Below are 72,089 nucleotides of genomic sequence, written 5' to 3' on the forward strand. Positions count from 1 at the left end.
AACTTTTGACCATACATGGAGATTTAGTATTCGCTAATCTGCAAGGAACATGCATCATAAATTTCACAATACTTTTATATCCTATCAGATCGGTATCTTTATCAAAGATTTCTGCAGAAATTATGGAATCTATATCTGTAGGTGTTGGATACTTATGAGTTTCATTTAACCAAAGCAATTTATGAATCTGAGGCAAACCATGTTTCTAAAATTCTACCATGTATAAAACTGTAGGAAAAGAAAATGAACATGGAAAATAAACTACCCATTGGTATTAGCTGGAAGAAATTGCAACATCGAAAGGAAGCAAACCATACCGGAAACAACTTTTCCAAAATATTCTCTTTTTTGTTATATCAAGTATTTATTCTTCTACTTTCATCTTGAAAGCTCTGCTGATAATATCAGGCCTATCCTCCAATTTTTGCCCTGGTATGAAGCTTAGTTCGAAATGAATTTTAGGCCACTAAGCATTGCAAGTGAATGTGATAAATAGATCAAGATGTCCATAACATCTACAAATAGCTAATGCATCTTGATAATTTTGAATATGTATCTAGGACTTTCAGCGAAATTTGAGGGTAATATAATTCGTTTGCCGATTGCATTGCCACTTACATCACCTCTTGTTACAACATCTTTGATACCTTGATAAATTTCTGATCTAAGATAATTATGATTTTTTCTTATATAATCAAGCCTTTCTTCTTTAATGCATGAGTAAGCATCAAGTCACCAACTATATATTGCTGAAACAAATGACCTCCTCTAATCAATGTTTTACCTTTATTTATTCTCTGCTGCAAGCTACAAGCGTAGAATTCCCACATAGTAACATACTATCTAATAGTAGATTTTTTCTGGAACATTTCATATATTTGATATTAATTCTAAAACCATCCTCACCAAAATAAAATAATATCGGATATTGCATCACCATGAAGCTAGGGTGCAAATTACTCAATCCTTCTATTTTATGCTCAACAATGATGTCATGATGTCGATCAAATTGACCTAAATCACCTACTATCAATCTAGCTATTTCAGAACACAATGGAGTATTATAATGCAAATTATCTCCTTGACGCTTGTCCAATAAATTTAATTTGATAGGTAACGATTCAGATTGTTTGAATCGATCCCTTGCCATTCTAAAAGCTCCTACAATTTGATTTTCTTCATCAAACATTTTTATCAAACCTTCAATAATTTGTGGATCTATACCCACAAATCATGATCTGAACTTAATATTTCATCCAATTACTGATTTAATTTTCAATATCGTATATGTATAGCTAAGTAAACTAAGGACTTCCTCCATTGACAGGCAACAGAGAACCCATTCTATGATGATACTGATCATTGATCCTGAATACATACGAGTCCGATTTAGAATTAATCTTGTTATCGACTTTTGCATTGATCGATGTAAATGTAAACATCGAGTTATACACCCTAATATTTTTTGCAAAATTTCGAAGATCTTGCACCGCTGCTATAATCCAACAACTCATCCAAAAAAAGAGGAGTTTGTTTAAGCAATGATAAGAAAACCTTTTCTTTCTTGTCAACATAGAGTAGAAGCTGGTATAGATGTATTTCGTACTTTTTTTAGAGATTCATTGTACCATAATCCAAAATTCAATATCTCTCTAAATTTTCCAACATAAAAATAGCTATCTTTTCTTAATCAACGCAACATAATAAAGAACAACTTTGAAATAGGGAAATTACTTACCTATTTTTTTAGAGAAAATGTCATGTTTTTTGCCGACAAAGAGAATGTGGATCAGCCACCACTTCTCCAACATTTTTTTTCAGAAAAGCCAAATATCAGATAATTTTCCTAATCATGTAAAGTAAATATATATTTTTGTGAATGTGAAAAATATATATCTTCACTTATCGCAGGTGTGAGATCTTCCTCCTGAAAAATAGCATCAATCCTAGTATCAAAAATATCCTCATCCAAAATAATCTTATCAGAATCATCATGATTACCCACTGATTGTGCAAAAATACTTTCAGAAGCAAAAAATACATGTTCAATCAAACCAACAGTCTCCTTGCATCTATCGTCATCTATGCTTCCTTTGTTATAAGCAATAGAACTTGAACTAATATCGGCAGCTTTTTTTTGTAACTACTGGACGCAAACATTTTTTTTTCTTTCTAATCTTCGAGCTCTTCATTCAATAATAATATTCATTCTTCTTATCCTATGTTGTTTAGCTATTTCTGCAGACTCCATTCTACGCCATCTAGCAAATTTTAAACAATGTCGAAAGGAAAACAAATTGCAAAAAAAGAAAGAAAAAGAAGATGTAAAAGATATTAGTAGACTATGTTTTCACACCAAGCATCTTTTTATTTCCTTTTTTCCCCTATAGATATATACAAATATATAGAAAGATATGTAAATACGTATGCGGATAAGCATGCTTATACATAAATATGCATATATATGCATAAATATATAAACATGCATACACATGCATAAACATACGTGCATTAATATTTTTCTTAGGTTGTTTATATTTTCTGCAGCATTTTTTTTATTTTTTGTATTCTTTCCATTCAATTTTCAAGCTATTTAAAAAAATAATTACGTGTATTCTTGAGTTCTTATTATACACAAAAGCTTCTACCAAAAAATAATCTGATTTTTCTCAAATATTTTTCCCCAACATTCACATGCACATAGAACATTTCGATGTATGGCTTATTTACATAAACAACATTACATGAACACTACGAGATCTTCTCACAATTTCAAACATCCAACTCTAGTTATGTATTCCTCATTTATCTATCTCTCGCTCTCTATGTGTGTGTTTTAACAAATCAATCAAAGCTCTCACTATCGTCATCGAAATTGCAATTGTATTGTACTTTTTTATGTTTAACATAGTTTAGACCATTAACATTTAGGTCTTATTTCTTTTTCAATTTAGCATTTATTCTTATTTTCTTTCCTTCAATCAATGCTATAACTGTATTTCAAGAGATTTTGTGCATGCACGCTTTTTTTTTTTTGGTGGGGGGCAGGGGTCGGGGGGCGGGGGGTGGAGTAATGCAAGAATCCCTCATTAGGTTAGGCGGAAACATCAGAAAAGGAGAGAAAACGAGAAAAAAAGAGAACATCAGAAGACATAGATAGACACGCAGAATCATTAGGTAATGTTAGATAGACATACATTAATACATTAATTAAGATAGAATTCTTTGAACATTAATTAAGCTGATTTTTTACATTTTTTTTGATTTACACACATAATAGACATACATATTTAGGGGCGGGAACATCAGAAAAGAAGAGAAAAAGAGAACATCAGGAGACATAGATAGACACATGGAATCCTTAGGTAATGTTAGACATAGATAGACATACATTAATTAAGCTGCTTTTTTACATTTTTTTTTATGTACACACATAGATAGACATACATAAATAGAAATACATAGATATACTTTGATACAAGAGAGGAAAGGAGAACATCAAAAGATACCAAAATATTTTCATCCAGAATTTTCTCTAACAGATGATTTGCACAACATTTTCTATACTCTATCAATTCTTTTTGTATTTCACCAAATTCAGCAATTAATTGTTTGTGCCTTCCAAGAAATACTTCATGATCCCACTTTGATTGTCTGAGCTCGATCTCAAATGTATGAGCATTATACATCCTTTGATATATATGTTTAAAATTTTATCAGTAAAATCAAAATCTTTAATTTCAAATTCAAATCTTTTTTTCAATCTTTTAATAGCAAGTAAGGCAGCATCTTCATCCGATCCAACCTCATCATTACCGGAGTATTTGCCCGATTTCTCCTTCGGTGACGGTCGACTTAGCTCTTCTGTGGTCGAGAGGGAGGTTGCACCAAGAAGTCGCCACTCTGCCTGTCACGCCCCAAACCCAAAGTGTAATAGGCACTGCTACCTGTATGGCGGACCATACAAGTATGCAAGGCTATAGATCATATCAAAGCAATAATAATTTTTAAAAGTTATTTAATCAAAAACTTATTTAATTAATTCTTACAATAGTTCCAAAGTGACATAAGTCAACATATGCTAACTATTTACTTAAATCAAATAAAATATTCTAACTAGTCTAAATAGTCTGACTAAAACTTTAATAAATAAAAGTATCTTCAGAAGACCTAGCACACTCCCCAAGTCCCGAGCAATCATGCATCTGGATCTGAAAAATAGAAAAAAATAAAATAACAAGCTACACTGGCCCAAATAAACAACGTAATACCCAAAGTAGGGTCTAAGCATGCCAAATAATTAGTTAAAGAATAAGATATTGACTGAAAAATAAATTAATTCTCGAACAATGCATATTTCTCTTTTTTTTAAAGTTTATCATTATTTTCATAAATTGATACTAGAAATCCAACATCAGGCAACGATCACGTAAGCCATTGGCATGAGTTAGAATGCATAGAGTGCTAAACACTACTATTCATAACCACTGATGGTACAGTATCCAAATATCACAACTCTAATAATCGGTGGTTCAGTGTCAAAATTAGTTTCTTAAATTATAAGTCGACAGGGCCAATAAATAATCTCCATTAGCGGGGCCAGATCATAGTCGTGTTGAAAATACATACACATAAAATAAATTTTTTATAATTTGCCCAGTCACATTTTTCATAGAACATAACATAAATTAAAATAATTACTATTATAACATTAATATGCCTGACTCATTTAACTAAGTACAAACTGTTGCTGGGGGTCCAAACCGAGAACGATTGGCACATCGGTGTGAACGGGGTTCCCTGGGAATTACTTCGGTTGCGCTCCACCTTCCGCCGGGAAACCTGCAAGCAAGCCTCGCACCACCACCGGGGTAGTGGGGGCCCTCCGACGATCAAGTTAGGGGAGATCGAAGGAGAAGAAGAGGTAGCAGGTAAGATAATACTCTGGAAAATCTTGCTTACCCTCCCCTTCCCCCCCAGCCGCATATATATCAGGCTGGGGGGTTTTTCTGGGGATTGGTCATCGTGTGGCACGATGGGGTTGCCACTGACATGGTCGTTACAGGGTGTCGTGGGGCAGCGCTGGGTACGGCCATGGCAGGGCATAGTGGAGCTCCGCTTTGTACGGCTGTTACAGGGGATCGTGGGGCAGCGCCGGATACGGCCGTTGCAGGGAGTAGTGGAGCAGGGGGCCGCGGCGTGCCTCAGGGGAACAGTCTGTTGTTGTCAAGAGTTTGCCGACTCTTGACAAGGTATCAAGGGGCAGCCGACTCGGGGTCGGGCTGCGGAGCCGAAGATATCCGACCCGAGGTCGGATTGCTGGATCAAGGGGCAGCCGACTCGGGGTCGGGCTGCGGAGCCGAAGATATCCGACCCGAGGTCTGATTGCTGGATCAAGGGGCAGCCGTAGTCTTCCTGGGCGCGCGTGCCGGTCACGTGGGGCATGGTGGCTAAGTTCCCCCGTAACAGTAGCCCTCCACTTTTGAGCCTGGAACCAGGAGGGGAACGGGTGAAGGGAGTGACGCTTCGAGATTGCCGCCATCCCTCGGAAAGGCGCGCGCGCTCCGAGCTCCCCACCTTCTTTATGGCGTATGGCGGTTGTTGCTGATCTGGCGGTCTGCGGATTTCGGCGGACATCCTTCCTTAATGGCGTCGATTCGCCTTTGGGGCGCGAACGATCCTTCGGCAGCCAGGCATCCTCTGGCGTCATCGAGGCGTCATCCGCCTTTCCGCCTATTCAACCGGGGGCCCTCCCCCGTCCGCCTTTCTTTTCACAGGCATCCTCGAGTTTCTCCCTTGTGCTGCTGCCGTTGCCGTCGGACTGTTCGTTCGCTCCTCCTTTGACGCTCTCGGAGCCGTTCTCCCTTTCCTTCGCGGACGTGCTCGCCGTTCCAGACCTAGGGGTTCCTCTAAGCTGACTCTCTGTACTTTTCTTTGTTCTTTTCTTTGTATGTTGGCGTTTTGCCATGTTGTATGGGTCTCGGCCCTGATGCAACGAAAGTTAATGCAAACAAAGTGTTTCTTCATTTCACTTTCGTCCTTCCTCTTTTTAACTCTTAGTAGCGTCTCGCCGACTCCTGACTCTTGAAGTTCCTCCGGCGCTAGGCCAGGCATCCGAGGGTTAGGCCTCAGGAAATTCTTCCGGCGCTAGGCCAGGCATCCGAGGGTTAGGCCTCAGGAAATTCTTCCGGCGCTAGGCCAGGCATCCGAGGGTTAGGCCTCAGAAAATTCTTCCGGCGCTAGGCCAGGCATCCGAGGGTTAGGCCTCAGGAAATTCTTCCGGCGCTAGGCCAGGCATCCGAGGGTTAGGCCTCAGGAAATTCTTCCGGCGCTAGGCCAGGCATCCGAGGGTTAGGCCTCGGGAAATTCTTCCGCTGGTCGGCCAAGGCTGGCGCAAGCCGAGGCGACCGGTCGGGGCTTCAGGCTAGTCTGCTCCCGGGATGATCATCGGGTTAGCCAGGCATCCGAGGGTTAGGCCTCGGGAAACTCTTCCGCTGGTCGGCCAAGGCTGGCGCAAGCCGAGGCGACCGGTCGGGGCTTCAGGCTAGTCTGCTCCCGGGATGATCATCGGGTTAGCCTGGCATCCGAGGGCCGAGCCTCGGGGAATTCCGCTCGTTGGTCAGCCAAGGCTGGCGCAAGCCGAGGCGACCGGTCGGGGCTTCAGGCTAGTCTGCTCCCGGGATGATCATCGGGTTAGCCTGGCATCCGAGGGCCGAGCCTCGGGAAATTCCACTCGTTGGTCGGCCAAGGCTGGCGCAAGCCGAGGCGACCGGTCGGGGCTTCAGGCTAGTCTGCTCCCGGGATGATCATCGGGTTAGCCTGGCATCCGAGGGCCGAGCCTCGGGGAATTCCGCTCGTTGGTCGGCCAAGGCTGGCGCAAGCCGAGGCGACCGGTCGGGGCTTCAGGCTAGTCTGCTCCCGGGATGATCATCGGGTTAGCCTGGCATCCGAGGGCCGAGCCTCGGAGAATTCCGCTTGTTGGTCGGCCAAGGCTGGCGCAAGCCGAGGCGACCGGTCGGGGCTTCAGGCTAGTCTGCTCCCGGGATGATCATCGGGTTAGCCTGGCATCCGAGGGCCGAGCCTCGGAGAATTCCGCTCGTTGGTCGGCCAAGGCTGGCGCAAGCCGAGGCGACCGGTCGGGGCTTCAGGCTAGTCTGCTCCCGGGATGATCATCGGGTTAGCCTGGCATCCGAGGGCCGAGCCTCGGAGAATTCCGCTCGTTGGTCGGCCAAGGCTGGCGCAAGCCGAGGCGACCGGTCGGGGCTTCAGGCTAGTCTGCTCCCGGGATGATCATCGGGTTAGCCTGGCATCCGAGGGCCGAGCCTCGGGGAATTCCGCTCGTTGGTCGGCCAAGGCTGGCGCAAGCCGAGGCGACCGGTCGGGGCTTCAGGCTAGTCTGCTCCCGGGATGATCATCGGGTTAGCCTGGCATCCGAGGGCTGAGCCTCGGGGAATTCCGCTCGTTGGTCGGCCAAGGCTGGCGCAAGCTGAGGCGACCGGTCGGGGCTTCAGGCTAGTCTGCTCCCGGGATGATCATCGGGTTAGCCTGGCATCCGAGGGCCGAGCCTCGGAGAATTCCGCTCGTTGGTCGGCCAAGGCTGGCGCAAGCCGAGGCGACCGGTCGGGGCTTCAGGCTAGTCTGCTCCCGGGATGATCATCGGGTTAGCCTGGCATCCGAGGGCCGAGCCTCGGGGAATTCCGCTCGTTGGTCGGCCAAGGCTGGCGCAAGCCGAGGTGACCGGTCGGGGCTTCAGGCTAGTCTGCTCCCGGGATGATCATCGGGTTAGCCTGGCATCCGAGGGCCGAGCCTCGGGGAATTCCGCTCGTTGGTCGGCCAAGGCTGGCGCAAGCCGAGGCGACCGGTCGGGGCTTCAGGCTAGTCTGCTCCCGGGATGATCATCGGGTTAGCCTGGCATCCGAGGGCCGAGCCTCAGGGAATTCCGCTCGTTGGTCGGCCAAGGCTAGCGCAAGCCGAGGCGACCGGTCGGGGCTTCAGGCTAGTCTGCTCCCGGGATGATCATCGGGTTAGCCTAGCATCCGAGGGCCGAGCCTCGGGGAATTCCGCTCGTTGGTCGCGCGCCTATCACTTGCCGCTCGACGGGGTTTCTCCGTGGCCAGCTGCGATCGTGCTTCTCCTCCTCTCGAAGTGTCACCTGGGGAACACCAGAAGGCCATTAAATGCTAATTGAGGCGTTACCTGGGAAATCGGATCGGCCAGTTGCTGCTTGCGAGGAGTGCCAGTTAAGCGGCCACGATACGCGCGTTCTTCGAGGCGGATGCGGCCTGGGCGCATGCGGAGATACGGGGGCCGCGGGATACACGCCGCCCGGAGTGTCCTGCACGAAGAATACAATTAAGGAGAACGACGCTTAGGAGATCGTGGGGGGATAAGCCTCGAGAGCCGGAACGGCTCCGAATTCGATGTGCCCGCATTTATTGGAGCCACCCGCATCGGAACGACCGGGGGCCACAGTTTGGCTATAAATATAAGCGTAGGTGCGGTGGAGCCTGCCAAGTCGCCGAGCTTGATCTTCGTCTTCAGGGAGGATCCCTTCGGCGAGGTAGGCGACGAGCGGGTCCATCCAAGACGGCTCCGGATCAATCGCCATCACCGCTCCAGCCTCGCCGATGCTCGGGGCATCCAGGGTCTCCAGGTAGATTGCCCTCGACAAGTTGTGCGCCTCTGCGCCCACCAAGCGGGACAACCTATCGGCCCTGGCATTTTCGCTTCTGGGGACCTGCTGGAGGTCGATGCTGCCGAGGTCGGGAATGAGTGCTTGCACCTTCCGGACATAGTTCTGCATGGTCGGAATCCGGGCCTCGAACTCCCCACGGACCTGCCCGACCACCAGCTGGGAGTCGGTGAAAACCTTCAATCGCCGGATGCCGAGCTCCCCGGTGAGTTTGAGTCCCGCGACTAGGGCCTCGTACTCCGCCTCGTTGTTGGTCACTGGAAATCCAAACCTCAAGGCATACTCGGCTATCACTCCATCAGGACTGGTAAGAACCAGCCCGGCTCCTCCACCCTCGGGGTTCGACGACCCATCGATGTGAAGCGTCCAGGTCGGGAGGTCGAGGCTGGGCGTTTCCGATGGTCTAGGCTCCGCCTCCTGCACCGTGCACTCAGCGAGGAAGTCCGCGAGCACCTGGGCCTTGATGGCGGGTCGAGGCTGGTAGCGGATGTCGAATTCATCGAGTTCTACTGCCCACTTCACCAGCCGTCCCGCATTCTCGGGGTTGCTGAGGATCTGTCGTAACGGTTGATCAGTTAAGAGGGTGACAGAATGGGCCTGGAAATAGGGGCGGAGCCTCCTGGTCGCGGTCAGCAGCGCGAAGGCGATCTTTTCAGCCTTCGTATACCGCGTCTCGGCGTCCCGTAGGACCCGGCTGATGTAGTACACAGGCTTCTGGAGCTTTGCCTCTTCCCGAACCAGCACCGCACTGACCGCGGTTGGGGAGACCGCCAGATAGAGGTAGAGCATCTCCCCTTCCTGCGGCTTGGATAGCAGGGGAGGAGACGCCAGGTATTCCTTGAGCTGGTCGAACGCTGCTTGACATTCGGCCGTCCAGAGGAAGTCTTTCGGGCGTTTTAACACCTTGAAGAATGGTTGGCAGCGTTCGGCCGATTTTGCCACAAATCGTCCGAGCGCGGCGACCCTTCCAGCGAGCTCCTGAACCTCCTTCACTTTGGTCGGAGGGGACATACCTTGGATAGCCTTGATTTTGTCCGGGTTGGCTTCGATACCCCGCTGGTTGACAATGAAACCGAGGAACCTCCCGGCCGAAGCGCCAAAGGCGCACTTCGCTGAGTTCAGCTTCATACGAAACTTCCGCAAGGTGGCGAAAGTCTCCTCCAGATCCACGATGTGCTGGTCTGCCTGGCGGCTCTTCACCAGCATATCGTCCACGTACACCTCCATGTTCCGGCCGATTTGCTCTTTGAAGATTTTGTTGACAAGGCGCTGGTAAGTGGCGCCAGCGTTCTTCAGACCGAAGGGCATTACCTTGTAGCAGTACAGCCCCCGGTCCGTTATAAAGGCAGTTTTCTCCTCGTCCTGTGGGGCCATCATTATCTGGTTGTAACCGGAGAAGGCGTCCATGAAAGACAGCAGCTGATATCCGGAAGTCGCGTCGACCAGTTGGTCTATCCGCGGAAGCGGGAAGCTATCCTTAGGGCACGCCTTGTTCAGGTCGGTATAGTCGACGCACATCCTCCACTTCCCGCTCGCCTTCCGGACAAGTACAACATTTGCCAGCCACTCGGGGTAACTCACCTCCCTTATGAATCCTGCCTCCAAGAGTTTGTCTACCTCCTGGTCGACCACCCGGATCCGATCCGGGGCACAGTGTCTCTTCTTCTGCTTCACTGGCCGGTGGGTCGGGTCGACGTTGAGGGCGTGAGAAATGACCTCCGGGTCGATCCCAGGTACATCGGCCGCCGACCAGGCAAATACATCGGCATTGGTTCGGAGGAATTCCACCAACCGGGGCCGAGCTCCCGGGTCGAGATTGGCGCCGACCTGGACCACCCGGTCCCGGCGGCCTTCCTCGAGGGGAACTTCGACCACACCCTCGGCCGGCTCCCCCTGCCGCAAGGCCACCTCGTCTCTGGCATCAAGGGACTCGACGCTTAGGGCTTTTGCGGGCTTCTTCCCTTTGAGGGTCGCTAGGAAACATTGCCGCGCGGTCGGTTAGTCGCCTCGGACCTCCCCGATCCCGACCGCCGTGGGGAACCGCATGAGCAAGTGGTACGTAGAGACCACCTCGCGAAGGGCGTTCAGTCCGGGTCGTCCGAGGATAGCGTTGTAGGCCGAGGGAACACGGACGACCAAGAACCCGAGTCGCACCGTGGCTTCTGCGGGTGCGACGCCCGCAGTCACAGACAGCTCAACGACACCTTCCGCCGGGACAGCGTCACCGGTGAATCCTATGAGGGGGGTGGATATTTTGTGCAACAATTGTCTGGACAAGCCCATCTTTTGGAAGGCCTCATAAAACAAGATATCAGCTGAGCTTCCACTATCCACAAGAACACGCCTTACATCATAGTTTGCCATCGTGAGGGAGATCACCATGGCGTCATCGTGGGGGGTCTGAACCCCCTTTACATCCTCATCACAAAAGGTGATTACATTGCCGACCCTCTGCCTCTTTGCGACGGCCGCACCTGACGCCTCCGTCGAGCCCCCTGCGTTCCTCACGGGCCGGGGGCAGCCCCCAGTGATAGTGTGGATCACGCCCGCAACGGGTCGATTCTGCTCCCGAGGCTCCGGAGGAGCCGGGTCGGCCGGACGCGGGTCTGCGGGGGGACGTCGGTCGCTCACATATCGACCGAGACGCCCCCGACGGATGAGAGCCTCGATCTCGTCCCGAAGCTGGAAGCAGTCCTCTGTGTCGTGGCCGTGGTCTCGGTGGTACTCACAGTACGCCCGGGAGGGCCTCTTTCCAGGTATCCTCCGCATCTATCTCGGGGCCGGGAGGTCCTCCCGCCCCTTGATCTCCATAAGGATCTGGGCCCGGGGAGTCAGGAGAGGGGTGTACCGGTTGAAACGTCGGGGCGGAGAACGAGGGCGTGGGGCGCCGTGGTTCTTCGCCGGCGACGGGCTTCTGCGCCGACGCTGGGGCGTCGGGCTCCTCCTCTGGCGTGCCTCTTTCTGCCTTTTCTTCCCAAGCTTTGGAGGGATCTCGACGGCCTCCTTGCTCCGGTGGGCGGCCGCCTCCTCGGCGTCCGCATACTGGTTCGCCCGGGACAACAGCTCTGGGAAGCTCCGCGGTAGGCGTTTGCCAGGGAGAAGGTGAGTCTGCCCTTCCGGAAGCCACGCTTCAGGGCTGAAAGAGCTACCTCCTGACTCAGGTTCTGGACCTCCAGCGTAGCCCTGTTGAAGCGGGTAAGATAATCCCGCAGGCTTTCTCCCTCGTTTTGCCGGACATCAAAGAGGGAGTCGGAGACCAGTCGCCGCCGGCTACTGACGGCGAAATGAGTGATGAAGAGGCGGGTGAACTGGTCGAAGGACCGGATTGAGTCAGCCTCCAGCCCGGCGAACCACGCCCTCGCCGGGCCACGGAGGGTTGCCGGGAAAGCCTTGCAGAGAAGGGGATCTGATGCTCCGTGGAGGAGCATAAGGGTCCTGAAACTCTCGACGTGATCCCGCGGGTCCGCCGCCCCGTCATAGGGCTCGATCGCCGGCATTTTGAACCCCGGTGGATTCGGGGTCCGCAGGATCCTCGAGGCAAGCGCCGGCTGGGAGGAGATCTCTAAGTCGGCGAAGGGATCTTTGGAATGGCCCTTCAGGACCTGGAGTTGTCGGTGGAGATCGTCCACCCGCCGGTCCAGGGAGCGCGACCGGTGGGTGGGAGACAAGGAGCGGCGAGAGGGGGACCGACTGGAGCGCGGGTTCCTCGAGGACTGGGGGGTCTGGGAACGCGCCCGGGCCCGCCTCTCGTACCCCGCGCAGCTCCGGTGGGAAGGTCCCGGCAGAATGGAGCGTGCTCGAGAATCCTCCTCGCGCCGGCGCTCCTCCCCATAGGAGAGGAAGGAGCGCGGGTTGAGGAGGACAGGCGAACGCTCAGGCAGCGGCGGCTCCTGAGCCCGCTGCGGCGCCCGGGACATCGCACCCTGCAGATTCTGCACCGCCTCCGCGAGGGTGCGAACCTGCTGGGTTAGCTGGTCGAACTGGGCGGCTTCGACCGTCTGAATGGGCGGTGGGGCGGTGGAGTGTTGCTGAGAGTGTGTTGGAGATGCAGCGGCCTCCCGGCCAGAGGCGCGAGAGGCCCCGCGACCGGAAGCATTAGAAGCTCCACGACCACCTCGCCGTGCCATTACGATCGCTCTGAGATCCAGTCCCTTCCTCTAGCGCCAACTGTTGCTGGGGGTCCAAACCGAGAACGATTGGCACAGCGGTGTGAACGGGGTTCCCTGGAAATTACTTCGGTTGCGCTCCACCTTCCGCCGGGAAACCTGCAAGCAAGCCTCGCACCACCACCGGGGTAGTGGGGGCCCTCCGACGATCAAGTTAGGGGAGATCGAAGGAGAAGAAGAGGTAGCAGGTAAGATAATACTCTGGAAAATCTTGCTTACCCTCCCCTTCCCCCCCAGCCGCATATATATCAGGCTGGGGGGTTTTTCTGGGGATTGGTCATCGTGTGGCACGATGGGGTTGCCACTGACATGGTCGTTACAGGGCGTCGTGGGGCAGCGCTGGGTACGGCCATGGCAGGGCGTAGTGGAGCTCCGCTTTGTACGGCTGTTACAGGGGATCGTGGGGCAGCGCCGGATACGGCCGTTGCAGGGAGTAGTGGAGCAGGGGGCCGCGGCGTGCCTCAGGGGAACAGTCTGTTGTTGTCAAGAGTTTGCCGACTCTTGACAAGGTATCAAGGGGCAGCCGACTCGGGGTCGGGCTGCGGAGCCGAAGATATCCGACCCGAGGTCGGATCGCTGGATCAAGGGGCAGCCGACTCGGGGTCGGGCTGCGGAGCCGAAGATATCCGACCCGAGGTCGGATTGCTGGATCAAGGGGCAGCCGACTCGGGGTCGGGCTGCGGAGCCGAAGATATCCGACCCGAGGTCGGATTGCTGGATCAAGGGGCAGCCGTAGTCTTCCTGGGCGCGCGTGCCGGTCACGTGGGGCATGGTGGCTAAGTTCCCCCGTAACACAAACAAATATCATAATCAAATTTAATCAACTAATTATTATTTTATCAAAAATTCAAAAAGCACACTTTGAAACATTAGGTTACTTACCTCTGTTCGCTTCAAAACACTACTTCAGGTAGGTGGGTCAGGTTCACCTATTTTAATATCATTAAAATATCATTAATTTCATCATCATCTTATAAGCCAAGCAAGGTTAAAAATTAAAATACTATTGGAAACAACCTCATGCCCCCAAATCAGGTCGATCAGGTGGCAGTGTCGAACTGCCCAAGTCGGTTCGAGCAAAAAGAATTCAACTGATCAGGTGACGATCAATAGTGGCCAAATTTCAAAAGAATCTAGCGGGGCTGAAGTAATAGGCCGATCACCGCCAAGGTACCAGGGTGATTCAGGGCCTCCACTCAGGGTTAACTTGGATCTAAGCAAAGAAAGTCAGGGCTTTGAGCTAGGATCCCTGGGTCTCCCTAGAGAGAGCAAGAGGGAGAAGAGAGAGAATCTCAGTCTAAGTCTCGGTCTAATCCTAATCATGAGCCTAGTCCGAGTGATCCGGGTCGATCATTAGGGAAAACGTCTAGTCTAGTCGGATTATGGGCTTAATCTAAAGAGATAAGATCACATCAGGAGATGTTTATATAATAATAATAATAATAATAATAATAATAATAATAATAATAATAATAATAATTGAGGGAAAATAGGGAGAAACGAGGATAATTTAGAAGAAGAAGATGATGAAACGAAGAGGAGAAGGAAGAGAGGAAAGAGAAGGCTGGGGGTGCGTGCCAGGGATTCGGTGGCCAAGCAGGGTGGAGCCAACGGTAGCTATGGCGGCAGCCTCCGTGACAACGATGATGGCCAAGGACCATGGCCACAGGCGAAGATGGTGGTGATCTGTGAACAGGTCGAATTCAGGCCCTATGATGGATTTCAAGCTAAGTAGGGCTCGACTTGAAGGAGGAAGAGGAAAGGGGGAAGGGAGCTCACCGCCAATGGCGATGGCAAATCTCTGTCGACTACGATGGTGGATTTTGTTGGATCCCATCGAGATAGGTCTCGAAATAGAGCAACAAAGCAATGGAGAAAAATAGAGAGAGGAGGAGGGAACTTCGAATGGCGGTGCCTAACCAGGGTGGCACACTGGCCATTGGAGATGAAGATGAAGAAGAAGAAAATGGGAAGGGTCTCGATAGTAATCTGTCACAAGGGATGAAGGGATTTAAAAGCTTTTGGATGAGCATGACTTAACGGTGGGTTAGGTCGGCCTTTCACCGATTGCACCAGCCCTAAACGGTCGCCGGTCATTCGTACCTACCTTGGAAAGCTTGCAACGACGACCTTATCCCCCAACAGCAGACGCTCGAGCGAAGGATCGCGATCCTCTGTTCCGATCGCCACCCTTCCCGACCCTCCTTCATTTTGTTAGGTTGAGTCAGTTGAGCTTGCCGACTTTAGTCCAATATGGACCTAATTCAGGCCGATTATCACACCGCCGGCCGAAATGGCCACCATCCATAAGGGTGCAAATGGGTCGGGTTGGATCGAGTCATAAGAAACCCGACCCAATTTATTTCTTGTTCGAATTCTAAATTTGGCCCTATACCCAACCCAATAGAAGATCGAGTCAGATCGGATCAGGTCTATGGCTATAATTTTTGACCCATCGAGTCATTCCGGTCGGGTTAGATCTATGTATAATTCGGTCCTAACCCAAAAAGTTTGGATCTGATTCGGGTCTAGTCCGGACGCCATTTAACTTTTCAAAATAAACACAAACATGAATGAATTCGGCACAGAGACGTAGTAACAAAGAATCAATACCATAACGATCTTCATGTGTTGCAAAGACTAAAAAAATCATCTTATTTTCTGGATAATTCTTTTAAAACTGCTTTTCAGCATATTTCTCCGGTATGTGATGGGGATATCAGAGCCATTCGTTCAAACGATCGAGCCATCATAGCCACTCGCTTGCATTCGCACCAGAGGTTGACATCATTATGGCTTGGAGATGATCTTGAGCTACCGGTTTGAGTCAGGCCTAGATTGTATCCATTTGAGCCTGCTTCATTTTTATTTCTGCATTTTGCTTTTATTTGATCGAGTCAATTTGGTCATTTGCTTTTAGTCAAGTCAATTTGGTCGGTTGTTTTGTTATCAGATAAGTCAATTGGGTTAGCTGTTAAGTCATGTAATTAGGTTGAGTGATTGGATCGATTTTGGTATGTAATCAATTAATTGACTTAGTCAATTGATTGAGTTGATGTAAAGGTCCAAGTTTGGTATGTAGTCAATTGATTGACCTGATGTAGGGCCCATATAAAAAGCCATCCCTTTCATGAATTAGGGCATTGAAGAATTGAATAAAATCTAGCCTCCCTTTCTTCTCCTCTTTCCTCCTCTTCTCTTGTTCTTCCTCCTCTTTTCTTCTTCCTCTTCTCCCTGTAGTGGTTCTCCATCAGTATGTTTCGAGAAATTGCAACCCCAATTGAAAAAGAAAGGGAAAACAGAAAATTCACTAAACAAAAGTAAAAGGAAAAAAAACCAAACTTTCAAAAAGAATAAAAGAATTGAAGGATCTCTAGAAAAGCTGCGGTACCTAATTGGAAGCGACTCCTCTCGGCAAGAAAAAGAAATAAAACCCCATTTAAATGGGTTGGGTCAGATCAGATCGGGTCAGAATTTAATAAACCCAAACCCAACCCAAAAAATTGAACAAGTTCAATTTTAGAACTTGATTCGACCCCATGGTTCCTTTAAATCAGATCGGATCGGGATCTAAACGGGTCAGGCCGAGTTGAATCACAGATCAATCCAACCCATCTGCAGCCTTATGGATGTCCGTCCACCATTGCATCGCGCAATGTCCTCTTGGAGCGCTGTGCAGAGAACAAATGGTGCTCGGGCGCTTTAAGAATTATGCCAAGAGCTATCCAACGGTCGACGTCGCGAAAAGACGATCAATCATTTTTTTGGCGCGAAAGATGAGACCCAAACCCCCTCGCATTTATCAATGGCATCATGTTCTTGACATTGGAGGACTCTCTGCTGAGGCTCGGATGGTTGAACCTCTTAGAGAGCCGGACAATGACTAAGAAGGTGAGCGGTAATAGGAGCTCTCTTGAAGCTGCCCATCCAAATGGAGGAGCTCGACTTCCCTTCTCCTTTTCCATGTATTTTGGTTTTCATCATCTTGGCCTAGTGGAGAGGGCATGGCTATCTTGGCCTAGTGGAGAAGAAGAGAATCCTTGTGTGAAGCTGATGTGTCCAAAAGATGCTGAATATAAAAAATCGGGAAGTTAAGAAGAAAAGAATAAAGAAGGCAGTTGGCGAGCCATAGGTAGTTCCTTAAAAGAGAGTTTTATGGGCAAAAAACCACTAAATTGATCCTTGCATGCTCCTTCCTTATCATCCTTTTTCATATGTATATGAGGAATCAATAATAGTTTCAACATCATTTTTTTGGGAAAAGGAGAAAACAAAGATTCCTGGAGTGCAGAGAATGCTTTATAGTTGGAGTGACAAGTTCCACAACAATCAGCTCAAAAAGTGATCCTTCAATTGAATCATTAACCTATGTTGATAATATTGATCATGTAGATAGCATGGTATGCTGAACCAGCTCGTACCGGACCGGTTCGGTCCCTCACTGGTCCGATTCAAGCGTGGAAAATGGTATAAGCCTGGACTCATATCATTTTCAATCGAGCGGTATAAGCCCGGTACTGATGCGAATCGGACCGGTACAATAAGCACCAGAGCATTACCAAGACACCCATATCTCATAACATTGATCATGCAGATAGTTCTGCTATTCTTAATCTCCTTAGTCCACACCACCATCACTGGCTCCGGCGACCTGCGATCCCACATCATAATTTTATAGGAACATCAGGTTTGGGATGCATTTTCCATTTGGCAACTTGGGTCAGCGTCAAAGATACCCATATTTTATATAGTCAGCACATCTCCTTTGCTCTGCCCATCTCATTATAATTCATCTGCACTCAAAACAATGTTACAGGGTCTGCAAAGTACTGCCGAGCCCTCTCTTCATACCATGAGAAGTTCTATTAATTTGATCGATGAATTACTCCTCCTCCGCTGAGCCTTTCTTTTTTTTTGTCTGCTGCTACTTCAAGAATCAAGATAAAGGGGAAGTTCTTGATAAAGTTGAGCTTCTCGGGCCATTCAGGGACAAGGATGGCAGCAACTGCAAGCATTTCTCATCTGCCATGCATCAGTTTCAGCATGCGCAAGCCATCGAAGAAGTTCCAGGTCAGACCCTGGTGCGTTCGAGATAATTATAAAAGAACAAGTAATTAAGCAGTGATCAAGTGAAAGCAGTACTAGAAATATATGAAGGAGAATGATTTGATTGCTCCCCTAGTGTAACTAGAGAGATATAAGTACTACAATTTTAACTAATTTGCAAAGTTACGGAACCTTAATGTATATAACTTTGCTGTGACTGAGACCGAACGCTTACCCAATCAAAGAGGATCGAAGCCAAAATCTCCAGGGAAACTGCAAGATTACATGAAGAAAAATCATTCACTGTTGCAAAAAATTAGAAGCTCTATCAAGTGGCAAAGTCATAAATATGTAAAATTTGAAAAGATTTTAAAAAAAATACCTTCCATCAAAGCCATTCTGGAGGGGTGCTCCCAGGGAACCATGGAGGCCAATCTTGGGAGACTGGTGTTGTCCGTTCCTGTTTACTTAAAAATACGCTAAACAGATCGTTGTTAGAACCGACAAACAAAGTTTAATTTAATTATACTCTTACCTTTTCTACTCGAAGAATAGTGGTCGTAAGAGGTCGATCCACAGGGAGGCGATTGGAGTTGCATAAAATTAGAACGTTCACTCGGATTCAAAGCCAATTTTTGAATAATAAAAGAAAAACATTACGTCGGGAATGTTGACTGATTCTCTGGTCTACTAGAGAATCTTTTCTATTTGAAAATGACGAAAAAATAGGTACTTAGAAATCGAAGAGCATTTAAATTTGATAAAAAAGAAAGCTCGGGCATAAAAAAATGGATGAAAACAGTGCTAAGAAGATTGAAGCCTGGAACATAAATTGCATGAAAGAAAATTTAATATATTGCATAAAAAAGAAAGATTACAGAATTTGAAGAATGAAAATTTAAAAAAACAACAGAAATTAGAACTTTAGCATAAATAAAACTCTCTACCCAAATAAACTCTCAGAGAAAATAAAATAAATTATGAAACTCTCCTCAAACTTTAAAACAGAGTATGCTCTATTTTCAAAAAGCTTTGAAAACAGAGCACCTCTCCCAACTTCCTCCCCTTGCCCAGCCGAGAGCACTCTCCTCTTTTGAACCAGCGGAGCACCTCCACCCCCTCCCTTCTTATAGATCGCCCATGGAATGGAAGGCAGCGATGGATCCCGGGAGAGGAGGAGGGCGCGGTCTTCGGCCATGTGCGGGATCACCTCACTCGGCTGCAGCACGGCGGAAGCAGAGGCGCAGGAGGCTGGATCGGCTCCGGAAGAGACGCGGACGACTGGAAGGAGCGGACGTGGGAGGCTTGGATCACGGGAAAGGGGCTGGCCACGGAACCGTTGCTGATTTCCACGGGATCGATGGGAGGACGCCGTGGACGCTGGGAGGAGGCGTTGATGAAGCGGAAGATGAATACGGGATGGGGTCTTGGCTGCTTCACAGGCTGGGATCATGCATTGCTTAATTGCAGCGAGGGATGCTGGGGATTTGGGGGAGAATCACGAGCGGACGTCTCGAATGGCCGGATCTGGAAGGGTGAGACGCGGGCTGAGGCGCTGGCATTCGGAAGACGGGATCGCTGGGAAGCCGCCGCGTGAAGAATGGGATCACGGGAAGGATGCGCGCGTGAAGAATGTGTAATTTATTTTATTTCTTATTTCTTTTTTTTATTAGGGTGTTCATCACACATATAATTTTAAATTATCCTGAAGATTAAAAGTATTCATATTAGTTGCAAGTATACATACCCCACTATTCATGTGCTTACGTGTAGGTTCTAAATCATCTTGTATCATGTTAGTAGAAGATAGGTGGGACGAAAACTCAAGCTAGAACTGCTATCATATTCCTTAACTCAAAGCTATTGTCAAAGCAATTCCTAGTTTGTATAGCCAAAAAGATTAGAGTTTGAATTAAAAATTTGAAATTCCCTTTTTTTAAATTTTATTTTTTTTTAATTGCATAAAAAAATCAAAAATATTCATAAAAAATCAAAAATATTCTCACCCCCATACCTAAATCTAACATTGTCCTCAATGTTAAAGAAGATTTAAAGCAGTAATAGGATAGAGGAGAAGTTACCTGATATGGGTGGGTAAAGTGACAATTGGGGCCAAAAACCTCCAAACCTGCATGTTAGTAATTTATTAATTTTTTTCTTTTTTTTTCTTCTTTTTTTAATTTACGTGTTGGGTTGCCTCCCAAGAGCGCTAAGTTTTATATCTTCAGCCAGACAAAATGTAGATCCCTTTTTTTTAACCATTATCTAAGAATGGTTTTGGAAGAGTCTGAGGAAGAACAGTCGGCTGATGACGATCTATGCTCATAAGGGGAACAGAATTAGGGGGCGCATGCTCGACCCCTTCATCGGAATGGGCAAGGTAAGCCTCTAAAGGGTTCTTGCTATAAGTTTGTAAGAAAGTCTCCTGAACGAGACTTTCAATCATGTCAACTTCATTGATTTCTTCATCGCCTGGTGGTTGTTTACTTATGTTAAAGATTTTAAGCTCGACTTTCATGTTGCCAAAAGATAACTTCAGCATGCCATTTCGATAATTGATCACAGCATTTGCTGTGGCTAAGAAAGGTCTTCCTAAAATTATAGGTGTGTGAATGTCTGGATGTATTACAGGTTCGGTCTCAACGATAACGAAGTCCACAGGATAGTAAAACTCGTTTACCTTCACTATTACATCCTCTACAATCCCCTTGGGGTACTTCACTGTCCTATCTGCTAAAAAAAGGGATTTGTGGGCTTTAATTCTCCCAAACCTAACTTTTGGTATACATAGTAGGGAAGTAGGTTCACACTGGCTCCTAAATCTAATAGGTCTCCCTGGATGATCGTCTCTCCTATTTTTATTTCAATGGTGGGGCAACCAGGGTCTTTGAATTTTGGGGCAATCTGCTGTTGAATGAGAGATGAGGCTTGTGCAGCCATAACAGCTTGCCTAGAAATGCTGGTTTTTCTTTTGATCGTGCTAAGGTCTTTTAAGAATTTTGTATAGGAGGAAATTTATCATATGGCATCAAGAAAAGGTATATTTATTTGAACAGTTTTAAAGACTTCCATGATTTCATCATACTGAGATTTTTTTTTTGAATCTTGTAGTCTACTAGGAAAGGGAGCCTTGGGTGTGTATGTCTCTATTGGTTTCTCCTCTATTCCTTGTGTTCCCTGTTCTTGTGCCTTTTTCTGAGTGGGGTTCGGTTCATACTTTTCTTCTTTTTCTTGTACAGAAAGTTGAGCCTTGTTGTCCACTTGCTTGCCAGACCGTAAGGTGGTAATTGCCTGGACTTCATAGGTTGAGTTTTCATTCGAATCAATCTGAAACTGGCCTCTTAGCCCTTGATTCTGTTGCCTACTAGGGTTAGGCACTGGCTGACTGGGTAATTCACCTCTCTTCCTATCCCCTAGAGAGTTAGCTATTTGGCTCAGACTAACCTTAAGTTTTGCAATCGCTTGTGCATGGAGTTGGTTAGTCTGGGTTTGAGCCATGTTGGTCTGTTGTTGCTGTTGGATGAAGTCTTGTTGCTGCTTCATCATGTTAGCCATCATGGCTTCCAACGATGTAGACTGCTGAGGGATAGGGGCACTATAAGGAGGGATAGGTGGAGCTAATGATTGGTTCATCTGTGGTGGACCTATCCTGAGAAAATTTTTCTGAAAACCTGGTGGATCACCTTGATGTTGAATAGGTTCATTTTGCTTGTACGAGAAATTTGGGTGGAACCTATTATCAGGATGGTAAACTGGGCTGAACGAGTTGGGAGTGGGCTTCTTGAAGACACTATATGAATTAAGAGCATTTGTTTGCTCGGCCTTTATAGTGGGCAGATTAGGGCAGCACTCCACTAGATGTTCCGGACTGTTACACAAGACACATAAACTATGTGACTTGTGATCCACTTTCATGATGGGATTTAACTCTTTATATGAACTCGAGCTAATGGAAACAGTGAAAGCATCAAACTTTTTACTTAAGTTGTTCATTCTAGTCACCAGATTGGACATGACATTTTTGAGTTCTGGGTCTGCTTTCATTTCATAATTATCTGGTTTTCTAGACCCAAACTCATCTCTATTTACTTCCTCACCATAGCTACTCCAATTTTGGGCGTTCTCGGCTAAGTCAACAAGAAATTCATAGGCTTGATTCGGGGTTTGGTTCATAAACCTACCCTTGTGCATGGACTAAATCATATTTCTATGTGCCGGAGTTAGTCCTTCATAAAAGAAGTGGAGTAGATCAGCCTTATCAAGCCCATGGTGCGGGCACTTGACCAACAGATCATGGAATCTTTCCCAAAGTTGAGAAAATTCTTCCTCAGTTTTTCCTCTAAAAGTTCTGATGGCATCATTAATTTTTTCAGTTTTTACCATGGGATAGAACTTAGCCATGAACTTCCTAGATAGTTGTTCCCATGATGTGATGAAATTTGAAGCAAGAGAATACAGCCATGCAGCAGCACGATCCTCTAAAGTCATGGGAAACAACCTTAATTTAATACCCTCTTCATCTAAGTTTTGATTTCTAAACGTTTGACAGATTGTCAAAAATTTGTTTAGATGAATGTAGGGTTGTTCACTCTCGAACCCATGAAACTTGGGTAACATGTTTATTGTTGCAGCCCGAATCTCGAATTGGGCTGCATTATTAATTGGTAATACTATGCAAGTAGGGGGACTAGCAGATGCGGGTGCGAACAGCTCATTCAATGTTCTAATGTGTTCACCCATTGTAGAGATTGATAGTTGGTTTACAGTTCGCAAGTTGTGATGAAAAGTTCTGTCAATCTCAGGATCAAATGGGGTTAACTTATCCCTTAATGACCTTTTACCATGCATACATTATTAACAACTTAATTAGACTCGACTCCTAAACGAAATCCTAAAAGATAAGAAGAAGGGCTAGACACAGATGACCACAACCAACACCACACAACAATTTGACCCTATTAGTCTTAGAATTAAGTGAGGTTTAGTAGCTTTTTAAATCTAGTTGCATAGAGATTTATCAGGTTAAAAAGTTTCTGAAATTCTCTATAGATTAGACAGCTCCTAATCTCCCTTTCAGATTAAGCTTGAGCTTACCACTTAAGCGATCCAGTAACCAGTGACTAGAAAAGTTCCGGGGTGTGTGGTGGTACCAGAAGGAATACACCGATACCATAATACCCGTAACAGTTCTCACTATTGTAAAACTTTCCTAGACATCACCAATTACTAAATCCTCGCTGGAGGAGCTTTCAGCTGCTTCTTTTCAAGAGCCTAATTGAGCTCGAAAATCCTAAGGCCAACGTTTAATTGATTTTAATTTAATTTGGCTTAGGATATGTATGCAAGGTGGTGATTTTTGGGCTAAGGACAGGTAATGACTTTCCGACCTTATCTTTTTAATGGGTTTTGCCCTTTGTTGCCCAGTAGATACAACCCAAGAGGGGGGGTGAATTGGGTCTTTTAAAACTTTTATGCTACTTCTAAAACTTTTTGATTAACTATGCTAAGTTGTATAGATGCACAGTGAAAGTTAAACTTAGCAAGGTTTTGATGTATAGACTTCAACTTGATTAAATATGCTTGCAACTAAAGGATGTGCGGATAAGAATTAAGCAAGCAATTTATCTAAGTAAGTAAGTGTGTTAGTTAGACTATAACTAGAGGCATTACAAACACAAAGGACATATAGTGGTTCGGTGCACCCCAGCACCTACATCCACTCCCCAAGACCTCTTGGGAATTTCACTATAATCCTACCGATTACAGCCGGTTGTTTTACAAGCTCACAACCCAACTTGTTGTTTTACGAGCGCACAACGAACTCGGTCGGTTTTCCCAGGCTCACCGACTAGAACCTCCCCCGATTGTTTTTCCGGGCTCACAATCAAACCCTTACACGTTGGTTTTACCCTCGGCTCACCAACAAACCTATCACCGTTGGTTTTTCTTTGGCTCACCAACAAACCTTAACCCCTTGATTCAATCCCTTGATTGAATCAAGTTACAAGATATTAAAACAAAGTATAGAACAAAACAAAGCTTCTTAAACAAGCAAATATGACAATATAAACAAATAGAGTAAAGAGAAACCCTCAAACGAGTTTTGAAGATGGAGGAGCTCGGCTTCTTCTTTACTTGATCCTCCTCTGATTTGGCATGAAGTAGAGGATCCCCGAGGCAGCACACGGATGGAGAGGAAGCTTTCGGATTCACTTGGATGCTCTTCTTCTCTCTATTTCGTTTTGGATGGCCCTTTTGTGCTTATGGGAGATTTCCTTTGTAATCTCTTTGAGATCTCTTTCCTAGATGATCTCTCCCACTTCCATGAGTTCTCTCCTAGCTCTCTTCTTGTTTTTATAGCTTTAGATGGCGTGGAAACAAGAATATAGCCGTTAGAGACAAAAATAGAGCCGTTGGACACAGTCTGCACTTCCTGACAATATTACCGTTGGGATTGGAGTCGACTCGCGCGATCAGGAGTCGACTCGCCTGTTGCAGGAGTCGGCTCGTGCTTTACTGGAGACGACTCGGCCACTGTTCCAAATTTGAATTAAAGTGCATGCCTTGACTGGGAGTCGACTCGTCTTAACCTGGAGTCGACTCGCCAACTTCTGGAGCTGACTTGGCAATTTCGGAGTCGGCTCATCCACTGAAGTCCGTGGATCCAATTTTGAATTTGATCCACTCGAGTCGACTCGACTGTCCTGGGAGTCGACTCGAATCTCAGAGCCCGAACTCCCGATCCTCTGTCTTTTGGGCTCATCCAGTCTTGGAGTCGACTCGAACTTCCTCGGAGTCGACTCGGCTCTCAGTTTCTGAAAGTTGGTCTTCTCCCTTTTGACGTGAAGCTATCGTGGAGTCGACTCGAGCTGTCTGGGAGTCGACTCGAATCTCAGAGGCAGTAACTTGATCTTCTGTCTGTTGATGGTCGCGTAGTCTCGGAGTCGACTCGTGTATTGCGGGAGTCGACTCGAATCTCAGAGTCCATGAAATGCTCTCTGACTTTTTCTTTATGTACCGCTGAGAGTCGACTCTTGCTTTCTTTGGAGTCGACCTGCCAACCATCGGAGTCGACTCGCGTTCCACTGGAGTCGACTCGAATTTCAGACCCGAAAACTGCTCTCTGACTTTTCTGCCTGTGACTCCTAGGAGTCGACTCATACTTCCCCGGAGTCGACTCGGTAAACATTGGAGTCGACTCGAATTCCTCAGGAGTCGACTCGAAGACTATTCTTTCGAATTTTTCCTTTGATTTTACTCCTCCAATTTGAACCTTTTGAACTTTAAACTTGGGCCAATGAATTGTAGCTTTCTTCTAACTTTTCTTGAGAGCTTTTGGAGGCCTTCTTGTGTTCTTCCAACTTGCTATGTTCCTTGCAAAATAAATATCTTTCTCCTTGCAACATAAACATTAGTATCTATACTTCAAGGTTTTGTGATCATCAAAATCAATCTATGAATCAATCTTTGGGTCATCAATCTCCCCCTTTTTGATGATGACAAAACTTGGAGTATATGCAATATAAAAGATATTGTTTTCTAGAAGTAATACATAGCAAAGTTGCATGAAGTAGAAAACATATATTTTTAAAACATACTTCATGATAATGCTTTAGATTTAATCAGCTTAACACAATCAACATATTTCAATTTAAGCTGATTTGTATTCAATTCAAAGCATAAAGGCATTATGAGCATATACTTAGATATTTGCATATACTTAGATATTTCTCCCCCTTTTTGACAACATCAAAAAGATAGGGAAACATTAAGCACAAAGATAAGAACACTCAAATATTTCTTTCCCTTATTGTACTCTGATTTGAATGTTAAATTATTGCAAGGATATGAATCATATAACTTAAGGCAATAATATTGGAATCAGATTAGTGAGCACAGATCAGAGCCAATGAAGATAGTTTTCAAGAAGTTTTCTAAGTTGATACCACAGATAGTTTTCTAATCAAGTGTAGGTGGAATCTTCTTTAGGTTAATTCAAGAAGTGGAAATCTAACCTCTCTTCAATAATAAGTGTGAAAGCTTGTTCATTTAAGATCTTGTGCCCAATCTATTAAGTATTTTATCAACATGAGAGCAATTTAACTAATTTTCTGAGTATAAGAGCAATATATTAAGTATGATTGCAAAGTGCTTTTATGGTGTAAAAATATTGTGGCATAAATACCAAAATATGAATTCATGCAATTTATAATATATCTTAGAGTATACATAAAGTTCAAGGCTTTGAAGGTTCTTTTAAAGCTCTTTTAAAGACTTTATTCTTTTATTCCTAAAAAAAATTGATACATAAAAATATGAATTGGCACACAATTTAAGTTTTAAAGATCAAGTCAATTAGGACTCATTAGTGAATATCAAAATAGATTTTCTAAAAGATACTCAAGAAAATTTTACACGTTATTCTCCCCCTTTTTCATTAAGTTAGAGGCTCTTTAAGCTCAACTTGCAATTTGGTTCATGATTTATGCATAAGATATACTAACCAAATAACACGCCTCAAGGTGTATCATAAAGATTTTCAGATTTAAATTTCAGATGATACATATTGGAGAGTATTAGGATCACTTTTCATTTAGTATTCTTTCCCTCTCCTTTAGTTATAGATTTATGCGATTAAGTTCCATAAGATCTTTCCTTCTGAAATTTTCTTTCTCCCCCTTAATTGATCATTCCATTTTAAGAGTTTAGAATTTGTAGATAATGTTCAATAAGATTGTCAATCTCAAAAATATATTTCAGCTTATTTTCATAAGACTCAAGGTTTGAGACAAGACAACCTTTATAGAACTCATCTCAAGGTATAAACTTATAGTTAAAGCAAGTATTGTAATATAAGGAGGTTCATCAAAATCAATCCATAAAAATCAAGGTATGCATCAAAATAAAGTGTCTTTGGGATAGGATACTGAATATCTAAATCTCCCCCTCAAAAGATGCATTCTTCTTTAATCATTTTAAATTATTGAATTTTAGATTTTAGTGATAAATGTGAATAAGACTGAAATTCTATGATATCGAGAATGTAGAGTAATCTAGTATTATTCAAAATTTGTGGCAATTACTCTTTCTAATCCTTCAAGAACAAGTTATGCTTTCTCTTAATCTTAGAGAAAATGTATAGAAATATTAAACAGAAAATGATTCATTTTAAGCTCAGTTTCTTTCAAAAGCATTTACATTTTCTTTCTCTTGGAATCATTCGAGTGAGCTGAAATATTTCTAGCTTTAAGATCATTCACTCTATATATATTCTGATGGAAGTCTTGAAGAATGTAGGAGAGAAAAACATATAGATGATCATTGAGGTATATAGATTTATAGAACTCAATTACTTAATCACAGTTTTTCAGCAATGTATACATGAAACACAATAAATCCCTTTTTAATATCAAAATAAAATTATATATTTAGAAATTTTTGTTTGCAATCAAGATCATCGAAAGACACATCATTTGGACCAATATTGGTACACTGTAAGGATAAGAAATGATATGTTTCAGATGCGTATCGGGTCAAACAATCAAGGCATCATTATTCTATTTTTCTTAAACTGTAGTTTTTATATAGGAATCATATTGAGTTTAAAAATCAGATTCTGAATTTTATAAAGATTTTCAATAGAGGCTTTTAAATCATGATTTGAGATATGTATCTTTCACATTGAAGCTCATCTTAAATCACTAAGATTGAAAACACATATTTCAATAACATTAGAGCACTTTCAGAATCTTTATATTTAATATTGAGTTTCGATACACAATGGAGGATATTTTAATAAGTATTAGGACATTATGTATCAAAGTTAGGCAAGTAGAAAGATAGATCAAGATTAATTCATTCTGCCTAAATAGAGATATCTTTCTCTTCTCCTTTTTACAAATTTAATTAACTTTCAGATTTTAAAGATGATTGTGAACGACAAATCTGAAATTTCTTTTCAATAATACCCAAAAATTTATGCAGTATTTCAAACATTCAATTAAATTATCTAAGCATGGAGCATTACAAAATATTGAGAACCCATAATTCAAAATATCATTCCACATGCAACATATATTATGAGTTAAGTCATGCATTAAGAACAAGCATGTTAAGTATCAAAATCAATTCTTTTCAAATAAACTCCCTCTATTTAAATATAATTTTGCACTGATTTCATCCTTAAAGTGTGTTTCCATGTGACTAAAAATTTGAATTGATTCTTTCTTGTATACTTTCATTTACTTTGTCTTTCTTTTAACTTTCTTAAGCTCTATACTCTATTTGCTCCCTATCCGGTGGAGTTGGAAAGGGGCACGAGGTACTACCACTAGCCTTCCTCTTGTGCCGTCCCTAATATACCCTACACCGAATAGTTGGGTCAAATAGTGCCGGGTACTACCACTAGCCTCCCCATTGGCACCATCCCTATGATGAGCAATATAGAAAGGTTAAAATGTTTACTTCAAAACTCTCCCGTTTGAGTGTAATTAATTATAGATTTTATCCCTTCCAAATGTGCCGAATATATTATGCTTGTTTTGCTTTTCCTTAAGATTGAAGTACTTGCCTTTGCTCAGATTTTTCATCTCTTGAACAATGTCCATTTTCTTTTCTTTATCTCTCTCTCTTTTTGTTATTCTCAAGTAATTTACATGAAAGAGCAGAATAAAGAAATAATCTTATGTATCATATATATGTATATCATGCAAACAACATTTTCATTATGCTCAAGAATTCATAACTTCTCACAAGTTATTTTACATCAAAATTTTAAGCATATACTTGTGTATTTCATGGTTATGATATGGGCAAAGAAATAATTTTAGATTGAGCAAACCATGAAACAATTTCTAAAAGTATAAGTCAGTCAATACACATATAGACATGATATCAAAAATTAATAATTAAAGAATTTAATCATGCCATAATAGGATTTAAGTTATTGGCTTTGCTCAATTAATTTGTGAGAAAGGTATCTAAAATTACCTATTCATTATATGTTCTTCAAGCCAAACTAGATTTCTTATGTGTGAACTTTTGGCTGAAGAAGATCCTCTCTCTTGTTTGCATGTGAATGTTTAGTGTATCTTACATGAAGATATCCTTCAAGTTGAAATTTCTCATTTTTCTTTCTTGAAGGAAGGTCATTAGTTTCTTTAAGATACAAAGCATTCATCCAACATATATATATTTTTTAATTAGATGACTCAATATGAGATATGACAATAGTTGCATGTTGAGTCACTTTATTCAAGAGATTGCCTAAATATAAGCAAGCACATATCATTTGAACTAAAGAGATAGATTCATTAACCAAGATAGTTTAAGTCAATTTAGTTTAGATTCTATTTGCTTAAGATAATTATCAATAAGATATGTTAACTATGTTTTAATCAATTTATCTTAAACATTTGTTTCTATCAAAATTCAGATTATGATTTATTTGTTATCAATAAAATATGATTAATTAAAGTTAGATTGAAGTCTTGCACAAGGTCACATAATGAGCATACAATCTGGTCTACTAGCTGTATGATAAAATAATTATTCTATCATGCTTCAATACAGCTTTAACACAATAGATCTACTTTGCTCATCCTTTTCAAATTCTACAAGATGGGGTCATAGATATACCTTCTTCATGCCAATCTTCTATAAGAGTTTTCTTGTGGACTAACGTTGGTCAATGAAGATCTCCTTTCCTGTTTGTCTTAATTTGGAGTTTGAGAGAAGATGTTAATTCATCCATCATATCTCAAACTCACTTTGCAATATAACTCTTCATTAGTAGAACCAAAAATGATGTCATCAATGCATACTTTGAGCAAATAAGATATCACAAATTCATCTTTTTGATGCATAGATTTATCACTATTACTTTCTATCAAAAAGGTTGCTTAAGCTTTTATATATCATGCTTTTGATGCTTGTTCTAAATCACATATTGCTTTATCATATATGTAATGTGTATTTTTAAATATGGTGGTTATTTTTCATAGATCTCCTTTTTAATGAAGTAACCACATAGGAGTGAATTCTACACATTCATTTGACAGAATATAAAGCTCATGAAGCAAGCACATGATAATGATGATCTTTACTTCTAATCATGCAAGAATCTTTATCAAGATCTATTTCCTCTTTTCTTGATTTAGTCTTTTAGTAGTCATCAATTTTTCTTCATTAAGTGCATATGTAAAAGATTAACCATATAATTTGATTTTAGTATTTTGATAATAAATCATTAGTCTCATAAAGAATAAAATGAATTGATACTTCTACAACTAGAATTTTTCATGAATGTTCTATATGCATTGCTTGATGAATGATATCCAAGGATAGAAGTATCTTTATCAAATTTGGCATTATTTTCATAATAACATGTACGACTGAAAAATATGAAAGATATGCAATGATTCATTTTCCATTTTTCAGAAGATCAAAATTTTCATCAAAAATAGAAATCATATGTATGACAAGCAGTGATGATAGTCTTTTAAAAATTATTTAAGTAGATGACTATCATACATAATTGTCTTTTTCATTTCTTCAAGAATTCTATTAATCCTATTTTGCTTATGGTGTCCTTGGTGCTGAAATCATTGGATTTAATATTATTTTCTGTATAACCTTTATCAGGATTTTGGTTTTCAACACTGTGCCATGATACTCTTTATCTTCACAGTTTGGAAACCTTTATCATTTGAACCACTTTTACAAGATTTAGTAAATACAGAAAAATACTTCAGTTTTATTTTTCAAGAATAAATCCAATGTAAGCTTTTGAAAAACTTGGAGATGGAAACAACATCTTTAGATTTAGAAATGATTTTTGTTTGTTTCCTTAGTTTTGACCTTTAAGTAGATAATCTAAGTAAGCCTATGGCAAGGTCTTTTGAGATTAAGTACATACTAGCATGAGTTGATTTTATATGCCAAGGATGGTTTCTTGGTATTCATAGTGCATATATTCAAAAGCATACCAAGTACACATTATCATATCTATGATCAATAAACAATAATGCCATGGATAATAACTCTCAATCAAGCATATAGAGAATTCATAGAGTTATTCTTAATAAATTGATTAATCATTTAGCAACTTATCCAATAGTGAGTAAAGTATACTAAAAGATGAAGAGATTTGATTATATTTTCAAAAGTATTTTCTATATCACAAAATTGATCACTACTAGCAAATCATATCAAATACTAAAGCACAAATAATGATGAGATGCAAGAATTACTGATTTCATTATTATTTTTTTGTTAATAACTTTTTAAGTTTCTTTATGTTCCATAGGTACCTTGGTACACCTATGTGTACATCCTCATTTTCTCATTTTGGGTACCCAAGCTTGCTTGAGTCCTTGAGAGTTAGGACATATGGTTCCTTTTGGAACCCATATCTGTTTAATAGTAATAACTTTACCATTTGATTTAATTATACTAGAACGATAGGTAAAGTTGTTATTCCCATTCTTTTCATTTTTGAAATAAGTTATCTTATTTAATGGTTTGCTTGGTAAATTGATAACCTTTTTCTCTAGAGATTTATGTCTAAGTGAAGGAGTCAAGCTAAATTTTGATTTATCAAAATCAGCATGTTGGCTTTCAAACATCATTTTTAATCTTTCTGAACTTACAGTGAATTTGTTAATAAAACATCTTAATTGGTTAATTTCTTTACTTAAGTTTTGATTTTCTTTAATTAAGCTATGATTTTTCTGAATCAATTCTTCTGAAAATGACCTTAAGCTTTCATTTTCAGAATTTAGTTTCTTAAGATTTTTATTCTTTACAGTTAATTTTCTACATTCACTATACAACTCATGAAAAACATTTAATAATTCATCATAAGAGAATTCTTCTTGAAAATCATTTGAGGTAAGAGTTGATTCAGATTTTACCTTATCTTCTTGTGCCATAAAGCACAAGTCAGTTACCTCTTGTAGTTTCTTGGAGCTAATATCATCATTGTTGCTCCTAACTTTTATTTTCTGGCTTGACTCTTTCTTGGTCAAGGCTTTCTTCCTTTTTATCTCTTTCTTCCTTTCTTCTTGCTTCCTTTTCTTCTTTGTCTTTAGGAAGCTGATTTGCCTCGGAGTCGACTCGGACCTTATTGGAGTCGACTCGGTGAACTTGAGAGTCGACTCTGAGATACTTGGAGTTGACTCGACTGAGGGAGATTCAACACCCTTTTCTGCAGTCTCATTGTTAGTATATATTTGAAGCACATGTGAGCTAGTCTGAGATTTATCATAAATATTTTCTAAAGTATCCCAGATCTCCTTAGCAGATAAGCATGCAGAAATTTCATTAAACTTCGTTTCTTGAATAGCACAATATAACATGTTCATAGCATTAGCGTTCAATTGTGCTAAGTCCTTTTCATTAATAGTTTGTGAGAGTGTGTGAAGGTCATTTGTTATGATTTTCCATAGATAATAGTTTTGTGATTGAATGAAAATGCGCATGCGTATTTTCCAATGTGGGTAGTTTATACCATTAAACAGTGGAGGTGTATCAATTGATTGTCCTTCTCCTAGAAAACTATCTATTTGAGTTGTCATGATCTTTGGCTCTAGTCGGTTAAGACTACAAATAATATTTGAGCACCTGCTCTGATACCACTTGTTGCCCAGTAGATACAACCCAAGAGGGGGGGTGAATTGGGTCTTTTAAAACTTTTATGCTACTTCTAAAACTTTTTGATTAACTATGCTAAGTTGTATAGATGCACAGTGAAAGTTAAACTTAGCAAGGTTTTGATGTATAGACTTCGACTTGATTAAATATGCTTGCAACTAAAGGATGTGCGGATAAGAATTAAGCAAGCAATTTATCTAAGTAAGTAAGTGTGTTAGTTAGACAATAACTAGAGGCATTACAAACACAAAGGACATATAGTGGTTCGGTGCACCCCAGCACCTGCATCCACTCCCCAAGACCTCTTGGGAATTTCACTATAATCCTACCGATTACAGCCGGTTGTTTTACAAGCTTACAACCCAACTTGTTGTTTTACGAGCGCACAACGAACTCGGTCGGTTTTCCCAGGCTCACCGACTAGAACCTCCCCCGATTGTTTTTCCGGGCTCACAATCAAACCCTTACACGTTGGTTTTACCCTCGGCTCACCAACAAACCTATCACCGTTGGTTTTTCTTTGGCTCACCAACAAACCTTAACCCCTTGATTCAATCCCTTGATTGAATCAAGTTACAAGATATTAAAACAAAGTATAGAACAAAACAAAGCTTCTTAAACAAGCAAATATGACAATATAAACAAATAGAGTAAAGAGAAATCCTCAAACGAGTTTTGAAGATGGAGGAGCTCGGCTTCTTCTTTACTTGATCCTCCTCTGATTTGGCATGAAGTAGAGGATCCCCGAGGCAGCACACGGATGGAGAGGAAGCTTTTGGATTCACTTGGATGCTCTTCTTCTCTCTATTTCGTTTTGGATGGCCCTTTTGTGCTTATGGGAGATTTCCTTTGTAATCTCTTTGAGATCTCTTTCCTAGATGATCTCTCCCACTTCCATGAGTTCTCTCCTAGCTCTCTTCTTGTTTTTATAGCTTTAGATGGCGTGGAAACAAGAATATAGCCGTTAGAGACAAAAATAGAGCCGTTGGACACAGTCTGCACTTCCTGACAATATTACCGTTGGGATTGGAGTCGACTCGCGCGATCAGGAGTCGACTCGCCTGTTGCAGGAGTCGGCTCGTGCTTTACTGGAGACGACTCGGCCACTGTTCCAAATTTGAATTAAAGTGCATGCCTTGACTGGGAGTCGACTCGTCTTAACCTGGAGTCGACTCGCCAACTTCTGGAGCTGACTTGGCAATTTCGGAGTCGGCTCATCCACTGAAGTCCGTGGATCCAATTTTGAATTTGATCCACTCGAGTCGACTCGACTGTCCTGGGAGTCGACTCGAATCTCAGAGCCCGAACTCCCGATCCTCTGTCTTTTGGGCTCATCCAGTCTTGGAGTCGACTCGAACTTCCTCGGAGTCGACTCGGCTCTCAGTTTCTGAAAGTTGGTCTTCTCCCTTTTGACGTGAAGCTATCATGGAGTCGACTCGAGCTGTCTGGGAGTCGACTCGAATCTCAGAGGCAGTAACTTGATCTTCTGTCTGTTGATGGTCGCGCAGTCTCGGAGTCGACTCGTGTATTGCGGGAGTCGACTCGAATCTCAGAGTCCATGAAATGCTCTCTGACTTTTTCTTTATGTACCGCTGAGAGTCGACTCTTGCTTTCTTTGGAGTCGACCTGCCAACCATCGGAGTCGACTCGCGTTCCACTGGAGTCGACTCGAATTTCAGACCCGAAAACTGCTCTCTGACTTTTCTGCCTGTGACTCCTAGGAGTCGACTCATACTTCCCCGGAGTCGACTCGGTAAACATTGGAGTCGACTCGAATTCCTCAGGAGTCGACTCGAAGACTATTCTTTCGAATTTTTCCTTTGATTTTACTCCTCCAATTTGAACCTTTTGAACTTTAAACTTGGGCCAATGAATTGTAGCTTTCGTCTAACTTTTCTTGAGAGCTTTTGGAGGCCTTCTTGTGTTCTTCCAACTTGCTATATTCCTTGCAAAATAAATATCTTTCTCCTTGCAACATAAACATTAGTATCTATACTTCAAGGTTTTGTGATCATCAAAATCAATCTATGAATCAATCTTTGGGTCATCACCCTTAAATTATTTTATGCAAATGCTTAATACTCAATGCAGCAAATAATCAATAATTTTTTAAAGTTTATGCAATGTCATTAGGTTGTACTAATTAAATGAGCAAGCAATATTTTTTTTATATTTACTATTTTTTATTTTTTTTATTTTTATTTAAATTTTTATATAGCAATAACTTGAATGTAAGCTAAAGACAATCTTTATGCGTCAGTCAATCTCTGAATGCCCATTGAATAAGCTCTGGAGATTACTCCGTGAGGAGCCCCAATAGAGGTATGATAACCTCGAGGGTTTGCACCTTATCAATTACTAGCAAAAATAATAATATCTTTTTGATTTAATTTATTTTTTAACTTTTTTTTAAAATTTAAATTTCAAATTTTGAATCTCAGAATTCAAATTTTGAATTTAAATTTTTGAATTTTTGAATTTTGAAAAAATTTTTCAATTTTTTTCCTTTTTATTATCTTTTTTTTTAATTTTATTTTTTTACTTTTTTAAAAAAAACTTTAAATTTTGAATTTCAAATTTAGAATTTAATAACTACGAAATTATTAACTAAAAATAATCAAAAAAAAAATTAATAAAAATAAAAACTTACTACCGGAGTGCGTTCACTCCGGGCATCCAAAATTCGATTTGATCTTCGTGATCGTTCTTGCTTCTCGATTTGCCTCCCCGGCAACGGCGCCAAAATTTTGTTGTCCGTTCCTGTTTACTTAAAAATACGCTAAACAAGTCGTTGTTAGAACCGACAAACAAAGTTTAATTTAATTATACTTTTACCTTTTCTACTCGAAGAATAGTGGTCGTAAGAGGTCGATCCACAGGGAGGCGATTGGAGTTGCATAAAAATTAGAACGTTCACTCGGATTCAAAGCCGATTTTTGAATAATAAAAGAAAAACATTACGTCGGGAATGTTGACTGATTCTCTGGTCTACCAGAGAATCTTTTCTATTAGAAAATGACGAAAAAATAGGTACTTAGAAATCGAAGAGCATTTATAAATTTGATAAAAAAGAAAGCTCGGGCATAAAAAAATTGGATGAAAAAAGTGCTAAGAAGATTGAAGCCTGGAACATAAATTGCATGAAAGAAAATTTAATATATTACATAAAAAAGAAAGATTACAGAATTTGAAGAATGAAAATAAAAAAAACAACAGAAATTAGAACTTTAGGATAAATAAAACTCTCTACCCAAATAAACTCTCACAGAAAATAAAATAAATTATGAAACTCTCCTCAAACTTTAAAACAGAGTATGCTCTGTTTTCAAAAAGCTTTGAAAACAGAGCACCTCTCCCAACTTCCTCCCCTTGCCCAGCCGAGAGCACTCTTCTCTTTTGAACCAGCGGAGCACCTCCACCCCCTCCCTTCTTATAGATCGCCTGCATCACGGCGGAAGCAGAGGCGGAGGAGGCTGGATCGGCTGCGGAAGAGACGCGGACGGCTGGAAGGAGCGGACATGGGAGGCTTGGATCACGGGAAAGGGGCTGGCCACGGAACCGTTGCTGATTTCCGCGGGATCGATGGGAGGACGCCGTGGACGCTGGGAGGAGGCGTTGATGAAGCGGAAGATGAATACGGGATGGGGTCTTGGTTACTTCACAGGCTGGGATCATGCATTGCTTGATTGCAGCGAGGGATGCTAGGGATTTGGGGGAGAATCACGGGCGGATGTCTCGAATGGCCGGATCCGGAAGGGTGAGACGCGGGCTGAGGCGCTGGCATTCGGAAGACGGGATCGCTGGGAAGCTGCCGCGTGAAGAATGGGATCACGGGAAGGATGCGCGCTTGAAGAATGGGATGTTTCACAGGTGTGGGAGGTTGATCCGATCACGACTTGGAGCTGAAAAGATGGAAGGCTGCGATGGGAACGATCGCGGGGCCTTGATGCGGGACTGATTTGGAAGGTGATCTGATGGACGGTGCGAGATTTCATGCTTGCATAGCAGCTGGAAAATTTGTTGAGCTCGAGCTGCCGGGCATTGGGCTCAAACCCAATGTTATTGGATCTCTTGAATTCCTTGCACTCAAACATAAATACAACGTTAATTAATTAATTTTATCATTAAAAATTAACTATAATACTAATTAAGATGGTATGACATTGTACTTTTGTGCTCTCATCAACTGGTTCACACACTGCACACCCCTCTAATTGCATTTGTTAAGAGTTGGAAGACTCCCAGAAGTCCTCATCATCCTTGATGATGGGTTCAGGTCCTTCACTCTGTCATCAAATAAGTCCTAATTATCCCACCAGTCAAGGGGAATGAAAAGAAAGATCAAAGAGATGGTATCTTATGCAATATAAAAAAGTTAAAAATTAAATATTCCCACCTAGAAAGACGTATTTTTTTTATTTTTTAAACGAGGCAGGTCAGTCCCTTTGTCCCTTCCGGAGAAGCTTTATTAGCCTCTGTACCAAGATGGGAACTCTTCCGGCTGAGAAAGCGAAAAAGCCAACAATTATATCCAAATCTTTATTCCGAATATCTTAGATCAAAGATTACAAGCCAAATCACTAGAAGTTACAACTCACTCCCAGCTGATGAGAAGTGCCTCCATCCAACCTCAATAGTATTGAATACTCCTTCCATCAAAGCACGATGATTGCATTTTATGGTCAGAACTCAATTCCGGAATGGTGAATTAGATTCAGCCTATGCTTGCCTTATACTCGACCCACCGCTCCACCAGTTATATCTTCAAAGTATGCATACTGTTATCTTGCTATATGTTTAGAGCTTCAACAGTCATAAAGTTGAAGGTACTGCAATTTGTTAATTAGCTAGTTGGTTACAGAAGTTCAGTTCTGAGAGGAGCCAAGAACACCGTTGAGGAGCTGCCAATGCTGTTTAAGGTACTGAATTCTTTTTTTTGTTTTTTTTGTTTTTTTGCTAGAACAGATAACTCATATTTGACGAGTACACGTCAAATATATGGCCACCCAATCTGCAGCTCCATTAGCTTCACGAAATATATTCCTGATGGAAAAGACTCCTCCATTACCCAATCTGCAGCTCCATTAGCTTCACGAAATATATTCCTGATGGAAAAGACTCCTCCATTTTCGGACCCTCCTAGATCCAACTAAATTTTTTGAAGAACAGAAAACAAAGAACGAAAACCAGGTTGGTGAAACAAATTTTGGCTTCAGATTTGGGTAGGGGCCGCGCGAACGCGAATCCCCCTCTACCACAAATTATGACGTCCACTCTCCCACTTGGGGAGATGGTAGGCCAAGGCTCCCTCCAAGTGCAATGAGGGCCCCTGACCCAGGCCATGGGCCTTCTTGTTCACCCATTGACCCCGTCCAGGTAAGTATGCTTCAAGGCGGCCCAGCTTCTGTACTTATCGAGAGCCCCGTCCTCTCATGCTCTGCTCACATCCGATATGGGACTAAAAGCTGTCAGTGTTTATTTATGCAAGCGGAATTACCGCAGAAAAGGCTCTCACAAATTACTATACTTATTTTGATTGGCACATATATGTTCATTATTTTAAAGTACTATAATTGTTTCTTGACTTGGCAATCTAAGTCTATACTACAGTGCATGTTTGATTTAGTTTCATATAGTCATCTTGAACAAGATAAGTGAATGTGCCTGTTTGATCGTAAATTGCTTAGATTGAAGTAATACAGTTTGGTTAGATTAGATGGCAAAAAAACCACTTGGTGAACTCATCAGGACAGCAAGTTTGGTAGAAAGAGGCATTTGCTTTCTAAGACCAGAAACCTAACGTTGAGAATCCACAAGGATACCATATGTATGGAGTCAAACTTGGTGAATCTCTATTCAAATCCGGTCAAGTCTAGATTTTTATAATAAGGATCCCACATCGATAATTCGAGTCATTGAATGTGATCTCTTTTCGCCTTTTACTTTGTTTCATTCAGTGGCACATTTCACGGTGTTAATTAAAGGCAAACGATGTCATTAAATACACCGGTGGAGTGATTTCTGGAGTAACATTTTTTGAGTACTCACCTTCTCTCCTTGGAAAAGATTCTAAGTTTGAAACTTAGATGGTGCATCCCTAAATATTTAGATCTAATTGTTAATCATGGAGAGGTCTCCCTCCCTTTCTCAAATAAAGCCCACAATTCATATCTCTCTGTGCACCTCCATTTACCATGTCATATGACTAGCTAGATGTGCCATGGATATAAAATGAGGTGATTTTGTCTTCTCGTCCTTTGTAAAGGGCTCTAATAAATGGTCATGTAGATCTAGTGTTCTACATCCTAATCTATTAATGGACAATGAAGATAGAGCTAAATATGTTGAAAACTTAAGCAGCAGTTCCTCTATGAATTGACAAATTAATTTCAACATATATATAAGGTCCAGTATCTTTCCTAGTCACTTTGGAGAAGTGATTAATTGACTTCAAAAAAAAAAAAAAAATCCACAGGAAAAGCATATCAAATTAATAAGATCTTCCAAAATCCATGGGAAATTTGTACAACTAGGTTTATATGGTATTGACACCTTGCGAATTGGAGTACAACTAACACCACTTTACTGAAAGCCTGATCCTAGAAATTTATAGAATTCATGTTCAATGTTTAGCTACCATCAATTTATATCCATGGTTTCGCATTTCCCGAAAATAGCCAATGTGATTTACTGTTTTTGGTAAGGTTCTTGGAGCTTTTATTGACGAGCAAAATAAAAAAGGCAATTATTTAGTGAATTGGTGCTTATCCTCATGGTCATATATGAGTCTTGGATGATACACCTCCAAAAATCTGAACTTCGATAATTATAATATGGGTCGGTCTCCCTCCCTTTTTTTTCTCAAAAAAATTATAGTTCTCGAGTGGTAAAAATATATCTGCCGGGGAACAGGGAGCTATGCAGGGGCATCTAAAACTGATCTTTTAAATAAATTAGATGCAGGTTTGAGTTGTAGCTAGAGTTGTTGGTGCACACTACAAGATCAGCAGCCGATCGATGAATTTCACAAGAGATACTCTGGATTTTTGAAAAATAAGCACATTTGGTTCGCATACAGGGACCAGCACCATCCAAAACATTGCAACAGAGGCAAGTGAGCTTTTAATGCATGAACCATTTTAAACACATAGTCCCATATTCAATAAACATGCACACTCCATGTGTTTCTTGATACACTTTGATATACTTTTCAACATTTTGGAAGGTACTAATGTCACAATATTTTATGATCGATATGGTGCTCAAAAGAGAGATAAGAGGACAAAGACTTTGTGTTTCTTTTGAATCTATTTATTTGAGAATTTGTAACAAATTGCAGAATATACTGATCTTGTCATCCAAAGCCAGGTACCAGGTTAGGTAGAGCTATTCGTTGGAATTTTATTTTGGTACAGCCTTAGCCAAATTTGCCTCTAGAGCAGATAGAACCCTATTGATGTCACAGAGGATGACACAATAGAATTACTGTAATCTCATGGAAGTGGGTGTGATCTTCATGTAACATCAGAGAGAAGCCAATAACTTTTTGGGCAAATTGATAGCCCAGTCCTTTGTTTGCCTGCCATTTTACAGTTAGTCCTTGCACGAAAAAGTTTTTTTTTTTTTATCATATTTCCGCCACTTCATGGGTTGATCTATATCCTTTCAGTTCTCCGTTGCTTAAGAAATAAGATATCAGGTTGTTGCTTGCAACTCTTGCTCAGTTTTAAATAATAGTTGTTTTCTGGATAATTTGTATCTTCAAATATGAAATTGGACTAGAATCTTAGCATGGGTTGATAAGACTCCTTGCTTGCTTCATTTTTAAACATTGCATCTCATTGAAGGCCAGATTGCCCACATAATAAGAAACTAGTGGACCAATCTCAATCCTATTTTCATTTACCTCAAGTGCATGTAAATGGTGCAAATGATATTGGTCTAACTTGACCTGACCTGAACTAGGCTGGCCCAAATCATTGTCACCTCTGCTAGAATTCCTTGCTTCCTTTAACTTTTCTATTAATCTTTCCAAGTGTATGTCGATAGACGCAAATAAACAGAGCTATTCATGAAGAGCTTGGGCTTGATTTAACAATTGGCTTCTTCAAGTTCATACAAGTAGAAGATGAGGCAAACTCGTAAGATCTTTTTTCAGAGACTGACTTTCAAATGAGCCAAGCATAAATAGCCATTAGTTTATGAAAACATAAGTGTAACCCTGGTCACCGCACAAGTTTTACTTAAGGATCATGGAGCTCAGCCATCCTGTTGATTTGATCTAAATAAACCAATGCTCGACTCAACTCATTGGCAATCCTATCCCATGTTTTGTTAGAGATTTAGGCTTGTTCTTTTCTATAATAGGAGCCTATTGAGTAGCCGGCATGAGTTAACTAGATCAACTTTTGCAGAAAATTTTGATTTCATATTATAACCCTTACCAAGATTGGCAAGCTAATTTGCTTGTTGGTATTATCAATTTATTACTTAGACCCCTTCGAGTATCTCTAACTATTAGGAGCAGTTTGGAGTCTTTATAAATAGAGTCACATGCAGCTCAAGATGCAGATGTAGATCATCCTGCTTATTTGGATGCCTGCAACTTAAAATACATAGTAAGTTGAGTTGCTTACTAGGCGATAATTTAAGGCTATCTTGTATTAGGTCGACTTATAGTTAAAATGGCCATGTGATAAGTTGTAACCTCTTGAACAAGTGTTTTAATTAAAAGGAAGATTCTCTTCTCTTCTTCCTTCCCTTCTTCTCTCCTCCCCCACCTTATTCTCAACTCTTTCATGCCATCGCCCACCAGGCCCCGTCATCTCAATGAGGCCCATAGTCATCTCCTTTGTCTCAAACTTCACTGCATTGCTCTCCTCCACTCCGCCTTTTCCTCCATTGTTACCCACCCTTTTGCCCCTCTTCTTCACCTTTTTCACCCTTCTCCAGGTTTACACTGTCGTCCGCTCCCTTCCCATAGGTGCCCAGGACCATGCCTTTGTTCTCTCAACCGATGGCTTCAAAACTAACTTCTTTGTTCACAATACCCTCATCTTTATGTACGTCGAGTCTTTGGGCGTGGAGTTTGCTTACAAGAAGTTTGATATAATATCTATCAGAGACGTTCATCTTTTTTCTAAACTCTCCTCCGAACACAAAAAAATATTAACATGTAACTAAGCTCCCTGAGGCGTACTTGTAGATGCATGTTAAACTAAACTTTCAATCCAGCAGTTTGATATTGGCAATATTTTTCAGATGGATACTTTATAGTTTCATCTTACCTAGGCGGATTCATGTTTATTTCAAATTTTCTTGTTCTCTCATTCTCTTGTATCATATGATGTTAGTACTGTATATCAACATATGACTTCTTCTAATCCAGTCTTTAGAGGGGACTGCTACAATTGCAACAAGCATGGGTGTGGAGCCTCTGGATTGGGAGGGGAGGAGGGAATTTGGGCATCCAACATATTAGTTAGAGTCCCAGAATCCTTTGCCTCTCCCTCCATCCCAAAATTTTGGGTTCAAACCAATAAAAATAGGATTTGAGAATCTAGGATGATGCGTACACCTATTTTAGTGAGATAATCTTTTCATCATGGAACTGCAAGAGATATGTTGAGCCAATAATCATCATCCATATTCTCATGGAAGGCCATGATCAACTAAAAAATATGTTTCTCTTTCATTATAATGTTAATTGATGATCCAGCATCGATGCACCCAACTTCCTTCTTAATGCCTCACATCATTTCCACGAGGACTTTTGTTGATTATGATTTTGGATCTAGAATAAAAGAGAAGAGGAAAGAACAAGTGAATGAGGAAAAGAAAGGAGACAAAGAAGTAGAAAAAGAAGAAAACTTCTGTGAAGATTTAAAGAATGACAAGGAAATAAAAGGAGGGAGATTAGGGCTTGTTTGGTATCATTTTTTACTGTCTTTTTAAGTAGAGACACAAAATTTGATGCAAAAAAGATGTTTAGTTGTCATTTTTCTATTTTTTTAAGTAACTTTCATTACTTCTAGAAAAAGTGAAAGTGAAAAATTTTCTCTACCACTTTTTGTAAAAATAACTTTTGGGCCTCCTCCCCCGTGTGTCCCAACTCCACTTGACGTCCTAACTCCCCCCAACTCCTTGTCCATTTGGCTTCCTTCCCACCTCATTCTAGCATCCCCAGTGACCTCCCATCCTACCACTGCACCACCCTCTACTCCTCCAACACTGCCCTCTTCATCACCCTGTGAATCCTCATCACCGACCTCCTCACTTCTCATGTTCCCCCCTCCATTGTTAGCCTCCTTGTCCTCAATGCCTACAGCCTCTCCGACACCTCCACCAGTTTGTGCCTTCTTCAACCGCCCGCATGCAATGGTCGTCGGCTTCGCCATGGCTGAGCACATCCTCAAGTGCCTCTTCCTCTGTTACTTCCATCTTTGGCTTCGTTTACCAAATATATTTTCTTAGTTTTGTTGTTAAAAAGGACAAGCAGCGACTACCAAACATGTTTCTATTGGCAGACATTTGAAAAAATGGAAACATAATTTTTGTTACAATTTTTTTTTTTTTAAAAAAAAGAAAAGTAACAGTGATACCAGATGCAGACTTCGTCTTCTTGGCAATGGAGTTTTGTATGAGATGTCTCTTCTATTTTCTTATTTATTTATTTATTTTTAGAAAAGCAGAAATAGTATTTTTTTTTAATTATTGTTTAGCTACTTCTTTCTCATTTTTTTGTGGTTGGCAACGATAGAGCTTAAGAGACATGAATATTGAATAGTTTAGTATTGCAATTTTTTCAAATTGTGTTTATAAATTATTTTCTCAAATATTAAAATACTTCAAAGGTTTGGTATTCTATGTATTGATATATTTGCCGAACTGATACTAGAGGACGTATCAACCGGCGACCGGTTCAACACACTACGGATCTATATTGTGTCGTTCTGAGATGTACCAATACAAGAAGAGTCAGAGAGGCAGGGGGAGAGGAAAACCCTAACCCTAACCTTGGAGTGAGGGAGGGAGGGAGGGAAGAAGAAGGGCAAAGGGAACCCTAACCCTAACCCTTGGAGCGAGAGGAGGGAGGGAGGGAGGAGAGGATACACTGGAGATGCTTTCGGACAATTGCAAGAAACTATTAGTGGAGGGGAGCTATTGGAGACTGGTGGGGAGGGGTATTCTCTCAAAATCATGAGCAAAGGCAGTGGAGGAGGGGTTTCATAAGTGCAAGCTAGGGCTTAACCAGGGATTTAACAAAGCTTAGCTAGCCATCTCGAATTTAAAAGTTGAACCATGCCCATCTCTGACCGGTTTGGTTTGGTACACCCCTAACTGGTTGTTTCAGCATGATTCAAACATCCTTCACTGATTTCATTAGGCCAGCTTAACCATCTTCTGTGCAATATGTTATAGCATTATGTATTTTTACAAATTTGTATGTTTAAGTTTTTGGAGTAATATATACTTTTAGTACGCCACCCCTCGAATAAATCTTGTCCCTACCACCAGCAATAAGACCGGTCACCCTTCAGTGCTTAAGGTTGGAAGCACTATTTCTTCTCTATAAAGCCTGGTTCTACTACCTGAAAAGCAACCTCAACAACTAAAAAAAAAAGGCAAGAGATTGATTATCAAAGTGATGTGCCAAGTCGCCATCAACTATGGCTGGTTCTTCGCCATCGTCACTTTCATGTGAGGCAGTCTCATGGGTCTTTCCATCTTTTCATGCCTTGGTGGCTTTAGGGCCTGTATAATTATGGTATGGCATCCCCTATATACGGGATCTTTTTTTATTAGACATCAGTTGGTTTGTATTAGTTCGATTGGTTTTGGGCAATAGGAATAGGATGAGGTTGTCTCTTTTGACTCTCTCTGCGCTCAAGCCAAGCCACCTTGGCAGCTAGAGCTAAGCAATTGAGACAACCAACTAGCTCTTTATCACTACCAAAGCCAACTAGTAGCATGCCGTTCCTCTCCCTTTCCTCCCTATTTTCATCTTTGTCAGCAATTATACCTAACACTCCCACTCTTTCTCTCTATCAATTGCCCATTCCCATTATCTTTTCCTTTGTACTCTCAATCTCTCTCTCTCTCTCTCTCAGTCTCTCTCATTTTTTACACTCTGCTTCCTATTGACCACCACCTCTCGAGTCATTCACAAGGTTGTTGAACTTATTTAATCATTAATTTTTACCACTATTAATTTGCCTCATAATTGATAGCTCATACTTTATTTTTATACTTTATAGCAGGTTGGAGAAAAATATAATTTATCATAATTATTAAAAAAAGGGTAAAAATAAGGGAAGAAGAAGAAGTAACACCCCTTTCTCCAACTGAAGATGGTATGGTAAAGGCTAGAGCCAAGTCTCGAAAATATTTGGGTGGATGTGCCTTAGTGAAGATATTTGCAATTTGGTCGCCAGAGAAAAGAAAGTAAAGCTGCACAGTACCACGATAAGTGTGCCGACAAATGAAGTGATAAGTAGTTTCAATATGTTTATTAGACTCATAAAAAACATCATTGTTAGCAATCTAAGTGACACTTTGATTATCACAGGAAATAATAGTAGCACCACGATGAATAACTCTCATATCCTCTAGTAACCATATAAGCTAGAGAAGTTCATTGGTAGCATCAGCAACAATCCTGTATTTAACCTTAGCACTAGATCCGGAGGCAATAGTTTGCTTCTTACCATGCCAAGAGATAGGAGAGTTGCCTGTATGGAAACAATAGCTTGTAGTAGAGGATCTATCAGTAGGATCTCTAGCCCAATCAACATCAATATAAGCACTCAGATGCAAGGAGGAATTGACAGTAATATGCAATCCGCGCGTGAAAGAAAGTATATATAAATGAGTAAGTTGCAAGGTTGGGAATCTATTAAAGAGAGAGAGTCATCGGCTAAGCTTTTGAACTGCTTTGGAACGGAAACTGCTCTTTTTGGTGGCTTTAGGGAAAGGGAAAGGCAAGATTAGGGGCTCTCCGGGCACAAATTACGATTTGAGGTCTAATGTCCCAAGGTTACACAAATCGATCAAACTCATTTGTTTTCTCTGTTGAGAAAGAGGTTTTGACTCGGTCCGCTGTTCTAGGTGTAGAGCAGGCCTCTTCCCTTCCCTGGGTTTGACAAATCCCCCTTCCACTGAAGAAAATACGATAACGATATTCCAGATTCATAACCTCTTTCAAACAAGAGAAAGAAACATCAATTTATTCCTGGATATTTACAATATGTTTATGATATAACACATAATGTGCAAAACAGTAGCATAATGAGTAGATCGAACTGGCTAATGATATGAATGGCATAAGCTATGTAAAGGTGAGTAATCATAAGATATGTAGGACCACCAACTAATTGTCTATGATGAGTAACATCAGAAATACAAGTTCCATCGGTGGGTGTTAATTTGGCATGAATCTCAAGAAGCTCAAAAGTAATCTTGCTATGTGTCAATCTAGCTCTAGAAATGAGATTACATGCATACTTGGCCTATGATAAATAATACCCTCAAGGCCCTAGAAGTAATTCAATGCTTTCAAGTCTTTCATCTCAAATTCTTGATTAAGATACTGTTTGAGAACATAAATACTAGTGAGATCATTCTCGGTTATAATCATATCATCCACATAGAGTAATAATAGGATGATACCCTCAGTAGTTTTGCTGATGAAAAGAGCTAAATTATAAGAATTATAAGTGAACCCAAATCGAGAGAATGGTACTGAATTTTGCAAACCAAGCATGAGGAACTTGCTTAAGACTATATGAAGCACAAGAAAACCAACATACCTTATTAGATGGATGAGGATAGCCTGGTGGTAGCTGCATATACACTTCTTCTGAGAGATCACCATTGAGAAAAGCATTCTTGATATCCATCTAAGGTGGCCATCCAATGGCTGCAACAACAACAATAAAGCTCCTAACTGAGGTTAGTTGAGCATCTAGAGCAAATGTTTCTTCATAGTCAATGTTGTGCTCCTTTGTAAAACTTTTGGCAACAAGATGAGCTTCATAACACTTAACTAAACCATCTGATCGGGTTTAAATTTTATAAACCCATTTGCACCCTGATGAGGGGCAAAATGGATCGTCCTATTTTTTGGCGTAAGTCACCCTATTTTGGCCAAGCCCACCTTAGAAAGCCGAGCTCAGGAGGCCAACTCCAAAAGGCCGAGCTCCGCAGGCCGATCCCAGGAGGCCGAGTCCAGAAGGCCGAGCTCAGAAGGCCAAACCCAGAAGGCCGAGCTCAGAAGGCCCACCTCAGAAGGCCGAGCTCAGAAGGCCGAGCCCAGAAGGCCCACCTCAGAAGCCCAGGAGGCCGAGCTCAGAAGGCCGAGCTCAGAAGGCTCAGAGGCCGACCTCCGAAGGCCGAGCTCAGAAGGCCGAACCTAGAAGGTCGATCTCGTCATCCACATTTTGCAGCCATGCCCTGCAGCAGCCCACCACACCATGCTTTGCTTGCCGGCCACGCCACGACATATCAACCAGGAACTATACCTTGCAACGACTGTCAACGCCTCACTGTTTCCAAGAACGGACTGCGTTGCGCGCCACAAGCAAGCTCTGACTGCGCGCCATCTCCTCCCATGATGGGAACGGGCCATACCTCCACCACCTAGATACCTCTACAGGAACTATAAATAGCCCCATAAAGTAACGTAAGAGGGACCTTTTCTTGGCTAGACCAAATATACCCCACTCTAACTTGAGCGTCGGAGGACCCTCACCGGAACCCCACCGGTGAGACATTGTACAGGTCCACCGCCGTGCGGGAGGTGGCGCTCGTCCTCTTCTTCCACTCACTGGCAGCTCCCTCGACTCCTCCAGCGTGGTCACCCTAGGGCCAGATTTGAACCACAACATATTTGGCGCTAGAGGAAGGGCCTTGAGTCGTGATCATGAAGTTGAGGGGTCAAGGAGCTTCAAATGCATCGAGGAACCAGTTACTAGCTCTCGGCAACTCACTCCAAAGTTCACCCCTTGCAGAACCGGCGGACCAAATTTTTCAAGTCAAGCCAGAGTAGTTCAACCTGCTTGTACAACAAGTCCAAGTACTCACTGCGGTCGTTCAAGGCTTACAGCAAGTAGAAGACCAACCTCTACTCCCTCCTCACGAGCATGAGTCCTCAGGACACCGCTCGCGATGTTATTTTTCTGTAGAGCGTCGCCACCACCGAAGCTCCCACCAAGCTCGACCCCCAAGCCGAGAGGGCTTGTCGCGCATTCATTATCTTGAGAGCTCGTGCCGAAGCCTGACGCCTCAAGAACAGGAGCACCCATCTGAGGAGGGTCTGCCCCATGCCGAGCTGCAACAGGAGCCCCACCCGAGCTCGGCAGAAAAGTCAAGAACTTGGAGCGGCAGATACAGATGCTTCGAGACCGAGCCCCGAAGCGAGACGCCGACCTCAACTTTACAACAGAGTCTCCATTCTCTCAATGGATCATGGATGAGTCAATCCCCCAGAGGTTCAAGATGCCACAGATTGAGCCATATGATGGCTCATCCGATCCTCTGGATAATATGGAGAGCTACAAGGCCCTTATGACACTTCAAGAAGCCATAGACGCTCTACTCTGCAGAGCCTTCCCAGCGATTCTCCGCAAGGCAGCTCGTCTTTAGTTCTCTGGACTAAAGCCTAGCTCAATTCTCTCCTTCGAACAGCTAGGCAAGCAGCTCGTCATCCATTTTGCCGCTAGCCGGCGTCAGCGCCGGATCTCAGACTCCTTCACCATCAAGCGGAAGGAGGGAGAATCCTTAAAAGACTATATCAATCGCTTTACCTCGGCCACATGGAAGGTTCGCGATCTCGACCAGTCAATCGCCATGTCGGCATTGAAGACTGGAGCTCGGTCCTACAAATTTCTCTTCTCCATCGAGAAGAGCTTTCCCGCCGACTTTGTTGAAATGTTGGCCTGAGCTCGCAAGTACGCCAAGGCTGAGGAAGCCATAGTCTCTCGGCGGGAGGCAACCGAACGACCTGCCAAGATGCAAAAAAAACGCCACGAGGAGCGATCCCAACCAAGCAGCAAATTTTCCTAGCATTAGAAAGAGCCTTCTTGGCCCAAGAGCCTAACTCGCCCGAGGTCTCCCCTCCAAAAGTTTCAGACATACACTCCCCTCACATCCACTCGAGCAGAGATCCACATGTAGATTGAAGGTTAAGGCTACCTCCGACCTCCATTGAGGATGCGATCGACAGAGTCGCGGAAGCGCTCGAAAAAGTACTGCCACTTCCACCGAGATCGCGACCATGATACAGAGGATTGCTACGAGCTCCATGATGAGATCGAGGCACTTATCCACCAAGGTCGGTTGAGTTGTTTTGTCTGTGATCAGGCCTACAGGAGAGAGCCCAAGGAACAAAATCCAGTGCTGCGTGAGGAGCAAAATGACAACCGACCTCTCGCGGGCATCATCAATACCATCAGAGGGCGGGCGAGTAAAGGCACCTGAAGTATCGAGCTCGGGAGAAGGAGCTTCCTCAAAGCATCCGTGCACTGCAGAAGTCATCTCCTTTTCTGATGAAGACCAAAAGGGTGTTGAGCCCTCTTTATGATGATGTTGTAGCTATTTCCTTTATCATTACAAGGCTTTAAAAAGGATTTTAGTACATAATGCGAGCTCGGCTGACGCCTTATTTTATAATGCCTTCCAAAGGATAAGTGCTCCTCTGGCTAGATTCACAGAATATTCCACCCCAAGAAAGTACTATGAAGCTAAACCTTCTCGTGACCCAGGTCAGCTCGACCAACAACACTATTTTTGGCCAACCAAGGCAACAACGAGATCAGTCCGGCCTGGCAAAAGAAAATGCTCTTGGGTAGCCATGGATCCTGCATGATCATGACTCCTCGACCTCGAGGGGCAGCGACGCGGCCCAGGGCTCAACGCCTGCCGCCTAACGGCCTCCAACGACTCCCAGCCGGTGCTAAGCCAAGTCCTAAGGGATCTTGAAGCTTGGGAGCTGTCAATATGTCTCTAAAAGGTATCTCCATCCCCAACGTCGCCCCCCTCATTTATATTTTCAAGCTCATCTAAGTGCTCGAGCTCTTCGGTCCTCGAGCTCATCTAAGTGCTCGAGCTCTTCGGCCCTCGAGCTCATCTAAGTGATCGACGCCATTTCAATGCCATTTTGACGCCAATTTGACGTCATTCGACGATATTCAATGCCAATTCGACGCGATTCAATAGCATTCAATGCCAATTCGACGACATTCGATGCCAATTCGACGCCATTTCGACGCTAATTCGATGACATTCGACGCCATTTTGATGCCAATTCGACGCCTTCTGCGACGACGCGCTCCGATCTGAGTGGGGGCGCCCTGCTGAGTCGACCACAAGCCAAAGAAGGCCGTTGAAGTTGACCTCGGAGCAGAATTGCTTAGCTCGGCTTGAACAGCTCGGCCTAAAGCCCTTAGCTCCAACTACACGAGAGGTACACCCTACTTGGCACATACTTCTCCAAAGATACTTAGCTATATTACCGGACGATCAGCGATTGGACTACTTCCTTCGCCCGAGATAAAAGACACCTGGACTCAGAAGTCGGGGGGCAAATGATGGGGGGCAAAATGGATCGTCCTATTTTTTGGTGCAGGTTACCCAATTTTGGCCAAGCCCACCTCGAAAGGCCGAGCTCCGGAGGCCAACTCTAGGAGACCGAGCTCAGAAAGCCGATCCCAGGAGGCCAAGCTCAGAAGGCCGAACCCAGAAGGCCGAGCTCAGAAGGCCGACCTCAGAAGGTCGAGCTCAGAAGGCCAAGCTCAGAAGGCCAAACCCAGAAGGCCGAGCTCAGAAAGCCGAGCCCAGAAGGCCGAGCTCAGAAGGCCCACCTCAGAAGGCCAAGCTCAGGAGGTCGACCCGAGAAGGCCGAGCTCAGAAGGCCAACTCCAGAAAGCCGAGCTCAGAAGGCCGAACTCAAAAGACCAAACCCAGAAGGCCGAGCGCAGAAGGCCTAGCCCAGAAGGCCGACCTCATCATCCACATGCTGCAGCCATGCCCTGCAGCAGCCTCACCACACTATGCTTTGCTTGTCGGCCATGCCACGATATATCAACCAAGAACCATACCCTACAACGACTGTCAATGCCTCAACGTTCCCAAGAACGGACTGCACTGCGCGCCACAAGCAAGCTCTGACTGCGCGCCATCTCCTCCCATGATGGGAACGGGCCATACCTCCGCCATCTGGATACTTCTACAGGGACTATAAATAGCCCCATGAGGTAACGTAAGAGGGACCTTTTCTTGGCTACACCAAATATACCCCACTCTAATTTGAGCATCGGAGGGCTCTCACCGGAACCCCACCGGTGAGGCTTTGTGCAGGTCTGCCGCTGTGCGGGAGGTGGCGCTCGTCCTTTTCTTCCACTCACCGGTTGCTCCCTCGACTCCTCTGGTGTGATCACCCTCGGGCCAGATTTGAACCACAACACACCCCACTAGAGATTTGTTAGGAGGTTAATCAACAAGATCCCAAGTGCCTATTTTCTCTGAGGCATGTAATTATTTTGTCATTGATTGCCACCAAAAAGGATCAAATTTGCCTCGCAAAAGGTGCAAGGTTCATGAAGAGAATTAATGGCAGAGAAACAATAATAGTCATGAAGATGAGAAGGAAGTGCTCTTATCCTAGTAAAACGACGTAATGCTTTGCTCTTAAAGGAAGATGGAAGAGTAGGATCTACAAATGGAGCAATCATATCAAAAGAGGGTGCATCAAAGGAGTCTTGAGTGAGCTTACTAGAAGGCACTGCAACATTTTTTATTTCCAGAAGACAACATGATGAGAAATATGAAGTCGTGTCCCAACACCTATAACGGTTATGCTCATTTTCATAACCAAGAAAACAATACAAATGAGAGCGGCATTCCAATTTGGTGCACTCATAAGATTGCAATTGCATAAAGCAAGCACATCCAAAAACCTTGAGTAAATTATAATTGGGAATAATGCCAAAAAGATGCTCATAGGAAGATCAATGCTAGATAATTGGAGAAGGAATGCGGTTAATAGTATAGGTGATAGTGAGAGCAGCTTCTCCCCATAAATGTTCAGAACACACAACAGAAATAAGTAAGGCGTGTATTGTTTCCAATATATATGTTGTGCCCTCCCATTTTGTTGAGATGTGTTTTGACAAGAATGTTGAAGAATGGAGCCATTTTGTTTCAAAAAAAATGAGATGATTTTATTCTTTATATTCCATAGCATTATCAATACCAAGGATTTTAATTTTTCGAAAGAAATTGAGTTTGAACCATTGTGGCAAAAGTGGAGTAAATATGGGGCAGTTTAGATTTATTGTGCTTAAGATAGATACAAGTAAAATGAGAGAAACCATCCATGAATATAACAAAATAGCATGAACCACACATACTAACTATAGGAGATGGACCCTAAATATCAGAATGTACTAAATCAAATGTTCATAAGAGGCAGAATCACTATTGGAAAAAGGTTATATGGTTTTCTTTGCAAGTTGACAAGAATGACAATCAATAATTTCATCTTTGACAATGCCTAATTTGCCATTGGAAACTAAAGAATGCAACCGACCAAAAGAAATATGACCTTAACGAATATGCCAGATACCTAGAGAGGAAGAGGACGAGGTTAAAGTAGCTGCAGTGTGAGAAGAAGAAGAAGGAATTTGAAATGAATTGACCTCAAACATACATCCAACTTTACACTCTATCCCAATAATCTACTTTGTCTATGGATCCTACACAATACAACCATTATGAGAAAAATGTAAGTCAAGACCCGTATTGTGTAGATGACCAACAGATAAAAGATTTAGATTAATTTTAGGAACAAGTTATGTATGAGGAAGAGACAGGATAGGAGTTGAAATATGACCTACATGACTAATAGGCATAATAGATCCATTTGCAGTATGAATACTAGACAAATATGATGCAGAAATTTTGAAAGAAGAAATAGGTGGATCAGAGATCATATGGTTATAGCAAGCAGTGTCAAAAAATCAAGCAGTGGTCACTCAGGGTACATTCTCTGGGTGGAGAAGGGGGAGTTGTTATTGGCACTCCGCGAGTTAGTGTTTTTTGACTTTATTGGATGTATTCGTACACATATTGTATGAAAATCCGCTTTAAAAAAAAAAAAAAAATCAAACGGTGGTACTTGAAGTGACAGGCATGATGGAAGATGAATGTTTACTAGAGTTGGCTACATACTGAGTTAAAAAGGCTTGTAAACCACTTAAAGAGTAAGAGTAGTTGGTAGGAGAAGAATCCTCGCTATAGTGGTATGTGGAGACCGAGAAGTGTTTCTGGACTGATTGGATCAGGCCTGAGTACGTCTAGAAGTCTTAGCATTCTTATGAGCCAGTTTATGATATTCTGAAATGTGATGCCCAGGTTGTTTGCAATAGCGACATTCTTGCTTTATGGAAGAGCCAGCATGAACTAGAAGATGCAGTAGTAGTTATGGTGACACTAAGAGTTGGAGACAGAGGAGGATGTTGAAGGAATAGCCATAACAACATTTGTATGTTGAGACCTAAGAGAGCCAAGATGAGTTTCCCCAAAAACCGAGCAATAGCCTGATCAAGTGGAGGTAACGGAACTATATAGAGTAATGATGCACGAATATGCTCAAACTCATCTCTGAAAGCCATCAAAAATTGAATCAATCGATCCTCATTCCAATAAGTAAGAACTTTTTTGCATCAGCGATAATGTCCTTTAGAATAAAAATCTCGAATATAGATTGACCAGGCTCTTGACGCATATGATGAAGGTCACCTCAAAGCTGATATCTATGAGCAAGATCAACTGTAATATATCACCTCTGTAGCATATCCCAAATCTCTTTAGCAGTCTCATAATAGCCAAATTCCTCATAGATAGATGGAAGAGAGGTATCTAAAAAACAATGTAATTATTTGATGGGTTTTTTAATCCCAGTCTTCAAGTCGATCAAAATATGTAGCATCATCCTTATTATCCAGCTTGGTAGGTTGTTTGACATCCCTAGCAATAAATCGCCATAACTTCTTAGCTTTGAGAAAGCTACGCGTAGCTTGAGACCAAAGAACATAAAGAGGGTCCGGAAATCTTAGAACGACTTTGACCATTAGGCATAAGTGTTGCTTATAATTCCAAATGAGAAGAGGCTGAATTTGCAGAAATAGATACCAAAAATGGAACCAGTGTATCCAAATTAGCAAAGATAGATCACTATGCTGGTGCGGTAGAATTGCTGACATGGCGCTATTGTGATGCTGACGTGGTAGATATATAGGCACTTTCTGCTGACGTGGTAGATAACTAGACTGGAACTGTAAAGGTTTGATTTTCCATTTCGGATTCGATTGGGCGTGATTCGGTCCAATTCAATCCTCCTTTCTTGCGAGGGCTTGGATCAAGGCCCTAATCGCGAGGGTGGCGGTGAGGACTTGCCGGAGCAAAAGGCACTCATGTAGCTTCGGCGGCGGCAACCTCTTTGATGGTGATCAAGACTTCGGCACTGCAGATCATGTAGCTTCGGTCGGTGAGGAAGGGCCTAATCTCTTCAATCTCTAAGAGAGGTCTTCAGCCAGGCCGTCGTCGCTGAGAAGAAAACGACGGAATTAACGGCGATGGAGATGAAGCTGAAGAGATCTAAGGGCTGGCGGGCAACGCTGTGAATCTTGGCACGGGAGAAACCAAGGGGGCCGGTGGACGGCGCTGAGTAGCGGCGCCGGAAGAAGGTAGTCTGCAGGTAGCGGCGAGCTAAGGCTGAAGAAGAAGGTGTAGGAGCGGTAGAGAGGGTAGCGGTGGGGTTTCCTCCAAGAGATTTTTGTAAGAATATTATTAAATTATTATTCTATTAAAGTGTCCCACACATCCTAAAATATCCGATTAAATAATTATAGGTTATTACTAGTCTAATTGTATTTATGGGTAGAAGGCCTAAAGGAGTCCTTTTGTTTTCTTGCTGGTAGAAAAGCAATTAAAAGAGCCTTTTGGTCTTCTTGATGGTGGAAGACCTATCAAAGAACTGAGATTTTAGGGTTCATACCTATAATTTAATTTATGCCTCTAACTATTGTGAAACACTCTTGAGGAACGTTGTTAAGGTAATCGTTTTTTTCTAAAAGCAAGAGCAGATTTTAACCATAGATACGGGTACGTCTTTATTATTTTATATTCCACATTATGATTATGATTAATATGATAATCCAAGATCTTCTTGATGTTTTTTCATATTTAAAAAATATTACAATCTGAGCTTGGATTTGCCGTTGGCAGAGAGACCCGAGTAGGTAGAGAGAACAATGCTCTGATACCATGTTGAAGAAAGCGTGAAAACAAGAGAAGAAAAAGAAGGTAAAATCACCGTGTCATATATCTCTCTTTACAACAATGTATGCATCAATATATAGCCTAATCTATAATGAATTAGGGCGATAGAGAACAGCAAAAGTTGTTTCAAAAATGCTAAAAAAAATTATTTTTTGTAGTTTTATATACTTATAATTTTATCTAACTAAATTTAGAAATAATTAATTTTCAAGGAGTCTTGGCGAAGCAGGATAAACTTCAGAAACAGCTTAATTTATTTAATATCATCATGATATCATAATTTGATTTTGGTTTGATGAACAATCTGGATTTTGAAATATCACTATAACTCTAGTATGTGTGTTAGGGGAAAAACCCTAAGTCATATATCCACAGAGGCGCTCGGCCGAAGAGCGCCGACCGGAAAGCCGCTCGGCCAAAGGATGCCGACCAGGAAGGCGCTCGACTAGAGGGCGTCGACCAGAGCGCGCGCCAAGAGGTGCCCCACCCAAAGCTGCTCGGTTAGAAAGTGCCGACCAAAGACAGCGCCAAGGCGCTCTGCTAGAAGGTGCTCGCCTAAAGGGCGCCGACCAGGAGTACTTGAAGCAACCCCGCCACAGGGCGCCCCATTGGGCGACCAGCTCGGCTCGGCACTCTTGCCGAGCCGATGCCTTAACCAAATGTTCAACCTCCGCCTAAAGTCCAAGGGACTGACAACTCCTACGGCTTGCGACCTGCCACTATCTCCAAGCCATCAAGGCATAAGATCTTCGCAGGTATTCGGCACGACCTGCCATTAATGCACGAGACTCTCTCAAGCCTCCGATGCACTCAGTCATTTAATGAACACGGCCCAAGACGATCTCCGGATCACTGAACCATCAGAGCGCATGGCTCTACCTGACCGCCGGTTCATTCGGTAATAAATGCACTTACCATCCACAGACCCCAGGCCCGCTACGGCCGGCGATTCAACCACTCCAACAGGTCCGATCGACCGTGACAACTCCCTGATTCCGGTCTGATTCGGCCCTGTTCTCCACTATGCCATAAATGGGCCAAATCGTGCCCAATTATCACAGACAGGGACAAATCCCCCGGTTACCTCCCAGGTAACGTAATCCCCTCCTATAAAAGGGAAGCTGGGAGAACCAAGGGGGGGAAACAAACAAAAAAAACGGAAACAGATCCCCGGGACTGAACCCGCCGGGAAGCATAGACACAATTGAGGACATCATCCTCTTCGTCTTCTTTATCCTATCCAAATATTCTTGCTGTCTTCTCCATATACTCTCTTCCCTGCTCTCTCCACATACTTGCCCCCTCTGACTTAGGCATCGGAGGGCCGGCGCCGGGGAGCCCGGCCACCGGTTTTCCTTGCAGGACTTGCACACCCCCCCGCAACGGAGGACGCAGCCGGCCGGCGCACCGCCGTCCGCCCTCTGTAGCAGCGGAGCTCCTCCTTCCCCGGCTTCGCGGCGGCCCCCGGGTCCAATTTCCAGCAACAATGTGCAATTGGATTTACAACCTAGCAATTTGTAGACAAATAAGCTTCTTCTAAACAATTTGTAAATTTTTTGATTAGGACAAAATCTGTTACCAATAAGTTTCTTAGCAGCTAAACTATATCAAGGTGGTCGCATGCTATTGGGAGCCAGCTTAATTTAGATGAAATTATTTTCTGCCCTGCATGATTTGGCATGGCCGTGCATGCAGTCAATCATCGTTATTGGATTTTATGATGATGCGATGCATGCTTAGCGACTGCTGTTATTGGTCGCCGGCGGCGGGTTTGTTGAGTTAGCATACTCTGGCTTTGTTGACTTAGTATTGGCGGGCCCAGATGACTTTTGTTATTGGTTGCCGGCGGCGGGTTTGTTGAGTTAGCAGACTCTGGATTTGTTGACTTAGTATTGATGGGCCCGGATGACTTTTGCTTACGTGTACATAAATGGCACCCGCAAAGTATTTTTTTTGAAAAATGTTTGTGTTTACGGCAGCCACAAGTATTCTATTGGCTGGCAAACACTATAATTTAGGCTTCGTTTGGCAAAGCTTTTGATGGGTCAGAAAGTATTTTTTGACTCTCCAAAACTATTTTTAGATGGAATAGAGATGTTTCTTGGAAGAAACTCCAAAATAGGGCTTTTTTGAAAAAAAACACTTTGATGCATCCAAAAACTATTTTGATTTATATTTTTTTTAACCAAAATACCTATAATAAAATATTATAATTCCAAAAAAAATCCATTTATACTTTAAAAAACCCCAAAAAATTCCTAAAAATATTATATTAATAAAATATTAATATATAATGATGATAAGAATTATAATATTTTATATTTTTATTATTGTATTGTACTATAAATATGATATTATATTACATTATATATTTATATCATAATATATTATTTTATATAATACAAATTATGTTATATTATTATGCTACAGTATATAATATTATATTACTATATTATAATAATATTATATTACATTACAAAAATATTATACTATATCATATATTTATGTATTAATACATATTATATTTTATTATGCTCTATTGTATGATACTACGCAATATCTTTTATGGTCATTTTATCGTACCAAAAGTAATTTCTTAATTTATTTACCAAATACATATTAAAGTTCCGCAAACCGTTAGAAATGTAGTTATCAAACAGAAAATAACTTTTTATAGATGCTCTATTTCAAAAAGCTCCACTTCAAAAAGCTTTACTTCCGAAAACTATATTACCAACGGCTCTACCAAACGGGTGAGTATTCAGAAACACGAGGTGAAAACGTTTTGAATCTATGCTAGCAAAAATATTTTCCACCATTGTCAACGATGGCCTTAGTTTCCAAGGGCCGATAGAAAGTGCAGCCAAGGGGACAAGGGTAGTGTCTTTGGCACAAAAAAAAAAAATTCATCTTTCTTCGCATGAATCCATCGCTGGATCATTAAAACAGTGTGTCAAGAAGTTTATGACACTTATATATATATATATATATATATATATATATATATATATATATATATATATATGTGCAGGGACACGATCTAACGATCGAGGTAATAAGCAACTTGAGTTGTTCATATACATTTTAATTTGTCCTTTAAATAAGCTGCAGGGTAATAAGCAAACCATTAGGTATGCCACGTAGATTATTTTGCATTGCGACATCAGAGAGACTAAAATAGTGCAGGTGCATAACATGGAACAAACTATGCCCAAACTAAATTACTACTTGACCTGGCAAGGAGCAAAACGCCTTAACATGAGAGCCGTGTGGCCAAGCGGTCTCAAGATCCGAGTCCAATAGCCGACAGTTCTCACCTCCACTAGCTTCGATGTCATTCCTTGATAAAAGGAAGAAATCGCTTGTCATTCCGCGTAGCAACCATGGGACAGCTCTGCAAGCTCCCTTTTTGACCATCTAATAAAATTCAGCACTCTATATTTTAGTACCATTGGCTTCATACAAGTGTCATAAAGAAAGATAGTAGGAGTCAAAGTGGAGAATATTTTGCATGCAGATGGGCCTTCACCTAATATTAGGTATCCCCTTCCTCGGTTCCACACTTAAAAAGAGTTTGTGGAACCTAGTGCCAGGTGGCGAAAACGATGGTTTCTTGCCGAGACAAAATAAAAAGCAAATGCTGGTGGAGGGTAGGTGGTGAACCGTAAACCTTGGCTCCACAAAACTTAGGACTTTTTGATACCAAACTGTGATGATCATGGGACTTTTAATATTTAATATTTTGTAGCAATGCATTGTGTCATGCAGCTGGACTTCCAAATTGATCGAGAAAATTGTACCTCAATGCTGAAGTCAGCATTTGGATGCAAAAAAAACAATAATGAAGAGCTTTGTATTTTTAATTTTTTAATTATTATTATTATTATTATTTTGTAAATTAAAGTTGGCCACTTAGGTCACACTTCTCTAGCTACAAATATTTTTGGGACCTCCATTTAGGATGGTGTATTCTAAAATTTTGAAATTGACTAAGGCTTCGTTTGACAGAGCTTTTGGTAGGATAGAAAGCACTTTCTAACACTTCAAAAGTATTTTAGATAGAATAGGAATATTTAGTAAAAAAATCAGAAAGCTATTTTAGTTTTGCCAGAAAGCTAAAACAGTTTCTTCAGAAAAGCACTTTTAACATGCGTCGGAAAACTGTTTTGATTTATAAATTTTTTATCAAAATATCTATAATAAAATATTATAATATCCATGCTATAGTATATAATATTATATTAATATATTATAATAATATTATATTACATTAAAGTAATATTATACTATATTATATATTTATACATTAATATATATTATATTTTATTATATTCTATTGTATAATACCATTCAATGTTTTTTTATGATTATTTGGTTATAACAAAAATATTTTTTCAGTTTATTTATCAAATATATATTAAAATTTTACAGTATTTTAGGAACGTAGAAATATAGTTATCAAACAATAAATAATTTTTTATAAGAATTTTACTTAATAATTTTGGATAATTATTTGAATTCTGCAAGAGGAAAAAAAAAAAATTCCGTTTATATCACTCTGCTTCCCATTTTTGTATTTATTATCCCAAACGAAGGGACCGCGGCACAAAAATTAGTTGCCCAGATCCTCCAGGTCTGGTGGTATACTTTCCAGCTGGATCCATCAATGCCATTATTACTCTGACGGCGTGACACTGGCCGTCCGATGCAAGGACGTACTCGTTAAGTCATAAAATAAATCACGTCACTTCCATGTCACAGGCTTCTCTGACCATCGTGATGGCCCAGAGGGAACAATCCCCGTGATCAACGGCGTTATTGGACGGTCATTATTTCCGGTTTCCGCAATCTCTTGTGCTGCTATGTTCCACGTGAATGTGACCGAGCCTAACTAATAAACGCATAGGATATGGGATTCATTAAATGGACGATTATGATTTAAACTCGGCCATAATCGGTCAGTCTCGTCCAAATCATCCTCAAATAAATTTTTTTTTGTAAATGTTGTCAATTGTCAAACTTGAAGAGCCTAGATAGGGAGAGAAGTGTCGGCGAGAAAAATAGAAAAAGTTATCTACTGACAAATGTATAGAAATTTATATGGAGGAGCATAATCTACCGTCAATTTTTGCTATCGGAGCCCAATAAAATATTTTGGACGGTAGATCTTACTTCCGCATACAAATATCTATAAACATCTCTGGGAAAGGTACCTTTCGGGAGAGGGACGTAAACGGAATAGCGGAGTGAATGGAGATGGAAGGGAGAACTAAAAGACAAAACATTACTCGCAGGTCCAAATCGTTTTCCATGCATCTTCCTCCAAAGATTTGAGATGGGGCATGGGGTCTTCCCTTATTTACACTTGAACCAGAGAACATTTATCTATCGCCTGATGGTCTCTGTATGATAAGAGTTAGGCTAGTGTATTATGTATTTCAAAACTATCAAATTAAATTACTAGATTTAATCTACTCCCATTAAAAAAATAAAAAATAACATTTATCTAATAAAAGAAATTGATAAAAAAAGGATGATAAAGTGATAAAAAAGAACTCTGTTTTTGTTAGTCCTATTTATAACAGGAGAACATAAAAAAAAATGTAATCGATTCTTTTTTTTTTTCTTGGATCACTAGCCATCCGCCTGGAGTTTCAGGTACAAGACAATGTCTCATCTACTACCAAACTCTGTTGCATCTCAAGATATTATTCGGAGTCATAATAGCAAGTTTTTGAGTTCGAGCATTCTCTAGCGTGCCGTCATAATCATTTATATGTCACCACAATATGATAAGATTTATGCATTATATAAGATGATATTGTGTGCATCATCGGGCTCCATCCTATATATTATCAGGTATTACATGACATAAGAATGGTTGCGATAGAAATGTTAGATTTTTTGGATTCAGGTATTGAACAGAGAAGATCATAACTTGGTGATTTATGCCACAGCTTCATTTGACCTTGTGAAGTTCAAACCATCGGTACAGTGGTGCTTAAAAAATAAATGGAAATTTCTTTATCCGAGATGGACAGCATCGTAATAATACGAAAGGTCGAGGGCCTCTGTGAAGGTTGAGCGGAAAGCAGGGGACGAGAAACCAACGCTCAGCGGGTCGGAAGAAAATTTTGACGACAGCCGCTGGAACAGCGCCACGTGGCGTGCGTTCCAGAAACCGCGTCCAACCTGGTGGAAGCTTCATAAGCCGTCGCGTCCCGCTCTCCCCCCCCTCCCCCTCTTCCCCTCTTATTTTCCCCTACCCCTATTTTGTCGCCGGTTTTGGGGATTTCGGACGCCCAAATCGAATCAGCGCGCGGTTCAAATCAATAATTCCGAGGAGGCATCAACGGATTCCCGATCGGAAATCGTGACCCGGAGCACCGGATCTACGGACCTAGGGTTTTTTCATGGTTTCATTCCCGCAATTTTGGATGTAATTAGGTTGAGCATTGGTTGTGGAAATTAGGTCATATGAGAGAAGCTCTCCGTTTCCGGGGATTTTAGGTTTGTTTCCCATTTTTTCGGTTAAGGAGACGGTAGATTTCTGTTTTTTTTTCGGAGATGCAGGCGGAGAGAGTTAGAAGGAATGGCAATTCTTTCCATTATTCTGAGAGTTTGATGTATGGGTACGTAGCCCATTCGAGAGAGTTTGATAGCTCTGCGACGATCCCAGTGTCCTCTTCGTCTCTGCCTTCTTCTTCCTCTTCTTCCCCGATGGCTGTTAAGTATATCGAGCACCGTGTCTCGAAGATGGATACGCTTGCCGGTGTCGCCATAAAGTATGGTGTCGAGGTAATTGAAATGCTTTTTTTTTTTTTTTGCTGTTTTCTTTCGTTGGACCGGCGGTTCTTTGAACAGTTCTGGGGTTCTGGGTGTTACGCTGAATTTAAAAATTTGATTTCGGGTTTATTTGTCATGCAGCACAGGAAGTGTAATCACCATATGCTAATTAAAATTGCATCTTTTAATGGCTTTACTATTTGTTTTGGGTGTTTTGTTGAATTTTCAGGCATGGTTGCTATTTTAATAATTTGATGCATAGTAGAAATGGTTGTACTCCTATGCTTAATGATGCTAGTTTATTTGTTCGCTATTCACGTAGGGAGCAATTGAGCCAAAAGAAACTTTTGGGTGACAAGTTGATGAAATTGCCATTTTATATGTTAATCAACTCTACCCAGATTGATGTCATAGTTTAGCCTTTTTCTGTATCTCCTTTGTGTTTGATTGAATCAATGATTTTGGCTGAGATAGATGTTCTGTTATATTATCTGTCGCTGAAGTCCGACTTACGCAATAAAAATGTGTTTTTCATGCTTTAGGTAGCAGACATAAGAAGACTGAATGGTTTGGTGACAGATCTTCAGATGTTTGCTCACAAATCATTACAAATTCCTCTGCCAGGAAGGCATCCCCCATCTCCAATTCTTTCAAATGGTTCAGCCAATAACGGGTAATTATCTTTATCTTTTTGCTTGTAATAATACTCATAATTAGTGAAATTTGGAAATTTGAACCACTAAACTTGGGTGCAGTCGTTTGTAGATTTTTTAGTGCTTTACTACTTCTTCTAGTCTGATATTTGATTTCTTTCTTTTGCATGGCTCTAGTACATGGGCATGTGCATTACATGTGTGCAGCAAAAAAAAAAACTTATTTAAAATATTTTAAAATTTTTATTTAGTATATGGTTAAGTGCTATACTATTTCTTCTAGTCTTATATTTGATGTCTTTCTTTTGCATGCACTAGTAAATTGGCACGTGCGATGCATATGGGTGGTAAAAACAAACTTATTTAGAATATAAGGAATAGTGAAAAAAGAAATGTGCAGTGGTAGTACATAAAATAAATGATAACTAAAATTCTGGTTGTTATTATGTTCCAACTTAAACTTAACTATAGTTTCACACTTTACATGTCAAAAAGTAGCACATTTTAATGAAGAAAATGATGAAAAGGAAAATTTTTAATTTTTAAATAACAAGATTTCTTATGCAAAAAGGATATTGGCTTACCATTGCTCCATCTTAATATGACTTTGTTTCTATTAGATCTTGGTATAAGATTGCTTGCAAATTTAAATAAGAGAATAAATTAGAGCATAATAGTTTATTTTTAAACATGAGAGATATGTGGGTAATTAAGGAACATGGGATGAGAAATTAAGAAATGTAGGACTCTTAGCCAAGATATAGTGGAGGAAAGATATGGACACAGGGATAATTAATAGGAAGTCAAGGATCATAATGCAAGTGGCAAGATATAGATACTCTCTTTGTTAGCAGGGTTGAAGAGTGTGTGTGTGTTTTGGGGGGGGGGGCACCCACATCCGCGTATGCTCACGTGCATGTGCACGAGAGATAGAGTGAGAAACCTTTCTAAATTAGATTGGGAAAGTTAGAGAGAGAGAGGATAATAATGGGAGATGGGCTTATTTGGGCATCACGAGATAAGATCACGGCTAGATTACTATAAACATATCTTCCTTTCCAAAATCACCATACTTATTATGTATTTCATGATAAAGTTTCCTATGTAAACTAAGTAGTTTTCCACCCAAATGCAAATTTAACACAACTGAAGATCCTAACTCGCTCTTTTTACTATAGTATAGATTTAGTTTCCTGGATGCAAACACAAAACTAATTGCAGTTTTTCAGTCGATGCTTTATTTCTTTCTTACGTTGTATGCATATCCATAAAAATATCCTTTAACTATGTTATGGACAAGGTTTAAACAATTATGGACAACGGACATGGGGAAGCCATTGATGCTACACAGAAATTTGAACTATCCATATCTGTGTGTGTATTCACCACTTTGGTTGCATTAAGTGACTGAATCGCAACAGATCTGAATTTACTGATATCCTGCAAGAAATCTGCTGGTTGACATCTGGATTTTGGCATATAAAAGAGAAATTTTAAGAGAGAGAGAGTAGAACAGAGAATGCCAAAACCAGTTGTAGCTCAGTCAACAGCCTGCTCCACTTGGGTGAGGTTCAAGGTTCAAACCCTTGTGGTGGTGTCTCCACCATATTTCTTCAAAGCAAAAAGGAGTAGAAGGAAGAGAGAGAGAGAGAGAGAGAGAGAGAGAGAGAGAGAGAGAGAGAGAGAGAAGAAGAAGAAGAAGAACAAAAGAAAGAAGGAAAAAGGTGACCTGCATCATCTTGTTGTTTTCTCATGTTAAAGTATTTAATAACCTGTCCATCTCAAAGATGGCTAATGAGGGCCCTTTTAAGTAAGTGGCATTTCCTCTTTCGAAAAAAAACAGAAACAACCCACTGTCAAACATCTGACTAAGCCATGCTATTTATTGTTATTCTTATGTGCTGTCTGAAACTAATTCTTAGCATATTCTTGTTTCATTGGGATTATCCTCTATTTTGCTATAATCTAATTGACATTTTCACCATGCATGCTTATTATGCATCTAAAGTAACTATTTGCATGCGTACTTTTATCATTTACCTAATGGACATCATCATTATACCACCAATATTGTTTTGGTTTGCATGTTTTACTTTCAGGCTCATGAGGTACTTCTCAAGCTACTTTTTTTTTAATATGTTATGCTATCTATTCCCAAATTATAATAAGATTCACATACAGATTCTTCTTCATCTTTTTGGTTTTTGAAATACTCTTTTTTGTGGATGATGCATCATTGCTCTTGATGCTGTCTCAATGAGACCTAATGCCTGCGTCTACCCACCTAAACCTCAACTACCCCCATATTGGTTTGAGTTGTATTTATGTTCTAGAAGTAGTTAAAACATATTCTATATTGGTTTCTCTTAATAACACTTGAATTTAGGAGTCCTTTGTAAGTTAGTGAAGGATTTTGTTGATTGTCAAGTTATAAAGCTAGTTGCTTTTTAGTTTATTTTTCTTATAAATTTTTGATCATTTTTTAGGCTATTTTTGGGGAGGTTTTATTTCATGATTGATCATTCACGGTATTTTAAGTGTGCCAGTTTAGGTACAGGTTAGGTTAGTGAGGTCTTAAAGTATGAACTTGTAGGCAGTTTTTGCTGTCTTTAAAGATGTTCATTTTTATTATACATGTCCTTTCTAACGGGAACCCCTGTTTCGACAGGAGGATCTTCATTGTTTTTTATATTTTGTATTGAATGACATGTAAGGGCTAATGAAACATATACCTGTCAGACATCTCAAATGTTTAAGTTGTGCAAAAACATAACATGGGTTTTGTCTCTGCATCATGTTGTGAATCCATGATGATGCTAGTCCACAACTAGACATGGTTACCATGTCCTTTGAAGATCTGAATCGACTTTTTACCTTTTTCCTTTAATTCTATATCTTCTTTATGACTTTTAGAGAACTGCATTATGACACCACCTTTCCAGCAACATATTTACCAATCCCTGTAGCTTTATCTGGTCTGCTACAATCTCATTTAAGTCAGATATTGGCTTGCTGAACTAACTAAAATGTAAAATCAACATCAAGATCCTTTGAAAATCTAGATTCTCTTCTCCAATAGCTAGCTTTACGAATTCATTGCATGGTTTTGTTAGGATTTTTTTTTTGGGTTTTGTTTAAGTTCAAATTTGATTTTAAACATCAGCAACTATAAATTATTGGTTTTTTTACCTTAAAACCACTAAGTTAATCCTACTCAACATCTTCTGCTGCATTAATTTTGGTATTGAAGCTTTGTATAATAGGTTAACTTGTATCAACCAGTAGTTTTTATTGGGTTCTCATATTATAAGGCCAAATAGTCTACCCAGAAGAATATGTTCCCTTCATCATATGTTAGGCACTAAATATTTTTGCCACCTGATACTGTTGAAGCTCGATGACTTTGTGTTTCCATTCAGCATTTGGCAGTACTAGCTAAAATGGTTAAATATTGTTGTGCATGGAGCAAAGAATGCCCCAACAGGTATAAATAGGCGCATGACTTTGGCAGGGTTTTGTAAGGTTGATTACTTGATATATTAGTTGGTTCTTTGGCACAAAATCACATGTATGATTGACTTTATTTTTTTAAATAGTGCAATTGCTGTCCTGAGTTACAACCGGTTGCAAACTCATAAATTACATAATTTATCACGAACCTTTTTGAAACTGGTGTCCTCAGTGTGGTCTCTTGTACCTCCTCTATTTAGTGATCCTTCACTTTATTTAAGGTCCATCCTTGAAATGTCTTCACCATGCTAATCCTTGACTTATGCATATATGCACCTACCATAATATTGTTGAGAAAGTCTTGTAAAATCTATATGATGTCTATTCTATGGATCATAATTTATTTTGTCAAAATTTTGAAAAGTTTATATGCTAGTTCTTTGGTTGAATGCATCCTCTACGAGTAGTTGAATTCTAGCAAAGGTTAGTCAAAAAAGAAACCTCCAAGATCTCCTGAACATAGAAGGAGGCTATATGAAGACATCAGAAGGTTGGGTTTTTTGATTTGATACAGAGGAAGCATGAAAAATAAGAAACACATTCTATGGGTCTTTGGGCAGTTGAGCAATGGCTGCTAGTCTACCAAAAATTGTCAGATGACTTTTGTTTGTTTTGTACTCCAAATTATACGATTTCCCTGCCAGGCATAGTAGTGAAAATACAAGATGGCACTGATGAATAAAATGTAATAAAGGAGTATTTGTTTGTTTGGATGAAACAGTGCCAAGGTCATTCTTTGCTTAGGTGCCATGACTTTTTAAGCATTTGGGTGCTGCTTTGACAGCACTGGTTTGAGTTCGAGGTGGAGGCATTTCTGGGATATATATATATATATATATATATATATATATATATATATTCTATAAATTGCATGCAATATCCATCAGACACTGATTTGCACTGAATATGGCTGGGTTGTGTGTCATATATTCATTTAAATATGCTATTTTTAAAATCACAAAAATGATCGTGATGCTTCTGAAAAGGTTTGACATTAGGGGAATGGAAGCCTTTTTTGTTTTAGCTGGTGGATGATGAATGTTGATTTCTTAGTGATGGTAGTGGTGGGCATGATGGAAGTTTGATATTAGAATCTGTCTTGTTGATAATACTGGATGAAGTATGGACTATGGTCAATGAATTTTGATTTGATGACTAAAAAATGGAGATTGTGGATGTTAATATTTTTGTAGGGAGTATGGACCATCGTGGATGTTCATATTTTTGTGGGGGGTATGGACTATGTTATTATGATAACTTCTTATGAATGATTATCATATCCTACCTGTTAAAATTTGTTGCACCAGTGTTTTGCATTGATGTTTCATAGAGGTCTTTTTAATCATTGTGAGCAATGAAGCTAAAGGTTATCTACTATGGTGCCTCTTGCTCTGAAAGCAAGTCCTTCAAAGCGTTAATAGTTAATGATCCAATGTCTTCCTTCCATCGTCTCACTTCTTTCCACCACAAGAATGAAAATATTGATGGAGCGTGGGTGCTCACCAACATTTCTTTGGCCTTTTCACTGTATGCCATTTGCAATGTCTGTTTCAGTGTATGTGGATATATAAAAGAGCATGCTTCTTCTCATATGTTATCACGAGGAGTAATGATTCACATGCTTAACAGTTAAATCCACCATGCAAGAACACTATTTTGCCTGGTTGTCGTTTTTAAGTCCACCATACCAGGCCCATTTATCTTTGCAAAGTAACCAGCTCAAATTTGTACATTGAACCAGAGGTTTGCAAGTGGCTATGAACTAGCCTACCTGCCTGTAAAGAATTTTATGCAAAGTTTTGTTGACTTTTGGTTGATAGCCGTATATTATATAGGAAAACCTATGAATGATGATGGTGATCATCATAATTGTTGTGATATTGGCTATGGGTCCAATTCCTAGATTTGATGCGTAACAAGGTTGGGTCCTGTCATGCTAGATCTGTACCAGAATCTTAATTTGGAGCAAAACGTGGGCTGGACTTGACCAACTTTTACCTTTTCAAATTATGAATTGGATAAGGTAGTTGTGCTCCGTATGCAGAGAAGTCAAAATGGTTTTATCTATTTGTACAATTTGTATTATTGTTGTCATTCTTTGAGACGATAATAACTTTATGAACTGTATACTATATATCATCTGTATGCACAAGATTCTCCTGTATGTTGAGTATAAAATGTTTAGATCACACCGAGTTCATTTTCTATTGTAGATTTACTAATTCAAATGCTTCTGCCAAACTTCAACAATCCTTAGGTTAGTGAGTGATGTAGTTTTCAGCTGAAATCCAAATGGTAGGGCACGAGATGAGTAAGTCTGCCAATCATAGGGAAAAAATGGAAGGTAAGGTAAAGAAAGGTGAACACATAATTTTTTGACTTACTCAATGCCCGAAGACTGAATGCAGTTGACAAGAAAAGTGCAGTTATCTTGTCCTGTTTTCTGCTGACTCTTCCACTCTCAAATTCTTTCCTAAGCTTTTAACTGTCAAATGTCATGCTTCATCTTTTTGTTGAATGATTAGACTGCCCACAGTTACACAGGCATTAGTAGTGGTGGATTGACGCACACTAAGTTACCTCATTTTTCTCTGCTATCCTGCTAAAGCTTTCATTGCTTACTTTTTCCTTAATCATCTATATATTAGTCCCCTTGTCCTTCTTCTTTCGTTCTTCATATGTATGTGCTGTGGCCCTTCTTTCTTGACCATTCCTTATCATCATTTTTGGGTTACCTTGATTCTTTCATTTTAGATGTCAGTTTTTAGTTTTAGAACTCATCAGTTGATGTGTATGCTGTCCCTTTGAACTATAGATGGATCTACAGTGATAACTAACTGCCCAAGTTCCACGTGGTTGTCTGACAATCTGTCCCTGTTAATGGATCAACTATCCAACTTGCAGAAGTATTCACTTAATCCCCATCTTTATTTTGTTTTTGTTTGGTTAGTTACTTTACATGTACATCCATTTCATACTGATCACAATCCTATTTTGATTGGAGCATCACATAGTACATATTGCACATGATTGGGCAACCTTATCCAGTTTTCATTAATTCGTCTTTTATATGGAAAACTACTAAATTTTTAGCGGCATTTATGTTCTTCCTAGTTTACACGTCATTTTATTAGAATCACTACCCAAGTGACTATTCTTATTAGATTAGTGAGTCCTTTATGTTTCGAATATTTAGCAGTAATACTCCATACACAACACTTACATTCATGTGTTATGAATCCAAATATTTAAATTTCACAGGAAGTTCCAATCAGAAATGTCATCTGATGTCTTAAATGGAGGATAGTTTATGCTACTTGATTTTAATAGCTGACTATTTTCCCTCTGCCTTTTCTAGCTGGGGACTTGTCCATGTCTATAATCTTTAGCTACCTTTCTTTTTAACTTGCTTTTGCTCATCTTTACTATTGAAGCTGCTTAACAGACAAGGATGACAAAAGTGTCAAACTGTTATAGGCTGGGAACTTTTACTCTGGGTCATATCCCTTGTTACAATAGAACTTTAATCTGCATATCCAGAAAATGTTTATTTGTGAATTTCTTAACATCTTAAAAGAACAGCTATTTTCTATTCCTTCACCACATTGTCAAGAGATCGGTAAGTTCAGTGTGGAGGAATCTCAGAATGTAGAATTTGATGTTGCATGCACGAACATACTGTAATGCAGTAACTCCTGATTGATATGCTAAAAGTTTGATCTGAGCGGACCAAGAAGAAGAAAATCGTTTGGATTTTTGGATGTTTGCCCATATAAGTATCTGAAAAAATTACATGTATGCTCTTGCAAATTTTCTGTTTACTGGTATACCCTTATAATTATTTCTTTTTGGATATATAAATATCTAAAATTATGTGTATACCCTCACAAATTTGTTATGTACATGTATACCCTTATAAATTATTTTTGTATGTGTATATCCTTATAAATTATTTCTTTTTTGTGTATGCCCTCAATAAGGGAGAATGAGCAAAAAGAAATAATTCATAAGGGTGGACATGCAAATAGTGAATTTATGAGGGTATAGATGCAAAAAGAAATAATTTATCAGGGTATCAACACAAATAGTAAATTTGCGGAGGTATACACGTAATTTTAGATATTTACAGGGGTATACATGCAAAAAACTAAATCATTTGTTTAGAATGGGCTAGAATCATTTTGGTTGATGGTTATTGGATGTCATTGACATGCCCTTTTTGCAAAATAGCTATGAATTTTAGATGGATTGGTTAATTGTTTAACTGCTTTTTTGATTCTGATGTTTGATGGTTTAGGAGTAAGGTGTTACATCTGAAAATGTCTGCTTGTGCATGACTTATATGGTTCTTTGGGAGAAAGGATGTGGTGACATAAATGAAATGTCCGGCTTTTCAACTACCACCATTTATGATTTATGTTATCTTGTATTTACGAATTCTAACTGTTGAGAATTTCAAAGTAGACTCTGGTCATCAACAGTACACGCTTGTGAGACTATGATTAATGGATGGTTGTTGATTTAGCACTCTGCCAGATCTCTTATAAAACCACGTTGTCCTTGCTCTTGTATTATATTCTTGCAATTTTCTTGCTCTTAGACAGCTGTGTACATGATTTGTTATTTGATGTAGAACTTTTCTATTGTCCTGCCATTTTTTTTTTTTGGAAAACTGCAAAATAGTTTCCCCATTATATTTCTCTTATTATGCTAGAAGTTATTGCAGAGAACAGACACCTCTCCGTCAACCTCATATTGATGTCTTAGATTCATTCCAATCACTCAAGTTGAAACCCCCTCCAAGCAGAATCTCCCCAGCCATGAACAGTTTACAGGGTTACTATGGCCTCACACCCCCTAAAAGGCGTCCAACACCTGAAGGCACGGAAATGGCCGTCTACAAAGCGCGCAGGTCCCTTTGCTTGGAGGATGAATCTTTGTGCGAGTCACCGATCTCGGACCCACTTCATAGCTGGAATAGGAAGTCTAGAAGCGTGGCAAATGGATTCTTATCAGAAAATGGGGAGACTGAGGACAAGATTGTAGTAGAAGCTGTTGACAACAGTGAGGCTGAGAGATCTATCAGGAGGCGTCAAAAAGCTGATGCCCATCCATCACATCAAACACCAGAATTATTGTTGGAGAATAGCAGTGGAGGATTCTCAGGGAGGACAGCGAAAGGCCTAGCTCTGAGGCCAAAATCAGGGAGCCGAACTGATATGGATATGGGTCGCCCAAATGGTGTTCTTTTTGGAGACCCTCTCATGGCTGATGGGTTTTCTGCCGTCCGTAAATCATCCAGCACTTCCAATTTGCAAGACCCTGATAACTGCCCTATATGGCCAACGAGCAAGTGGACTTCGAAACCTGATGGTCTTGCGAGGCCTCGTTTTGATGGTTTGCCAAAGCCCATAGCCGTTAGGAGGAATAAAGCTGCTTTGGATTAGTCACCATTTTACATGTTTCCTCAATTTTTTGCTGCATCTGATGCAATCTTTCGATTCATGGGAGCGAGTTCTTCTATATCATGCCTTGAATCAATCAAGGTTTACACAGTATATTTGTTACTCTACAAGGGAAAGAAGAGGTATAGGAAATGAAAATGTCAATAATGTTATCTCCACCAGTTGCAATTGGCTGAAAAGATAGTCGCCAGGTTTGCTTGTTCCTTGTATCACAACTGAAAGGCCGAACTTGATGTTAGCTGTAATTCTTTTTGGTCATCTGATCGCTATTTATATGTATTCGAAGGAATTCTTTTGTATAAATGCAGATGTTCTATTCATAGCAAGGAAATCAAATATTGTATTTTTTTCATATAAAGTTGATATAGACGTGCTTCAGTCGGCCTTTTCCGATATTAATGTTGATGCTTTTGGTTTTATATTGCCCTTAGAGCCTGTATTGTATTTCTTCATGCCTTGCTTGTCTTCTCTCGCTGACCTTTTTTTTTTTTTTTGGAGATGAGATGTGGCTCGTTACTTGGGTTTAACGAATTTTGCAGCGCGTAATCTTCAGTAACAATGCTGTGAGTTCAAAATTGGGGACAATGTGGGACTTTTGTGGGTATATATTTGGTTCCAGATTAGTTATTCGTCGGGGGGATTTTGAATATTTATAGAAAACTAAGGAATCTAAATAATATCTTTCAGCTAGTCATTTTAGATAAAATTCTGAGTTGTTACAAATGGTATTAGAGGAGACCTAGCTCATAATCTATGTGAATTAGAGAACACTGCAGCGTGG

The 72,089-nt window shown here is 41.2% G+C and overlaps 1 protein-coding gene, 1 non-coding gene and 1 pseudogene across 3 annotated transcripts; 1 reads left to right on the forward strand and 2 right to left on the reverse strand.

Annotated features, from left to right (window-relative positions):
- Window positions 1-17,406: 17,406 nt before the first annotated feature.
- Window positions 17,407-42,953, reverse strand: LOC120108476 (annotated as a pseudogene).
- Window positions 37,779-37,940, reverse strand: LOC113461878. The gene has a single exon (XR_003384146.1). It is a non-coding gene; the product is annotated as a U1 spliceosomal RNA (small nuclear RNA).
- An 18,181-nt stretch (window positions 42,954-61,134) lies between the features above and the next one.
- On the forward strand, window positions 61,135-71,707 carry LOC103723258. 2 transcript variants are annotated; one of them, XM_039122076.1, is made up of 3 exons: window positions 61,135-61,692; window positions 62,223-62,353; window positions 70,561-71,707. In XM_039122076.1, the coding sequence occupies exons 1-3, from the start codon at window positions 61,462-61,464 to the stop codon at window positions 71,288-71,290; spliced, it is 1,092 nt and encodes a 363-aa protein (XP_038978004.1). In that variant the 5' UTR covers window positions 61,135-61,461; the 3' UTR covers window positions 71,291-71,707. The 2 variants fall into 2 exon arrangements, with proteins under 2 accessions (XP_038978004.1, XP_008812348.1); XM_008814126.3 differs by having other exon boundaries at window positions 70,570-71,707.
- The last annotated feature ends 382 nt before the right edge of the window (window positions 71,708-72,089 follow it).

Source organism: Phoenix dactylifera, unplaced genomic scaffold, assembly GCF_009389715.1.
Source record: "Phoenix dactylifera cultivar Barhee BC4 unplaced genomic scaffold, palm_55x_up_171113_PBpolish2nd_filt_p 001349F, whole genome shotgun sequence".
In the NCBI taxonomy this organism is placed as follows: domain Eukaryota; kingdom Viridiplantae; phylum Streptophyta; class Magnoliopsida; order Arecales; family Arecaceae; genus Phoenix; species Phoenix dactylifera.

Coding starts and splice junctions, on each gene's coding strand:
- LOC103723258 (XM_039122076.1), top strand. CDS start 61,462: ATGCAGGCGGAGAGAGTTAGAAGGAATGGCAATTCTTTCCATTATTCT. Junction 61,693..62,222: donor CCATAAAGTATGGTGTCGAG/GTAATTGAAATG, acceptor TTCATGCTTTAG/GTAGCAGACATAAGAAGACT. Junction 62,354..70,560: donor AATGGTTCAGCCAATAACGG/GTAATTATCTTT, acceptor TTATGCTAGAAG/TTATTGCAGAGAACAGACAC.